The 72,089-nt window shown below is 38.3% G+C and overlaps 1 protein-coding gene across 1 annotated transcript; it reads left to right on the forward strand.

Annotated features, from left to right (window-relative positions):
• Positions 1-16,363: 16,363 nt before the first annotated feature.
• Positions 16,364-60,079, forward strand: LOC311276535 (uncharacterized protein). The gene is made up of 4 exons (XM_084386235.1): positions 16,364-16,489; positions 49,747-51,274; positions 57,272-57,368; positions 59,697-60,079. Exons 1-3 carry the CDS (start codon positions 16,432-16,434, stop codon positions 57,339-57,341), a joined length of 1,656 nt encoding a protein of 551 aa, XP_084242361.1. The 5' UTR covers positions 16,364-16,431; the 3' UTR covers positions 57,342-57,368; positions 59,697-60,079.
• The last annotated feature ends 12,010 nt before the right edge of the window (positions 60,080-72,089 follow it).

Genomic DNA, 72,089 nt, shown 5'->3' on the forward strand with positions numbered 1-72,089 from the left:
TATATGTACATTGTAAACAAAAATGAAAAACATTGAGATTAGAAGATTTGTTTAGATTAAAAATGTGAAGTATTGTGATTAAATACATATGTACAATTTTGACTACATGCAGTGTGAGCATTAATTTTCTGCTTCACGGATCAGGTCACCATGCAAATTCACTAAAGCTGCACATATACGCAGAATTTTATCAATCTTTGGCATAAGGGTGATAGGCAAGGTTTGTGACAAAACCTTGTATACTTTCAGTCTCCTAATTGCACGTTCAACATGTATCCTTACATTTGCAATCCTGCGACTGCACGTGACTTGTTCTTCTGTCAGCTGTGTTTGGTTGGCGAAGTGAGGAATTATCAAGTTGACTTGTCTTTCGTACAATAAGTCTCTTATCAAAAAAACCCTATCCGCCATCACTTCATCACCCGGTTTGAGATTTTCAAGAATGCCAGAGTCACATGTGATAAATTTGTCGCTACAGCGGCCCCCATATGCTGCTGATATGAACATTACTAGACCACAAGGTGCAATAGCCACTAAGTATTTGATAGTGTTGCATGCATAGTAGTGGCTGTACGATTCAGACCTCGAGTCAAGGTTCTTTGGTTTTTGGATTTCACTTTCACTGCAGTCTAAGATACAGGTAACATTATGATAATGTTGCTTAAACGCCTCTGGTGTTGTGGCCCTTATCGTTTCTTTGGGGAGCCATGGTATCAGGTCCTTCAAGACTACAGCCATGGTGTCAATCCAAAAAGAAATGATCCTGCTCACTTGACTCACTGATATACAAAATCGAATGGCTAGGTCTTCTTTCAAAAGGTTTAATTTCAGCTTCATTAATGTGAGCAAGATCTGCTGTTCAACTTCAGTCTGGTATGCCTCATTCGCATGGGGACGCAGAACAGCTACAAGGGTATGAAATGTGTGGAGTGGGAGCCCGGTGTACAGATTTGAGTCAGAGTCGTTCATCAGAGTAAGAGGCTTGACTGTATCACACTGTGTTGACTGGTTTACATAAGTTACACTGTGTCTCTTGATATAACAATGCTCCTCGAAGATGTGGTCTTCCCATTGTGTACCAACAGAGGCAGAGTTTATAGATGTACAGGCGTGGTCATCAACATTTAATTGCATGGGCGTGGGGACCGATGCAAGACTCTCTTCTCCAGGCCTCCCTTCATCATTTTCAGTGTGCTCTTGGTAAACACCAGCTCCTTTAAACAGACAAACCATTTTAATCTATGATTAGCTGGGTCATCATGTTATATTTCAAGTGATTTTTAAAAAAAAATGTATGGGCTACAATAAAAAAAGTTAGTCAATCAATTAAATAATATATTTTAGAATATAATCATGCAGAATTTTATTTTAGCACTAATACACTTTTAAATGGCATGTATGAAGTACCAAATGCTGAGTTTTTCCCACATTCTGTAATGATCTTATAAACAATCACTGATAGGTATTATTTTGTGAAACATTGCTATTTAAGCTGTGATAAGATTTAAGATCTCTTATTGCTGCAGCTGCTCTTTGACTAAAAACATCATATACCTAAACTGTGCTGTATTGACACTTAAAGTGGAGCGTAAAGTTGACTCATTTGAACGATTCGTTATAATGAATCAAAACACTATAACACACGAGTGTGGGAGTCAGAATGGTTCATTTAAAGAGCCGATGCTAAAGAGTCATTTGTTAATGAACACACTTATGCTGAAGAAAACGCTGGTTTCTAAAAGACGTTTAAGCACACCGTCAAGCCATGGGAACTTTGTGCTGAAAATACTGTATCCGTATCATAAACCACATTTCGATAATTGTGCAGATCCACACGTTAGCCTTGTAAATTACATTAATGAATAGTCTCACCTTCGTCCGGACAAGTTCGTCGCCTTCTCTTCTTCCTTAATGGACGATCATATCCAAGCCAAAGTTCAGGAAATGGATTTTCCGTTGTTGGTTGTCTGTCCACAAAGTGAAATGAGCATACATGGATGTTACGGGGCGGAAATTTCAAATTAAGTGCTGCGAGCCATTTTCTTTTGCCCTCGTCGTCGGATGGCATCCTGTGGAATTTAAACGGTTTTGGACATGTACATTCCGCTCTTGTTGCTGGCTTGTGGTCGTAACACTCATTATCCAGAAGTTTTTTTAGCTTTCTGTAGCTGTTGTGACAGCCTTTAACGGAACAAATTCTCCCAGAGCCTCCACTATTTGCCATCACGAGTAACGTCGTCTAGCTGATGACAATTACTAAACGGAAGTTGAGAGCATCTTACCGGAAGTCGCTCACTGCTATGGCGCCCCCCACGGAGAAGTGAGGAAAAAGGTGAATATATATGCCAAGGGAAACTGTGGTATCAGTGGAGTAAGAAGAACAAAGAACTACATCGACCTCAAGGAGAAAATATAGAAATGGTATCAAGTGCAAAAAAAAAAACAGAGATGAAGATAATCCATAAAAAACAGCATAAATGTGACATCAGCAAATTTATGTTGCAATTTATTGAAGAAATGAACTCAAATGCTAAAGATGATAAGATGTTTTTTCTCAAATGGCTCAGAATCCTCCTGGATGAACACACATCAGCTGACCTTTCTGCTCTACTCCAGAAGTATGATGAAACATGGTCAACAGTCTTGAAACTGAAAGACAACAGTAATAAATCTGAACAACATAAAGCTAAACAAACACACCTTGAGAAATGATCTGAGGAACTTCAAGCTGCCTTTGGTTTGGAGCACATCATGAGGGAGATCGGTCAGATCTATGAATCATGTTCATCTGTGAAGAAGAACAAGAAAGGCCTGCAGTTTGACTTCTCTTCTCTCCCGAGTCTGGCAGCAGAGATGATGATCTCTGGATTTCCACTGGAGCTGATGGATGGAGATGCTGCTCATGTTCCTCATGTCTGGATCTCTGCTGTTCTGGAATAACTCATCCAGAAACTGGGACACCAGACCAGAGTCTTTGTGCTGTCAGTTTTAGGGCTTCAGAGTTCTGGGAAATCCACCATGCTGAACGCCATGTTTGGGCTCCAGTTTGCCGTCAGTGCTGGCAGATGCACCAGAGGAGCTTTCATGCAGCTGGTCAGAGTCTCAGACGAGATGAAAACACAGATGAACTTTGACTATATTCTGGTCATTGATACTGATGGTCTTCGTGCTCTAGAACTGGCTGGAAGATCAACACAGCATCATGACAATGAATTGGCCACATTTGTTGTTGGTCTTGGAAATCTGACATTGATCAACATCTTTGGAGAAAACCCATCTGAGAAGCAGGACGTTCTTCAGATTGTTGTTCAGGCCTTCCTGAGGATGAAGAAGGTAAAAATGTCTCCCAGCTGTGTGTTTGTGCATCAGAACGTTTCAGACATCACAGCTGGAGAGAAAAACATGGAGGGAAGGAGACGACTGCAGGAGACACTGGATGAGATGACAAAACTCGCTGCTAAAAATGAAGTCAGTGATGCAGAACGTTTCAGTGATGTCATTAGATTTGATGTTCAGAATGATGTGAAGTATTTTGCTCAGCTCTGGGAGGGAAGCCCACCAATGGCACCACTAAACCCAATCTACTGTGAGAATATACAAGAACTAAAGAAGACTATTATGTCTCATGCCTCAAACTCACATGGAATGATGCTGATAGACCTAAAAGATCGTGTTAAAGATCTCTGGGAGGCTTTACTGAATGAATGATTCGTCTTCAGCTTCAGAAATTCAGGAATACTGGAAACTGGAGACCGAATACAGCAAGTGGTCCTGGAGTCTTCGCAGTGCCATGATGGAAACTAAGAACAAACTACACAACAAAATAGAAAATGAAAAAATTTGCGAGGTTAAGGAAACTGATCTTCAAAGAGAACTGAAGAAGACAAGTGAAGTAGTGAAAAAAAACATTGGCCGAGTTCTTTGAGAAAGACAAAGATAAAGATATACTGATTCACTGGAAAACATCATTTGAAAACAAAATCAAAGAGCTTCAAGAAAACATTGTGAGAGAATCAAAGAGGAAATTAAACAATATTCTTCAGCAGCGAGACCTCAAGAAAAAGATTGATGCTCAGAAGATAAATCATGAAAACACTCTCTATGAAAAGAGCAAAGATCTTGCCTTGAAACTAAAAGACAAAGACAAAGATGAAGAAACACTGAAGAAAGAGTTTAATTTGTTTTGGGGACTGAGTATGAAGAAGATCATCACAGACACTCCAATACAAGACATTGATGTAATGAGAGATGTGAGTTGACTAAAAGTTGCTAAATGCTAAAGTTGACTAAAAAGAGGAATAAAATATTTTTATGGGGGAAAAAAATTACGGGCCCAAGCCGGTGGCACCGCAACCCCGGTGCCTTTAGTTACCTAAAGGCACCGGGGTGGCGGTACCACCGGCTTTGGCCCTCCATCGCTGCTCGCAGCTATATTTATATATATATATATATATATATATATATATATATTACCGTTCAAAAGTTTGGGGTCAGTAAGATTTTTTATGTTTTTAGGAGAAGTCTCTTCTGCTCACCAAGGCTGCATTTATTTGATTAAAAATACAAACAAAAACAGTAATATTGTGAAATATTATTCCAATTTAAAACAGCTGTTTTCAATTTTAAAATATTTTACATAGTAATTAATTTCTGTGATCAAAGTTGAGTTTTCAGCATCATTACTCCAGTCTTCAGTGTCACATGATCCTTCAGAAATCATTATAATATGATGATTGATGCTCAATAAATATTCATTATTATTTTCAATGTTGAAAACAGTTATGTACAGATTTTTTTTTCAAAATGCTTTGATGAATGTAAAGTTCAAAAGAACAGCATTTATTTTAAATAGAATATTTCCTAAAATTATAAATGTCTTTACTGTAACTGTTGATCAGTTTAACTCATCCTTCATAAATAAAAGTATTGATTAATTTTATTTCTTTCCCCCAAAAATAAAATTTAAATTATTACTAACCCCAAACTTTTGAGCGGTAGTGTTTAATGTTACAAAAGCTTTAGATTTCAGATAAATGCTGTTCTTTTGAACTTTCTATTCATCAAAGACTGTACACAACTGTTTTCGACATTTAAAATAATAATGAATGTTTCTTGAGCATCAATCATCATATTAGAATAATTTCTGAAGGATCATGTGACAGTGACGACTGGAGTAATGATGCTGAAAACTCAGCTTTGATCACAGGAATAACAGTTTAAAATATATTAAAATAGAAAGCAGCTGTTTTAATTTGGAATAATATTTTACAATATTACTGTTTTTGTTTGTATTTTTCATCAAATAAATGCAGCCTTGGTGAGCAGAAGAAACTTCTCTGTTATGTGCGCGCCACAGACTGCACGCACGTCTGCTTAGAGTTCCGCCTTTTGCGTTCCGTCAATATTACGTTATTAGAAAAATATTTTTTTAGAGAATCGATTTTTGGACATTTGTGAATCGATTCAGAATCGTCCACGTCCGCATCGCGATGCATCTAAGAATCAATTTTTTCTCCCACCCCTAGATTTCATACAACAGGTTAATAAACAGTTACAATTAAGTCACTTACATTTTAGATGCAATGTTGACTGTTTTTGTTCTGTTTCAGCAGCGAAAATAGTTAAACAAAGATCACAGCAGAACCATCACGCATCAGGTGTTTTCTCATAACTGAACGATTCAGCATTTTTAACGAATCGGTTGACTCAAAGATTGAATGATCAATGCGTAAACATCTGTTTTAATCACGATCGACTCATTCGAACGAATCGTTTGAACGAATGAATCAATGACTCGCTTATTAAGATGGATGCCTGGTGACACCTAATGGCGGTTTAGTGTTGTTTAAAAGCATCATTCTTTCCAACGTGTGTCTGATTTGTGTGTTCAACATTATCAATGTCCGTGTGGACGTCCGTATTTTTCTTTCACTTTTATATTAGCGATTTAAAAGCACCCGCTCGTGTCACACGTCGATTAACCAGTGGGAAAATATCCTCAGACACATACCTAATAAATGTATATTTAAATACAATATTGGCCTACCTGGTAAAAAGTTGTATATACTATTTTGATGTCCTTTTGGACACAAGAGGGCAGTATCGCCCTATGTATGACTTGATTTTTTTTTGTACTTTACTGTTTTTAATTTTAGAATAAAATTAGAATACAATTCTTTTTAAAAACAGAATTTTTATGTAATTTAAGAAAACAGAAAAAATATTGTATGAAAAATACAATACATTTTCTGTATAAAAAAATGTGAATTACTGTAATTTGTCATTAATGTCACAATACCTAAAATAACAGCTGAATTTTTATTTTACAGATATTATTTGTAATTTTACAGTGTTTTGAGTAATGAAAGAAAATGATCGTCAAAAAATCACAGTTATTTTCTGTAAAATTAGGATTTTTTTTTACAGTGTAGCTCTGAGCTCAGCAACTCTTGGACTCTCTTCGACCTTGCCAATATCAATCTGGAAAACAGCTGTCTGTACGAATGTGTACATGTTGTGCAGCACTTTGCTGTAAGATGCGCCAAAAACAAAGTCAAAGGCACCCAGAGCACCCACTGATTTGCATGGTATGGCTTTCTTGTCGAGAATTATGTAGTACGCATGAATGTTGGTCTTCTTTGTCCCCATGGCAAGCAGGTATGGCTGTGTGCTCTCTTCAATGGTATCAAGGTGATCGTGGATGTTAGTCCCTGCCTAGATAAAACAAAGACAAACACTCAAAGTCAGCTCTCTAATTGCCTCTTGTCCTTAAATCCGTTTTCCGAAATACAATGAACCCAACTGGCAATATTTCGAGGCAGACAACAGGTACTGACAGAAAAGTCAAATTTGATCTTTTTGAAGACGACGAGGTGTTTATCAGCTTGACGTGCGGACATCTTCCCAGGTCTCTTGCGGCCTTGAGATGATGGTGGAATTAAATAAAGTAAAAGAAGAATTGAAGCAAGATCTCGGTCCCATCCTGAAAAACAGATATGGCAACTTCAGAAAAAAAATCAGAAACATCTAGATATTCTTATTCTAAAAGAAAACAATCTAACCTGTATCATCTGTTTCATCCTGTAGCTCAAACAGTAGAGCGTGGGTGCTAGCAACGCCAAGGTCATGGGTTTGATTCCCAGGGAAAGCAAGAACTGACAAAAATGTAAAATGTATACCTTGAATGCAATGTAAGTTGCTTTGGATAAAAGCGTCTGCCAAATGCATAAATGTAAATCCTCGTCCACAGCTGATTCTGCGGAGTCAATAAGGTCCCGAAGGTCTTGGGAGAAGTGAACTTGATTTTTGACCCTTTGCTTTGTAGAATGACCTTCTGCATAAATGTAGTTGGCCATTTCCAGAAACTTTGCTGACGTCTTCTCACCAAAAAAAATAAATAAAATCCTGCTCAATCTGTAAAAACCAACAGGACCATCCATTTACTTCACAAGGAATATTTTAATAAAAGTTGAGAACAAATGTTGTCAATTAAGTTTAACTTAAATTAAGCCCATAACATTTATTTAACTTACCGGGCCTTTATCTTTTATCTTACCGGGCCTTTAATGTCCAAAAAACGGGGAAATGCAGTCAGCACATCAGTGGATCTGCTTGGGTCTTGAATCTGTAACAGTGTGTCTGGTTTGTGTTCCCTGGGTGTCCACTAGAGGTTCTCTTCCCCATGGTGTCATCCACATTATGAACTGCATTCCCCACAATCCTTGTCTGTACCCATCACTATATCATTGCACTCAGCTGTTCCCCATCATCGTTAGTTCTGTGTTATATATACCCTGCCTGTTTAGTGTTTGTTACGGAGTTCTTGTGGTTTAAATGTCACACCACTTCCTAAGGTCTGGTCTTGCTTGTTTCTCGGCTGTGTCTTGTTTTTGGATTGCCTTATGGATTTTTGACCCTTGCCTGGACTGGTTTTGTGAGTACGGATTACCCTAATAAAGTACTGCACTTGGATCTTACCACTTTGTGTGCAAGTCGTGATGGAATAATCTTGCAACGATACTGAAACGTCTCCCTCATTTTGACCTTTACGGTTTCCAACTCTGATGAATGTTTCATAAGAGAAACAGCTTCTCTACACTGCTCCTCTGTCAGGATAACTTAAGTGCTGGATGAAGCCTCTCTTTCTGTAGTTGGGCCACCACTGAAAGATTGGGGGAGAGATCTGCGGTTCTCTGATGGTGCAATGTTCCTCTGAATGTTTTTTATTTTCCAAATCAAGTACCCTTGTCCACTTTGAGGATCATAAAAATGTTCCTTTGTAAAACAAAAATGTTTTCATTAATACAAAAGTGACCAACTATCCCATAACTAAATTTTACCAAGAAATATTTTCACTTACATATCCATTCTTTGTGTAGGGATCACAAAGATATGGAAACAGGGCAACAATTCCTTGGGCATACATTTCTCTGATACGTTTAGGAGGAGATGTGCTGTCAAAATTAAACAGACAAACATTTAAATTTCTGAATATTAATTTATATGAATATACAGTACTGTGCAAAAGTCTTAGGCATATTCATATCCACCCTCCCCCCCAAAAAAATAGTTTTAAGTCAGTTATTTATATCTTTTGCTGTAGTGTGTCAGGAGGAAATATCAGTTTACGTTTCCCAAAAAAAAAATTGCCATTAATTGTAATACTCCAGTGAGATTTGTGTATGCACAAGGAGTCTGACAACAGCCAGGATGATCTGATCTCACCATCAAGTCAAAGCTACCTGAAAAACTATGCGCAAGTGTACCTGGACAAAAGCCGTTTTAAACGCAAAGGGTTGATACACCAAATATTGATTTTAATTAGTTAATAGACGTTAAATCATAAATTCAATTTGTGATTTTATTTTTGAAAGCATTCTCACTTTACAGCATTTTAACACAAGTGCCAGTACTTGTCACAGTACTGTAGCTTTGCTGATCTGTTTCTTCAAGCATCTTGGAGACGTTCCTGCAGTTCTTCTGGATATAGTTTGTCTCAGTTTTTTCTGTTTCTTCATGTAATCACAGACGGACTCGATGATGGTGAGATCAGATCATACCGGCTGTTGTCAGACTCCTTGTGCATAAACAAATCTCACTGGATTATAACAATTAATGGCAAAAAGAATGTTTGGAAATGTAAACTGTATTCTGAGCTCCACTGCCGTCCTGAGGAAACAGAGAAAGCTAGTCACTCACGCTGCTCTGAGTTAGCGACTTGAAGACCCTTATATTCAGAGTATTCTGTGTCTTACCACTGTTCTGAGGAAACAGAGCAAGCCAGCTCTTCCTGCTGTTCTGGGTTACTCACCTGAAGAGTCCTTGTATCCTGAGTATTCCGAGTTCCACTGCTGCCCTGAGGAAACAGAGCAAGCCAGCTATTCCCGCTGTTCTGGGTTACTCACCTGAAGATCCTCTTAGTCCAAGTATTCTGAGCTCCACTGTCGTCCTGAGGAAACAGAGAAAGCCAGTCACTCACGCTGCTCTGAGTTATCGACTTGAAGTCCCTTATATTCAGAGTATTATGTGTCTTACCGCTGTTCTGAAGAAACAGAGCAAGCCAGCTCCTCCCGCTGTTCTGGGTTACTCACCTGAAGATCCTCTTAGTCCGAGTATCCTGAGCTCTACTGCTGTCCTGAGGAAATAGAGAAAGCCAGTCATCCACGCTGTTCTGGGTTACTCACCTGAAGATCCTTGTAGTCCGAGTATTCAGAGCTCCACCGCTGTCTTGAAGAAACAGAGCAAGCCAGCTCCTGCCGCTGCCCTGGGTTATTCGTCTGAAGATCCTTGGGCGCCGAGCATCCTGAGCCCCCTGGTCGCTCTGAAGAAGAGAAAGAGTTTCAGTACTCCATTCAGTCCTCCAGGCTGATGCTATTTTAAGTATGTTTTAACATCCAATAAAGTAAACTGATTTATCTCATCTGTTGTCCTGTCTCGTGGTGTTCCCTTGGTGTAGCTCCTCAGAGTGGTAGTGGTACGGGTGGTGGACTACTGGGTTCTATCCCCACCCCGGCCGGTGACATCACTTGGTGTAGTCGGCAGGATTCCACTCTGAGTTGAGCAGCCAGGGACACACGATGGGGGATGAAGAACTGCCTGTAGGCCGGCCTCCAGTTACCCTTGTGTTATGGGAGCCCCGTGGGCCCAGAAGTATGGTGGGCCCGGATCAGAGTTGAATCTGACAGAATGGAGAGCCCAAGTGGAGTATCTGGCAGGATTGCAAGGGCTGAGCGACCCCCAGAAGGTTCAGTTCGTCTTGAACTCCCTGGAAGGGGAAGCGAAAAGAGAGGTCCAAGTCACGTCTGCGGCCACTCGCGCCAATGCACAAGCCATCTTCGAGTTCTTGGCAGGACAGTACGGTGATGCCACCCCTGTGGCCGTGCTCCGAGCTCAATTCTTTAATTACAGACAAGGGCCCAGGCAAACCCTGCGGGCCTTCGCCCTACGCTTACGGGAGCAGTATATCCGACTGAAAGGGCGAAGAGATCATGGGCTGGGGGCAGAAGAGACTTTACTGTGAGACCAATTCTTCCTGGGCCTACGAGAGGGGCCTTTGCGGCAGAGCCTGCGTTTACAGCTTCGCAGGGATGCGACCTTAACCTTCGAAAACCTCCGCCGGGAAGCTCTGGCTTTGGAAAAAGATCACGCAGAGACAGTGGATCCGCCCATATGTATGGCCGCCAGGGAGGCTAGTGTTTCGGTGCCCCCTGGGCCGTCCGACTGGAAACAAGATCTACGGGCTGAGCTCATGAAAGATGTCCGTGAACAAATGGCCGAACTGTCCAAGACTCTCCTAGAGGAGCTTCGTCGTGGACGGCCTGATCCCTCAACTCTGGCTCGAGAACGTTCGTGGTCGGACGGAGGACGGGACCCAGGAAGGCGCCCAGGTCGGGCCGGTGGCCCTAAGTTCCAGTGGGACGAACAGGGGCGCCCGATCTGCAACGGTTGTGGAGAACCTGGCCATTACAGCCGCCAGTGCAGTTCACGTCGAAATTCGCAAGGGTTTTTTTAGAACGACCGGCCACTGTGGGTCAAGTGGTCGGGACCCCCTTTATTGACCCTCCCCTAGCTACGGCCTCGAGAGACAGTTTGGTCGGGCAGTGTCCGCTTGTGGAGATCCGAGTGAACAGCACCACGGTTCGGTGCCTAGTGGATACTGGGTCCCAGGTTACCCTGTTCTCAGAGAGTTTGGCCAAGGAACTGTTTGACGTTCATTACTTACCTGAGGCAGAGTCCCCGTGGCTTACCCTGCGAGGGGCCAATGGGCTGGATATCCCATACAGTGAGGAAAATAAGTATTTGAACACCCTGCTATTTTGCAAGTTCTCCCACTTAGAAATCATGGAGGGGTCTGAAACTGTCATCGTAGGTGCATGTCCACTGTGTGAGACATAATCTAAAAAAAAAAAATCCAGAAATCACAATGTATGAATTTTTAACTATTTATTTGTATGATACAGCTGCAAATAAGTATTTGAACACCCTGCTATTTTGCAAGTTCTCCCACTTAGAAATCATGGAGGGGTCTGAAATTGTCATCGTAGGTGCATGTCCACTGTGATAGACATAATCTAAAAAAAAAAAAAAAAATCCAGAAATCACAATGTATGATATTTTAACTATTTATTTGTATGATACAGCTGTATTTGAACACCTGAGAAAATCAATGTTAATATTTGGTACAGTAGCCTTTGTTTGCAATTACAGAGGTCAAACGTTTCCTGTAGTTTTTCACCAGGTTTGCACACACTGCAGGAGGGATTTTGGCCCACTCCTCCACACAGATCTTCTCTAGATCAGTCAGGTTTCTGGGCTGTCGCTGAGAAACACGGAGTTTGAGCTCCCTCCAAAGATTCTCTATTGGGTTTAGGTCTGGAGACTGGCTAGGCCACGCCAGAACCTTGATATGCTTCTTACAGAGCCACTCCTTGGTTATCCTGGCTGTGTGCTTTGGGTCATTGTCATGTTGGAAGACCCAGCCTCGACCCATCTTCAATGCTCTAACTGAGGGAAGGAGGTTGTTCCCCAAAATCTCACAATACATGGCCCCGGTCATCCTCTCCTTAAAGGGATAGTTCACTTTGAAATTAATTTTTGATATGTTTTAGCTTACCTCAAGGGCATCCAAGATGTAGGTGTCTTTGTTTCCGCAGTAGTTTCAATTTTGATATTTTTAGGTCAAACCGTTCTTGTCTGTCAGTCATATAATGCAGGTCTGTGGTCACTGTCTCAAAACACAAGCACAGAGTCCAAATTAAAACAATTCCCCATCGTCCAAATGAAACAATTCCCCATCATAAGTACACATTGATGGCCTAAGACATGAAACGAGCGGTTTGTGTGAGAAAACGAACAGTATTTATATAGTTTTTAGCTCTTGAAAACAGCACACGTCCAAATGGTCTGACGGCGCGGGCGAGTATAGATGTATACATAGATGTCGCCTTGGCTACTGCAGTTCATTGGAACGAAACCGTAGCAAAGCGACATCTAGTGTATATATCTATGCGGGTATAGGTGTATACACTAGATGTCGCCTTCGCTACTGCAGTTCATTGGAACGAAACCGTAGCCAAGGCGACATCTATGTATACATCTATACTCGCCCGCGCCGTCAGACCATTTGGACGTGTGCTGTTTTCAAGAGCTAAAAACTATATAAATACTGTTCGTTTTCTCACACAAACCGCTCGTTTCGTGTCTTAGGCCATCAATGTGTACTTATGATGGGGAATTGTTTCATTTGGACGATGGGGAATTGTTTTAATTTGGACTCTGTGCTTGTGTTTTGAGACAGTGACCACAGACCTGCATTATATGACTGACAGACAAGAACGGTTTGACCTAAAAATATCAAAATTGAAACTACTGCGGAAACAAAGACACCTACATCTTGGATGCCCTTGAGGTAAGCTAAAACATATCAAAAATTAATTTCAAAGTGAACTATCCCTTTAATACAGTGCAGTCGCCCTGTCCCATGTGCAGAAAAACACCCCCAAAGCATGATGCTACCACCCCCATGCTTCACAGTAGGGATGGTGTTCTTGGGATGGTACTCATCATTCTTCTTCCTCCAAACACGTTTAGTGGAATTATGACCAAAAAGTTCTATTTTGGTCTCATCTGACCACATGACTTTCTCCCATGACTCGTCTGGATCATCCAAATGGTCATTGGCAAACTTAAGACGGGGCTTGACATGTGCTGGTTTAAGCAGGGGAACCTTCCGTGCCATGCATGATTTCAAACCATGACGTCTTAGTGTATTACCAACAGTAACCTTGGAAACGGTGGTCCCAGCTCTTTTCAGGTCATTGACCAGCTCCTCCCGTGTAGTTCTGGGCTAATTTCTCACCTTTCTTAGGATCATTGAGATGAGTTAACCCCACGAGGTGAGATCTTGCATGGAGCCCCAGTCCGAGGGAGATTGACAGTCATGTTTAGCTTCTTCCATTTTCTAATGAGTGCTCCAACAGTGGACCTTTTTTCACCAAGCTGCTTGGCAATTTCCCCGTAGCCCTTTCCAGCCTTGTGGAGGTGTACAATTTTGTCTCTAGTGTCTTTGGACAGCTCTTTGGTCTTGGCCATGTTAGTAGTAGGATTCTTACTGATTGTATGGGTTGGACAGGTGTCTTTATGCAGCTAACAACCTCAAACAGGTGCATCTAATTTAGGATAATAAATGGAGTGGAGGTGGACATTTTAAAGGCAGACTAACAGGTCTTTGAGGGTCAGAATTCTAGCTGATAGACAGGTGTTCAAATACTTATTTGCAGCTGTATCATACAAATAAATAGTTAAAAAATCATATATTGTGATTTCTGGATTTTTTTTTTTAGATTATGTCTCTCACAGTGGACATGCACCTACGATGACAATTTCAGATCCCTCCATGATTTCCAAGTGGGAGAACTTGCAAAATAGCAGGGTGTTCAAATACTTATTCTCCTCACTGTATATATACTAATTGGCTTCATCACTCTGTCTCCTCTCCACCAGTATGTGTGTGGTGGTCGTTCTGGCACGATATGGGTGTCGTCACATCATCCAGGTGGATGCTGCACATTGGTGGTGGTTGAGGAGATTCCCCCCTTCTATGTAAAGAGCTTTGAGTGCAGAGAAAGCACTATATAAATGTAATCAATTATCATTATTATTATTATTATTATAGCATTGTTTGAAATTCAGCAGATCAACAGCCTTGAGCAAACCATCAGTTTAGTTCTAACACGCCCTTCTTTGAATTGGGTATAATGTATCAAATAATCAGACTAAAGGCCCGTTCACACCAAGCACGATAACTATAAAGATAACGATAAAGATATAATTCTAAAAATCGTTCTCCATATTAAAGAATAACAGAGTTCACACCACAACTATAACGATAAAGATATGAGGAACGATATCGTTGGGATCACTTTCAGAATGATTTTTTTCCAGCTGTCAAACGATAAAACACTGACAGTCAATCAGAATCCATTCTAATTTAAAGGTCTCGCGCATTTAAAATGGGGCGGGCGCGCGTGCTTAGAATAAAAAGACCGTATCGTTCGTTGGTGTGGACGCATATAGTTATCTTTATCGTTATCTTTATAGTTATCGTGCTTGGTGTGAACGGGCCTTTAGTTTGATACTTGCATGTCTGTCATTGGCTGATTGCTGTAATGAGTTCTTTCTTAAGAATAATTCTTAATATAAATAGCACACAACGTTGGCTATTTTTTAAGCAGTGTTTATTTGTGTTCGGGATCTCTAGTAGGCCTTATTGCAAGTTTAACTCCTTTACCTGTTTTCATCAATAGTAATGTTATGATGATGTGCAATTGCAGTGCTGTCACAACGATCAGACAATGTTTTAATACTAATAAATATGAATAGCGTTTTACCCTTGGAACAATAGTGCAACTACATGGAACATAAAGTTTTATGATCATTTTCAATTTCTGCGCATATAAAATGTTAGTATTTTAATGATCTAACTACTTTATAGTGATTAATGTAGTTATCATAAGATCAAACTAGCTATGTTTAGATTAATTTGGACATATTATGCTGCTTTAATAATTTTTCTGTAGTGGTTGATGAAGATGAGAGTGATTGTTTTTTTGTTATTGATGTTTTATCCATGTCAGAGTGTGAGAAATAACAGTATTGTCTTTCAATAGAGCAGTTTTACAGGCTTTTATCATGTATCCTGACTCAAATACTGTGTTTCTAACAGCAAACACTCAGAATAAAGTGAGATGATCTGCTGATGATCCTGAATGGCTTGTTGAATGAGTGTTGATAGTCTGAGGCTCATCAATATTAACAGATCTGCTGAAAACACTCTTTATTTCATGACAATAGTTCCTGTTTTCACCTCATTTATTATGCTGATGCTGATTTATTATTCAGATCTCCTGTGAATTGACACTTAAAGCTCATTTCATTGGTGTCAGCAGACTGAGGGGATTTGTTGGTTACTATATATACATTTATTTATGTGTTTATGATTTTAACTGTTTTTCTTACCATTATTTATATTTGGAAGAATTTGAATTATTTATATTCTTTTCTATATTTCTAGATACCTGTATTTTAATGAAGAAGCAGAATAATGTTAGGATTAGCAATACAAATAATGGATGGATTGGAATCAGTTGTGTACTGTATGATGAATAGATAGACAGACATAAATGCATAAATACAAACATAAAGCTCAACATATAACAAATAATAATAATAATAAAATAAACAATCAATTCCACTTGAATGCTAAACGTTTGTGTTATTTCTCACAGGGTTGTTCACTTGAGCTTGTGTTTCTGGTGTCCCACTTTCACATGCGCATGAATGGAAGTCAGTGCAGGGAAAAGTCTAGTGTGAATGGCCATTAATAATTCAAACATTTTTAGTAAAATAAATATCAATCTCAAAGTTGGTGTCAAAATATGGCAGTATTGTATATTTAAATTTTAATTTCATGTTCGATAATTGAGTCATTTATCAAATCAAATATATTTAATTGTTTTTGCTAAAGACACATGCCTATCATGTTTTAAAAATAATAATTGGAAGATAAATTTACCTCATTCATGGAAAGTTTCAAGGACATATAGTAAATTTATAAAAAGGCATTCTGCAAATGATCATTATATTTTTGAAGTGTTATTTATATGTTGCATAGAAGTGTCATTTAGTATAAAAACAAACTCAGTAAGATCAGATCAGCTCCTCACACACAAATTGCATCATCAGTGAAGCTCCTCCCACATCCGTCACATGGTCAGTGAACTGACCATGTGAGGAGTTCAGCAATAAATGCTGTAAATTCCCATCAGTATTTTAGGACATCCTCAGACCTCAGACATATGAAGACAAGCATCAAAGCACCAGGAAGAGCTGAAATCTGCAAAGACTGAGTTTATTAAAGAGGACAGTGAGAACATGAGTGATCCAGAACCCTGCAGAATGAAACACACTGAAGATCCTGAAGAACAAAGAGGTTGGTGTTTATTCTTCATTCATTCATGATGCTGAAGAACATTCATGTTAGAAACATTCAAGCACTTCATCACTTTTAGATAAACAGTTGAACTATGAAATGGTACGGAATGTTCTGGGTTTTTCTTCAACAAATGGTCAGTAAAGGGAGGTTAGAGACATTTTTATATTGATTGTCAACATCAGATCAAGCTAATACTATTTTAACTGTTTTATTTTACATTTATTTTATATCTGGTTCCCAATTTGCAATTTTGCAACAACATTACCACAATTTTAGTCATTTTCAACATAGTTTACAATAGTAAATAGTTTTTTTTAAACACCAAGTTACTGATAAAGTTGTATTTGTCAAATATCATATAAGTTATTCATAGTTATAAAGATTCTTCTTACAGTGACGCTGATAACAGGGTTGATGAATCAGCTATGTACAGTTTGTGTAAAAAAAAAGAAAAAGAAATGCTCTGTTTTTAAAAGAAGGAAAATCATTTAAGGAGTAACAGGGTTGAGTGAAACATGGTGGTGGGACACAGATAAATCTGATAAAAAAATATGAATTTAAAACTAGTTAAAGCCACGGCCACTCTTTTATCATGTGAAATTTCTACACGCACTGTGACGGTCGTGAAATGAAAAGCTTTTTTACAAACATAAATTCAACATATAACAAATAAAAATAATTAATTAAAAAATAAACAATCCACTCTACTTGAATGCTAAACGCTTGTGTTATTTCTCACAGGGTTGTTCACTTGAGCTTGTGTTTCTGGTGTCCCACTTTCACATGCGTATGAATGGAAGTCAGTGCAAGGAAAAGTCGAGTGTGTGAACGGCCATTAATAATTCAAAACGTTTTTAGTAAAATAAATATCGATCTCAAAGCTGGTGTCAAAATATGGCAGTATTGTATATTTTAATGTTAATATCATGTTAGATAATTGTTTCATTTATCAAATATATATAATAGTTCTTGCTAAAGAAACATGGGATTCGGGATGTTTTAAAAATAATAATTGGAAGATAAATTTACCCAGTGGTCGAACTGAATCAAGTTTTATGGGGGTCCCCAACATAAAAGAAATTTCACCATAAAAAAACATTTTCTGGGTTGGGGGTTGTTTAGTTAGTTAGTCTCGCAATATACAATTTATACAATATATTTGATCATAATATGCATAAATATGTCACACAGCCACAGGCTGTCACTTCCGGTGGGAGTACGCTGTGCGCGCCTTGCTGCCGCTTCTCGCTGGAACTTTTTGTATGTTTGTTTTGTTTTGAACACTGTGCTGTGTTTCGCGTCTACCGTGTCATCTCCCTGCTGAACTGGACGTTTGCTTGGACTTTATTGCTGTCACGACTCACTTTCTCTGGATCTTATTTCGGATACAACGCAGACACGGACTTATTCGGATACAATATATCTTTTGTGTAACTTTGTGTTACACAAAAAAAAGTTTTAATGTAACTTTTGTCTGTCTGTTTTGAACACTGCTGTTTCGTGTCTACCGTGTTATCATCTTCCCTGCTGAACTGGACGTTTCCCTGGACTTTATTGATTGTCACTTGCCTCTGGATATTATTTTGGATACAACGCAGACACTGACAACTCTTCAACTCATCACTGGCATTCATCCAACTCACACTACTCATCTGCTGTTTGCCGATCCTCGCACTACTCTCGCACTGTACCTTCTACATAGGTGGCCGGTGAGTCTCCACTCCCTCGCTTATCTATTGTGGACAGTCTTTTGGATGGTTGGTTGCCCCCAGTCATTCAGTTTATCTGAAAGGTCGTCATGCTGTGTTGATCGTGCACAATTAGCAACGAGAGTAACGTACTGCTGCTTTCTTGCATTTTTTGCAATGAAAGTACGTTTTCCAACTGCCAGTGATTGTCCCGCGGTCTGAATATGCATATTATTTGCAACATCTCTGCACTGCTTGGAGTTTTAACTCTGGGTTTATTGCTCAACTGTGTACCTATGGCTCTCAACTATTCATTACTCCAACTGGGTGATTCTCGCGAAACTAGACTTATGAGGTGTCATGAGGCATTTTGATGATAAAAGTAAATGCTATCAAAATAAGAAGAATACATAAACATCTCTTTATGTAGGCCTACTATTTTGCCCATGATTTCAAATAACATCATAAATACCAATTTTATTGTTTTTTCCACATTTAACCCTTGTGCATTGTTCAAATTTACAACCTTTCGTTATGTTCGTGGCTGAAAATAGCCACTACTTTAAACTGCTGTAAAAATGTATCAGATAAATATTTTTTTCAATTTTTTTTGCATAAATCTATTAATCAACCTCAGTCCTGCTCAAAAATACTAAATGTTTTAAAAAAAATCAGGATTTTAACTCTTTAATTGCCAAATTCGTAAATGATGTCACTGATTTGGGAAAAAAACACACACAAAATGACTCATTTTCAATATAAAATGTGATTGTGGACTGGATTTTTTTTTACCTTTTATCACAGTCTTGGACATGTCAAAGATTAGAAACAACATTGGTTTTGATGCATTGTTAGTTTTTGTGCAGCATCAGATTTTAACTTTTTCTCCCTCATTTACTGTTCGTGGCTGTTTTTGCCCCATTGACTTCCATTATAACCACATTTTTTGATTGCAAAGCCATGACACCATATAATCATGCATTTTTTATTGTTGGTGGTTTTCCCTGTTGGGAAGAGGTAAAATTTGTAATTTTTACTGTTGATAACCAGGTGGAACCATTAACCCTTTAGATAGGCCTGTGCAAAAAAAAAGCTTAGTTTCTGGCTTTTACATGGAGTTATATGGAGTTTATAAGGAGTATAATAGCATGAAAAAGTAAGTGTGTGTGTGTGTGTGTGTGTGTGTGTGTGTGTGTGTGTGTGTGTGTGTGCGTGTGTGTGTGAACTCACCTTGATGCATCTGAGAAAATCAAAATATACACCTCAGCTCTCAGATCTACATGGAGTAAACAAAAATAAAGTAAGTGTATTTATGCATCTGCTCCCTTTTGATGGTGAGAAATGCAGACTAAACAAAAACAAAGCAAGTGGATTTAAACGCGTGCATGCAAGCCTGCTAGTCATTTGATGGTGAGAAGAGCAGCCAGCAACATGAGAAAGGGCTTGACTTGTAGTGAAGTTTTAGAGATGATTATGCAGCCTGACCCTTCCAGCGAGCTGCAGGATGTATCGTCATCTCCCTCTGACACCACAGACTCAGGAGAGTCAGATCCTGATTTGGATGTGGCACCCTCATCATCCTCTCTAGCTTCCACTGAAGGCGAGGAGGATTCGGAGGATCCTGAATCTGGGTGGATTGGGAGAAACGGCGAAGTGTGGTTTTCCACCAACGCGGAGACAACTCCCTTTCTTCAGCCTGCCAGAGGCGTGACTCCAGGGCCTGTCTGTGTTGTATGTGCACCTCGAGCACCCGTATGCGGGTTATTTCAGTTTGATGCTCATTCTTATCCTACTTTTGTTTATCAAGTAAAGATGTGGATGGTAGAACGGGTGGCAGACAGTTACACAAGTTCGACTGGGGAATAAAGTGCAAGTTGTGAGATGCCAATCGCCTCCGTGAGTCTGTCTGGCCTCTGTAATAACTTCATCTGTGAGCTATCCCTATTTCTCCTCCTGACAGAACGCGTTACAAAGCGTCGGACATCGAACAGGCACAGATAACCTCTGAAGATGTCTACTAGTCCATCAACAAGAACGATATTTACTCGAGTCTGACTCCTTGCTCTGTCAGTCTGCCGTTTCCTCTTTCTTTCGTCCTCCGACAAAGTTTTCCTAGCTTTGTGTGCAGTGCCGTAAAGCAATTCGTTACATCGCGAGACCTGATATCACGCGATACTTCCTGACGGCGAGGCCGCCGACCCGCCGGCCCAAAGTTGCAAGTGAGTTTTTTCCGCTCTCGGGCACCGGGGGGTGCGAAACCACCACCATTCAACCCGAAATAAGTAACCATTCCACTGACTCCGAAGCTGTTCAGTTAAGGTTAAAAAGTTACCTAGTGTCCCTTTAAGAGCAGGTGTGCTTGTTCCATGGTGGATTGCTATTATAACGGCGGATTTGCCGCACACCAGGAGCGGTTCACAGCCGAGGAGACCAACGTTCTCGTCAAACACAGAGAAGTGACATTGGGGATGGGAGAAACACACCCAAATTAACTTTGGTTAAACAGGCGTATGATAATTTGGGTTAATGTGTAAGCTAGATTTATGCCTATTTTTTCACATCTTCATGGACACAACAATGATTTCCCTCGTGTGTTAATATTTTTCCTTGTAATAATGTATGGTTTTCTAAAAATGAAAACTGCTGCGTCTGTGTGTAGATGAAATAAGCAAAGTGTATGCACGTTGTGCTTACGCTACATTATGGCCAAGCAACCGCCCTTAAAATAGTATATGAATAACATGCGCAACGCACCACTGACTTTAGACTAGGTTTCTCCTGGTCAGTGGTGGAATTGTTTTCTGAAACTGCAAAATAGCACCAGGAAACGTTTGCGCCAGAACACGCCTCCTCTTTGCGCTGAACCGCCCCCGGGAGCGCAAATGCATTTTCTAGTTTACCAATGTGCGTCTGTGGAGGGAAAAGTCTGCTGTGCGCGGGTTCAAAATAGGAATGATACATGCGTCGGTGTGCAAAGTCAATTGCGCTGGGTGCAAGATAGGGCCCCATTTGTCCATTTATTTCTAAAGAAACACGAAAATTTATAAAATGCTCCATTACCTTGTATCTTACTTTATGGCCCTGTAGAAGCAGTTTTTGTAAAAATAGGCTAACGATTGCATCATAACCACGTGACTGTCGGACAGTAGAAAAATTACTGTATAGACAGGAGGAGAAGCTTACGCGCAATCTGGGGGACGCGGAGGCAAAATGACAAAATAATTAATCAGAATACTTAGCAAAAGTTTCTCCTTCTCCTAGCTCATGGACAGCTCCTACTCACACTCTCCGTCTCTGCAAGTTTTGGAAGGGAATGATTCAGATTTCTCTTGGCACAGCTACTAGAAGACAGACGGGTTGCTCATGTCACATCTACGTCGTCAAGCTCAGTTTGAGTCTGCGCAGTACGCTCAGCCATCAGGAAGTGAGAGTTTCTAATTGACTTCACTTTTCTCCGTTGAATCCAAATGTCATGCTGTGTCCATTTATTTTACTGTCTATGCTCTGAAGCAGGCTGTCAAGAGAAATCTGAATCATTCCCTTCCGAAACTTGCAGAGACGGAGAGCGTGACGCGGGCACGATCGAAAAGTCGCAAAGTGTTTACTTATATTTGTGTGTGTGTGTGAGTGAGGCGCAGGCACGATCGAACAGTGGAAACATAAAAACATACTCCGTCATTTTGTTTATACAGTCATTCAAAAAGTGTTTAAGTTACTGTTAATTAAAATTAAGGAAAACAAATATATTACTCTGAAATGTAACAAATTAATTTTTTATTCATTCAGGCACAATTACCAAACATGTCTCAAGATATTTTTGTCTTTTTATTAATTTAATTCATAAACTAATTATATAAAACTATTGTCAGTGCACTACAAATAAACTGGTTCTATGCCTTACTTTATTAATAAAACTTATTTAAAAAATACAAGGCTTAAGTAATTTATTTTCCTTTGGTGGTACAGCCTGAAACATGCACAAGCCTTCTGCATTTTTGTTTTGCTTTTCCCTCCATTGTACCGAACTCGTACCGAACCGTGATGTCTGAACCGAGGTATGAACCGAACCGTGACTTCTGTGTACAGTTCCACACCTAGTATTTTATATACAGTGAGGAAAATTAAGTATTTGGACACCCTGCTATTTTGCAAGTTCTCCCACTTGGAAATCATGGAGGGGTCTGAAATTGTCATCGTAGGTGCATGTCCACTGTGAGAGACATAATCTAAAAAAAAAAATCCAGAAATCACAATATGTTTTTTTAACTATTTATTTGTATGATACAGCTGCAAATAAGTATTTGAACACCCGTCTATCAGCTAGAATTCTTACCCTCAAAGACCTGTTAGTCTGCCTTTAAAATGTCCACCTCCACTCCATTTATTATCCTAAATTAGATGCACCTGTTTGAGGTCGTTAGCTGCATAAAGACACCTGTCCACCCCATACAATCAGTAAGAATCCAACTACTAACATGGCCAAGACCAAAGAGCTGTCCAAAGACACTAGAGACAAAATTGTACACCTCCACAAGGCTGGAAAGGGCTACGGGGAAATTGCCAAGCAGCTTGGTGAAAAAAGGTCCACTGTTGGAGCAATCATTAGAAAATGGAAGAAGCTAAACATGACTGTCAATCTCCCTCGGACTGGGGCTCCATGCAAGATCTCACCTCGTGGAGTCTTAATGATCCTAAGAAAGGTGAGAAATCAGCCCAGAACTACACGGGAGGAGCTGGTCAATGACCTGAAAAGAGCTGGGACCACCGTTTCCAAGGTTACTGTTGGTAATACACTAAGACGTCATGGTTTGAAATCATGCATGGCACAGAAGGTTCCCCTGCTTAAATGAGCACATGTCAAGGCCCGTCTTAAAGTTGGCAATGACCATTTGGATGATCCAGAGGAGTCATGGGAGAAAGTCATGTGGTCAGATGAGAGCAAAATAGAACTTTTTGGTCATAATTCCACTAAACAAGTTTGGAGGAAGAAGAATGATAAGTACCATCCCAAGAACACCATCCCTACTGTGAAGCATGGGGGTGGTAGCATCATGCTTTGGGGGTGTTTTTCTGCACATGGGACAGGGCGACTGGACTGTATTAAGGAGAGGATGACCGGGGCCATGTATTGCGAGATTTTGGGGAACAACCTCCTTCCCTCAGTTAGAGCATTGAAGATGGGTCGAGGCTGGGTCTTCCAACATGACAATGACCCGAAGCACACAGCCAGGATAACCAAGGAGTGGCTCTGTAAGAAGCATATCAAGGTTCTGGCGTGGCCTAGCCAGTCTCCAGACCTAAACCCAATAGAGAATCTTTGGAGGGAGCTCAAACTCCATGTTTCTCAGCGACAGCCCAGAAACTTGACTGATCTAGAGAAGATCTGTGTGGAGGAGTGGGCCAAAATCCCTCCTGCAGTGTGTGCAAACCTGGTGAAAAACTACAGGAAACGTTTGACCTCTGTAATTGCAAACAAAGGCTACTGTACCAAATATTAACATTGATTTTCTCAGGTGTTCAAATACTTATTTGCAGCTGTATCATACAAATAAATAGTTAAAAAATCATACATTGTGATTTCTGGATTTTTTTTTTTTTAGATTATGTCTCTCACAGTGGACATGCACCTACGATGACAATTTCAGACCCCTCCATGATTTCTAAGTGGGAGAACTTGCAAAATAGCAGGGTGTTCAAATACTTATTTTTTCAAATTAAGACTACTCAGGACCTCACACGATTGTAACTTGTAAACACGTGTTAACACAAGGCATGGTACTGTGGTGATTACAATAAATGAGAAAATGAAACACTGTTTATGAAATAAATATACTTTTAACAATTGTATGTGTTTTAAATATGTAAAATAGAGTTAGGCATCAAACCCCTTTGTCAACAGTGAATGTGTGTGCTAAATCTCATTTCCGAAACATTGATCCTCATTACCGAAATGGCATTTTCATTACCACAACATGTAACTTTTTTACAAATTAAGTAATAATTAGATACTCATATTTTGTTTTAAAATGTATACATATTATACAACACTACTTATTTAAGGTCTTCTACATAACAAATGTGTATGTTATCTTTTAGTGAAACAATTAAATAAAAGAAACTGTAAATCATCACGTATGTTTCGGTAATGAGAGAAAATAAGGAAATTACAAAAAATAATAAATATAAAAAAGTAATTTCTCCAGAGTTTTACATAGGTTTGAGCACGAGTAATAAGAGTCTACTTTAACATTAGCCAAAAATACACATTTTTAACCATATATTTAATGTAATGTCATGTTACGGTAATGATAATTTTTTTATGGACTTCATCTAAAAAATGTAAATAATTATATAGGATTTTTTTTTTTTAAATCTTCTAAAAATAATGGTTATAGTAAGTTCAGACCTTAATCTTATAGGCCTATGTGCAATAAGAAAATTGGCTTCAAGGGCATTTTAAAAATTCTGATGCTATGTGGTCGCATCAAGACGAGGATGAGATTTCAGGCTACGCAGTTGGGTGATTCTCACGAAATCCAGGTTTAGAAGGTGTCCAGAGACTCTGCACGGAGCTCGGGGTTGCTAGGCGACCGCGCTATGTACATCGTCTGTCGTCGCCATTTCTCATCGCGCTGCCCATTGTCGGTAGCCATTCCTTCCATCTGGTCGAACAGATCGGATATCTGTAATTCTATGCTGCCGTCTACTCACTGTGGTATACATCTTACCTCACTAATAACGGTTTCCTGTGATCTGTCTCTGACTAATCCATATACACGCAATAATTGCGCGCTCGATCCTGCAGTTGCGCTGTTTAACTGTCAGTCTCTCACTGATAAGGCTACTGTTCTTTGCTCACTACTAACTGAGAAAAAACTTTGACTTTTTGCTCCTCACTGAAACATGGCAAACTCCTAATGACTATTTCCACCTTAATCTACTCACTCCCTCTGGATACAGCTACCTGGCCAAACCTCGTCTGCCATCAAGGGGTGGTGGCCTGGCTGCTGTTTATCGCAACAGCATTTCTGTCAAAACTATTGACTTTCATGTGACTTCAACCTTTGAATATTTAGTTCTCAAAGTTTCTGGCACATCTCCAATGCTCTTGATTCTCCTGTATCGTCCACCTAAATCTATGTCAAACTTTTTCAGTGAACTACATGAACTGTTAACCCTTTCATCTGATTTTATCTCAATGTGTTATATTACTTGGTGACTTCAATATACACGTTGATACCGATTGTGCTGAATCACGAGAACTCTTGTCAGTATTTGAATGTTTCAATCTTGTACAACATGTCGATTTTGCTACACACTCAAAAGGTCACACACTTGATCTCGTCTGCACTACTGGTTTACATAATGTTTCCGTGCTTGGTTCTCAGATTGGACTGGCTGATCACCACCTCGTTGAACTAAAATGTGAAATGCCTCTTCCCCGCCTCAGGGTGAAATCCACTATAACATACCGTAACCTAAATTCTGTTGATCCTATACTGTTTTCTGAATCTGTACAAACTCATCTCTCTGACATCACTGAACACACAAGCTCACTTGATATCCTTACCAATTATAATGCCTGTATTTCCACTGCCCTCAATATCCACGCCCCTCTTAAAAGTAGATTTGTGCCTTCTACGCACACATCTCCCTGGTTTACCCCAGCACTTCGCAATCTAAAAACAGCTGGTCATCGTCTTGAACGCCTGTACAGGAAAACTGGTTTAACTGTTCACCTTACTGCTTACAATGACCATATTCAGTTCTACAAATCTGCTAGAAATACTGCACGCTCTAGTTACTACTCTACCATCATTAACAATGCATCCTCTCGACCAAAAACACTGTTTTCTATAGTCAACAAACTCACCAACCCTCCTGCACCCGCTATGAGTAAAGGCCAATTTATACTTCTGCGTCGGGTGCGCGTAGTAGGTACGGCGTAGCATACGCATAGACGCATATCATACGTCGTACCCTTCGCCGTACCCTGACGCGCACCTCCTCAAAAATTTAACTACGCGTCGCGGCGACGCGGACCGCAAGATCTGTGATTGGTCGGCTTGGTAGCATCGCATTTCCTCCTACACATTTCCGGCGTGTTCTTCTGCAACGCCCGTCATTTTTAAATTCGGTTCAACCGTCAACAGGTTCACAGGTTGCACGTACCATCTCCTCCGACGCCTTCTCTCGTTTCTGCCTTTTAGTTTTAGTGATTTCACTAAAACTGTTTTTCCACCTCGATAAGCTCCAACTCCAACATGATCCACTTTCTTTCAGACGCTAGTAGCCTAAACTCAAAACAGCCGCGAGGAATCTAAACACAGTGGAAAATTAAAACCCGCCCCCGCCAACTAGCGTCTCGGTGGTGTAACTGTAGAGCAACACAAACATAACGCAGAAGTATAAATGCTCACGACGGAGTCACCTACGTGCGTAGCCTACGACGTACACTACGGCGTACACTCGACGCAGAAGTATAAATTGGCCTTAACTCCGCAGACCTCTGTGAGTCATTTCTGCACTTCTTTCAAAGTAAGACTCTTCCAATCCACTACCTCTACTATTGTTACACATGTCTTCCCCACCTCTTCTACACTTGGTACTCTCACTGCTTTTGCCCCTCCAACCCCTGCTTATATCTCTGAGCTAATTAACAAAGCAAACTCATCTTCCTGTCATCTTGATCCTGCTCCTACTACTCTACTCAAAAAATGTGCACCTGTTATTAGGGCCCGAGCACCGATGGTGTGAGGACCCTCTTGGAATTGCTCTGTTTATTATTATTATTAGGGCCCAAGCCCTGAAAGGGCGCAGAGCCCTATTGTTCTTCTAAGGATTATTAGGGCCCAAGCCCTGAAAGGGCGAAGGCCCTATTGTTTTCGGTAGGATTATTATTATTATTATTATTTTTCTTACGACTATTCAGGCATTTTTGGGGCTCTTAACATGCTCAAAAACTCTTGAAACTTTGCACACGAGTCAGAACCCGCGGCCATCAGGGCCGGGCTGAAGCTGGTACCCGGGCGTGGCAGGGAGGCTCAACAGCGCCCCCTGGAACGGGGTCCGAAAACTTGGTCCATAAATCAAACACGCTTGCATGTAATAATATGAAACTCGGAACACATATAGATCTCATCGGGCCGCACAACTTTCATGCTCTAAGTTTTACGCCAGCCCAACAGGAAGTCGACTATTTAGGGTTGTTTGGAAACGCATGCTTAGGAATTTGAAACACTTCTCTTAGGGAATTCACCCGGTCAGCACCAAACTCGGTGTGCATGAAGTCAAGACATTGAGGATGAAAAATTGCCAGGGGATTTTTGATATCTCGAACGGTTTGGCTGTGGCGAGGAAACGAATTTATGGCGAATAATGGGACACAGGAAGTGTATTATAACTTCTGCATACATTGACTGATCTTGATAAAACTTCAGCAGAGTGTTCTTGCTCAGAGGCTGATCACATTGATGTGACTATTGTGAGTCAAAGTTATAGCGCCACCAACTGGCAGCAGGAAGTGTGTCACTTTCAAAATGCTTTGAAATCACCCTCTTATTTTAACCCGATTTGCTTCAAACTTTATGTGAATAATGTGGACACACGGCAGATGTAGACCTGTGAAAGGTTTATTGATATCTTAGATACTGTTGCCGTGGCAACGCATCAAACTTTAATATTCTTTTTTGATGCTTTTGAGACTCTTAACATGCTTGAAATTGCATGAAACTCGACAGACACATCACATTTATTAGCCAGTAGACATGTGCAAAGTTTCAGAAACGGGCGTGGTGAGGGGCTCAGTAGCGCCACCTTTAGTCAAAAATGGGGGCTTAGTTTTACATAGAGTCACTAAACTCGCTATGTATATTGTTCTCATTAAACCGGACAACTTTCTAATTCACACTTATTAGCTGAGAGCAACAGGAAGTCAGATATTTTGGTTTGAATGTGATTTTTTGGAGAATTTTCTCTCTCTCTCTCTCTCTGTCTCTGTGTGTGTGAGGGGTGGGAGGGAATTTCCAATTGATTTCAGTGTGTTTCAAGGTTTCAGGGGCTTTTGGGGCCCTTAACGTGCTCGAAAACTCTTGAAACTTTGCACACAGGTCAGAACCTGCGGCCATCAGGGCCGGGCTGAAGCTGGTACCCGGGCGTGGCAGGGGGGCTCAACAGCGCCCCCTGGAACGGGATCCAAACACTTGTCCATAAATCAAACACACTTGCATGTAATGATATGAAACTCGGTACACATATAGATCACATCGGGCTGAACAACTTTCGTGCTCTAAGTTTTACACCAGCCCAACAGGAAGTCGGCAATTATGGGTTGTTTGGAGAACGCTTGCTGTGGAATTTGAAACACTTCTCCTAGAGAATTAATTAAATCGCCACCAAACTCGGTGTGCATGAAGTCAAGACATTGAGGATGCTAAATTGCGGACGGATTTTTGATATCTCGAACGCTTTGGTCGTGGTGAGGAAATGCATTTATTGCGAGAAAAGAGAAACACGAAGTGGTATAACTTTAGCATACATTAACTGATCTTGATGAAACTTCAGCAGTGTGTTCGTGGTAAGAGGCCGATCAGATGGATGTAACTATTGTGAGTCAAAGTTATAGCGCCACCAACTGGCAGCAGGAAGTGTGTCACTTTCAAAATGTTTTTGACAAAAGTGGGGGGGTTAGGTTTACCCACAATTACAAAAATCAGTAAGTATATTGGTCTCATCGAGCTGGACAACTTTCTAATTTGCAGTCATTAGCTTGGACCAACAGGAAGTCAGATATTTTGGTTTGAATGTGGATTTATTTGCAAATTCAGCCTCTGCTTTTTACCCACTCCTGCTAAGTGTTTTTTTTTTTATTCACACCAAACTTTTTCAACATGATGAAAATACATTAAATATGCTAAATTGAGAACGGATATTGAATATCTCAAACGGTTTTGACATGGCGAGGGATTAAAGTAATGTCAAAAAAGGAATCAGAAAACATCTCATATATTCTTAAAATTTAATTATACACCATTTATTTTTATATAAAATTATACAAATATTAGAACTAAACCTATTTTATTCTGTTTTTGCAATTCAAGAAGTATGAAAAAGTTAAAAACAGGCTATTTAGTGCTATTTGTTTCAACAAAAAAGCAAACATAGGGCTATACTCCCCTCTTGTGTCCAAAAGGATATCAAAATAGTATATAAAACGTTTTACTAGGTAGGCCTATTGTATTTAAATATAAATTTATTAGGTATATGACTGTGAGGATATTTTCCCATCGGTTAAGCGACGTGTGACACGAGCGGGTGCTTTTAAATCGCTAATATAAAAGTGAAAGTAAAAAAACGGACGTCCGCACGGACATTGATAATGGTGCACGTTGGAAAGAATGATACTTTTAAACATAACACTAAACCGCCATTAGGTGTCGCCAGGCGACCATCTTAATGAGCGAGTCATTGATTCATTCGTTGAAACGATTCATTCCAATGACTGAGTCATTCATGATTGAGACAGATGTTTATGGATTGACCATTGAATCTTTGAGTCAAGCGATTCGTTTCAAAATGCTGAATCATTCAGTAATGAGAAAACAAGTTGCTGTGATCTTTGTTTAACTATTTTTGCTGCTGAAACAGAACAAAAACAGTCAATATTGCATCTAAAATGTAAGTGACTTAATTGTAACTGTTTATTAACCTGTTGTATGAAATCAATGTCACAGTTTCAATTGTGATTGTATTCAGGAAATAGTTGCCTACTCGTCAAGTGAGGTTGCTTAACTCTATCATATGTTATAAAATATATAAAAACTCCATATTTGTAATTTTTATAGTCAGTATGTTGTTAACTGGGTTGCTTTTTTGTGTGCTGCGCTCATTTATTTACAATTCTCCTGGAGAAGCAGCATGAGCCTCAGCAGTGCAACCTTGTTACCATTGATCAGTAATACATTTATTATTAACTGCTGATTGCAACTTAAAATGAATGTAATGAAATTAGAATAATCTCTCGTTTTAGTGATTAAGTTATTAATAACTTATTAATAAATTGATAAGTTATTTTTTTGTTATTGACGTTCTAATCAGGCTATACTTTGGTCGGGCAAGTAAAATTCTCTTTCAGGTAGGCCTATTGTATTTATATATAAATATATTAGGGATGTGACTGTGATAAAAATTTTCCCACCGGTTAATCGACATGTGACACCGCTGAGGGCTTTTAAATCGCTAACTATAGTATACTATATACTAGTAAAATACAGACGTCCGCACAGACATTGATAATGGTGCGGAGTAGAGCGAGCATTTTCAATGTATTCCTATGGATGTAGGAATTAACTAAAACATTTTATTTATGAATTAACTAAAACATTTTATTTATGTTTTTGTGTCCACTGTTCAACCGCAACCGCGTCACACACACATTCCAGAATTGCAATCTTGACATTCATTATAGCCCTAATACAATATAATAATAAAAATAGTCAACCTAACATAAACGAATTACACTGCTCTGTTTAAATAGTCAGTAGTACAATCTGTACCATTCACAGTAAGCAGAGCTCCACTGTGATGTTTCCAAGCACATTTTTGCGCGCGTGAAGAGGATGATTTTTTCCATCGATATTGGAACACGAGTGAAGTACAAAGCCTATAATAAAGAATAGTTTAGCATCCAAATACATCGCAAAAAAAATATATAAATATACATCGCAAAATAAAATATATATATGTGTGTGTGTGTGTGTATATATATATATATATATATATATATATATATATATATATATATATATATATATAAATATAGCTGCGAGCAGCGATGGAGGGCCAAAGCCGGTGGCACCGCCATCCCCGGTGCCTTTAGGTAACTAAAGGCACCGGGGTGGCGGTGCCACCGGCTTGGGCCCGCAATCGCTGCTCGCAGCTATATTTTATTATTATTTTTTTTTCAACCTTTCGGGCACTTTTGGGGCCCTTAACGTGCTCGAAAACTCTTGAAACTTTGCACACAGGTCAGAACCCGCGGCCATTAGGGCCGGGCTGAAGCTGGGACACTGGCGTGGCAGGGAGGCTCGACAGCGCCCCCTGGAACGGGGTCCGAAAACTTGGTCCATAAATCAAACACGCTTGCATGTAATAATATGAAACTTGGTACACATATAGATCTCATCGGGCCAAATAACTTTCGTACTTTTACTTTTTACGCCAGCCCAACAGGAAGTCGGCTATTATGGGTTGTTTGGAAACGCATGCTGTGGAATTTAATGTACTCCTCCTAGGGAATTCATCCATTCGCCTCCAAACTCAGTCAGCATGAAGTCAAGACATTGAGGATGCTAAATTGCGGACGGATTTTTGATATCTCGAACGGTTTGGCTGTGGCGAGGACACGAATTTATGGCGAATAATGGAAACAGGAAGTGTGTTATAACTTCTGCATACATTAACTGATCTTGATTAAACTTCAGCAGTGTGTTCGTTGTAAGAGGTCGATCACATGGATGTGACTATTGTGAGTCAAAGTTATAGCGCCACCAACTGGCAACAGGAAGTGTGTCCCTTTCAAAATGCTTTGAAATCACCCTCTTATTTTTACCCGATTTGCTTCAAACTTTATGTGTATAATGTAAACACACGGCAGATGTAGACCTGTGAAAGGATTTTTGATATCTTTAATACTGTTGCCATGGCAACGCTTCAAACTTTAATATTCTTTTTTGATGCTTTTGAGACTCTTAACATACTTGAAATTGGATGAAACTCGACAGACACATCACATTTATTAGCCAGTAGACATGTGCAAAGTTTCAGAAACGGGCGTGGTGAGGGGCTCAGTAGCGCCACCTTTAGTCATAAGTGGGGGGGTTAGTTTTATCAACAGCAACAAAACTTGGTATGTGTATTGTTCTCATCAAGACGGACAACTTTCTAATTTACATGAACTATCTCTGACGAACAGGAAGAGAGATATTTTGGTTTGAATGTGGATATTCTGAAGAATTTTCTCTCCCTCTCTCTGTGTCTCTGTGTGTGTGAGGGGAGGGGGGGATTTGACTATTGCTTTTACATTGTTAATCAAGGTTTCAGGGGCTTTTGGGGTCCTTAACGTGCTCAAAAACTCTTGTAACTTTGCACACAAGTCAGAACCCCCTGCCATCAGGAACGGGCTGAAGCTGGTACCCGGGCGTGGCAGGGGGGCTCAACAGCGCCCCCTTGAACGGGGGTCCCAAAACTTGGTCCATAGATCAAACACGCTTGCATTAATTAATATGAAACTCGGTACACATATAGATCTCATCGGGCCGAACAACTTTCCCCTGGTCAAGTTTTACGCCAGCCCAACAGGAAGTCGGCTATTATGGGTTGTTTGGAAAACGCTTGCTGTGGAATGCGAAGTACTCCTCCTAGAGAATTCATCCAATCCCCACCAAACTCGGTGTGCATGAAGTCAAGACATTGAGGATTCTAAATTGCGGACGGATTTTTGATATCTCGAACGGTTTGGCCGTGGCGAGGAAACGAATTTATGGCGAGAAAAGAGAAACACGAAGTGGTATAACTTCTGCATACATTAACTGATCTTGATGAAACTTCACCAGTGTGTTCGTGGTAAGAGGCCGATCAGATGGATGTAACTATTGTGAGTCAAAGTTATAGCGCCACCAACTGGCAGCAGGAAGTGTGTCACTTTCAAAATGCTTTTGACAAAAGTGGGGGGGTTAGTTTTACCCACAGTTTTAAAAATCAGTACGTACATTGGTCTCATCGAGCCGGACAACTTTCTAATATACAGTTATTAGCTTCGACCAATAGGAAGTCAGATATTTTGGTTTGAATGTGAATTTATTTGCAAATTCAGCCTCTGCTTTTTACCCACTCCTGCTAAGTGTTTTTTTTTTTATTCACACCAAACTTTTTTAACACGATGAAAATACATTAAAGATGCTAAATTGTGAACGGATATTAAATATTTCAAACGGTTTTGACATGGCGAGGGATTAAAATAATGTCAAAAAAGGATTCAGAAAACATCTCATATCTTCTTAAAATTTAATTATACACCATTTATTTTTATATAAAATTATACAAATATCAGAACTAAACCGAAACAGAACTAGTTTTGGGTTTATTCAGTTTTTTTCAATTCAAGAATTATGTACAAGTTTAAAATCAGCCAGAATGCGCTATTTAGTAAAAAAAAAAAAGTCATACATAGGGCTATACTGCCCTCTTGTGTTCAAAATCAGGTAGGCCCATTGTATATTGTATTTATATATAAATATAATAGCGATGTGACTGAGAATTTTTTCCCACTGGTTAATTGATGTGTGACACCGCGGCGGGGGCTTTTAAATCGCTAACTTAAAGGGATACTCCACTTTAAATGGAAAATTCTGTCATCATATACTCACCCTCATGTTGTTTCAATCCTTTATTAATTTCTTTCTTCTGCTGAACAGAAAGGAAGATATTTAGAAGAATGTCAGTAACCAGACAGTTTCTGGTCTCATTGACTTCCATAGTATACATTTTTTTCCTACTATGGAAGTCAATGGGATCAGAAACTGTCTGGTTACTGACATTCTCCTAAATATCTTCCTTTCTGTTCAGCAGAAGAAAGAAATTCATTAAGGATTAAAACAACATGAGGGTGAGTATATGATGAGCGAAAGTGAAATACGGACATCCTAAAAAACATTCACTCTGTTCTGCTCGTTCCTCGCTGTAGACGTGTTATTGCCCATGCAGCCGTGAGCATTTTAGTTTCATTTAAAAAATAGCGCCATTTCGGGGGTGGGATTGCTTGAATGTTTTTTTACAAAAGCACAATGTTGTGTTTTATTGCGAGTGTACATAAATATAAGGGTGTATTCACACCAGGAAAGTCCGATAGTTCACTTGCTTTGGTCCGGACCAAATAGAATGTTGATTTTTTTTGTTTGGTACGGTTCGTTTTCACACTGCTCTTTTTACAAGTGAACCAAAATGTGTAAACAAAACCACACGTGCGCTAAGGTCGTCCATTCATTGGACAGGAATTCTCAAGCAGGGAAAAGCAGGAAGTGCAAAAAAAAGCAAAAAAAAAAAAAAAAGCAGGAGATATTTCGTAATGTAATCGCCTATTTGTTATTTTACTGATTTGGTGTTATTCTTTACAAACGCAATATGAAGAAACTATGGTAGTATAGATAAAAGCCCGCCCGCACTGACAATTGATTGCTTGGGTCCTTACATGCGCTTCGTGAGGCACACTAGCTGGCACACACACGCAAGGTCTCTCGCTCCCTCTCTCTGCCGTGCGCGCACTCTTGCTCGCTCGCTCTAGATTTCCGGAGATTTTAAATGATTTGCGGGCATTCATGCGCTTCTATCGACATGCGGGAGACTGCCGGAACTTCCGGGAGACTTTGGATGTCTGTATAATAAGACACCATTATGCCAAAATGTCAGTTTTGTTAAGTATCCTCATAAGAGCAGTCAAATAAAAAGACGCAGTTTTCTGCAGTTGGGTCGGTTCATGTTCACACCGTAAATGAACCGTACCAGAGTTCGTTTGGAACCGTACCGAGACCACCTCTTCAGCTGGGTCTCGGTTCGATTGTTTGGTCCGCACCCGAGTTCGATTGCTGTATTCACACCTGCCCAAAAGGTCCGCACCAAGGGGGGAAACGAACTAGAGTTCGATTCAATCGAACCAAACAAGGCAGGTGTGAATACACCCTAAGTAAACACAGTGCAGTTTAAATGATGTCCTGTATGAACAAACTGACGGAGTAGCCTATGTTTTTATGTTTCCACTGTTCGATCGCGCCCACGCCTCACACACACACACACACACACACACACACACACACACACACACACACACACACACACTGTGCATTCCAGCATTGCAATCTTGACATCGCAGCCGGTTCATTACAGCCGTAATAAAATATAATAATAAATATAAATAGTCAACCTATTTGCAGCAAATGATGGTAGATTTTAGATCAATATATTTGTTTTCCTTACAATTTTAATTAACACTAACTTTATTCTCATCTGAATTATAAATAATTTATTTCTGTATAAAATAATACTACCATTAAAAAATACATTTGATTGTCTTTTTTAATCAATGGAGAATGTGTGACTTAAAAATAAACAGATTAGTGCTTGGTTTGAGGACAAGAAATGAAAACCAATGCAATATGATGAATGTCCAAAAACGTTCGCTCTTCTCTGCCCGTTCCTCGCCTCGCCATATATATATATATATATATATATATATATATATATATATATATATATATATATATTATATTTATTTTTTTATTTTTTGTTACATATATAATGTATATATTATATTTTTTTTGTTATATATATATATATATATATATATATATATATATATATATATATATATATATATATATATATATATATATATATATATATATAAATATAGCTGCGAGCAGCGATGGAGGGCCCAAGCCGGTGACACCGCCACCCCGGTGGCTTTAGTGTAACTAAAGGCACCAGGGTGGCGGTGCCACCGGCTTGGGCCCGCCATCGCTGCTCGCAGCTATATTTATTATTATTTTTCTTACGACTATTTAGGCATTTTTGGGGCCCTTAACATGCTCAAAAACTCTTGAAACTTTGCACACGAGTCAGAACCCGCGGCCATCAGGGCCGGGCTGAAGCTGGTACCCGGGCGTGGCAGGGGGGCTCGACAGCGCCCCCTGGAACAGGGTCCGAAAACTTGGTCCATAAATCAAACACGCTTGCATGTAATAATATGAAACTCGGTACACATATAGATCTCATCGGGCCGCACAACTTTCATGCTCTAAGTTTTACGCCAGCCCAACAGGAAGTCGACTATTTAGGGGTGTTTGGAAATGCATGCTTAGGAATTTGAAACACTTCTCTTAGGGAATTCACCCGGTCAGCACCAAACTCTGTGTGCATGAAGTCAAGACATTGAGGATGAAAAATTGCCAGGGGATTTTTGATATCTCGAACGGTTTGGCTGTGGCGAGGAAACAAATTTATGGCGAATAATGGGACACAGGAAGTGTATTATAACTTCTGCATACATTGACGGATCTTGATAAAACTTCAGCAGTGTGTTCGTGGTCAGAGGCTGATCACATTGATGTGACTATTGTGAGTCAAAATTATAGCGCCACCTACTGGCAGCAAGAAGTGTGTCACTTTCAAAATGCTTTGAAATCACCCTCTTATTTTTACCCGATTTGCTTCAAACTTTATCTGTATAATGTAAACACACGGCAGATGTAGACCTGTGAAAGGATTATTGATATCTTAGATACTGTTGCCGTGGCAACGCATCAAACTTTAATTTTCTTTTTGGATGCTTTTGAGACTCTTAAGATGCTTGAAATTGGATGAAACTCGACAGACACATCACATTTATTAGCCCGTAGACATGTGCAAAGTTTCAGAAACGGGCGTGGTGAGGGGCTCAGTAGCGCCACCTTTAGTCATAAATGGGGCGGTTAGTTTTATCAACAGCAACAAAACTTGGTATGTGTATTGTTCTCATCAAGACGGACAACTTTCTAATTGACATTAACCATCTCCGACCAACAGGAAGAGAGATATTTTGGTTTGAATGTGGATTTTCTGAAGAATTTTCTCTCCCTCTCTCTGTGTCTGTGTGTGTGTGAGGGGAGGGGGGGATTTGACTATTGCTTTTATATTGTTAATCAAGGTTTCAGGGGCTTTTGGGGTCCTTAACATGCTCAAAAACTCTTGAAACTTTGCACACAGGTCAGAACCCACGGCCATCAGGGCCGGGCTGAAGCTGGTACCCGGGCGTGGCTGGGGGGCTCAACAGCGCCCCCTTGAACGGGGTTCTAAAACTTGATCCATATATCAAACACGCTCGCATGAATTAATATGAAACTCGGTACACATATAGATCTCATCGGGCCGAACAACTTTACCCCGGTCAAGTTTTACGCCAGCCCAACAGGAAGTCGGCTATTATGGGTTGTTTGGAAAACGCTTGCTGTGGAATGTGAAATACTCCTCCTAGAAAATTCACCGTGTCCCCTTCAAACTCGGTGTGCATGTAGTCAAGACTTTGAGGATGCTAAATTGCGGACGGATTTTTGATATCTCGAACGGTTTGGCTGTGGCGAGGAATCGAATTTATGGCGAGAAAAGAGAAACACGGAAGTGGAATAACTTCTGCATACATTAACTGATCTTGATGAAACTTCAGCAGTGTGTTCGTGGTAAGAGGCCGATCAGATGGATGTAGCTATTGTGAGTCAAAGTTATAGCGCCACCAACTGGCAGCAGGAAGTGTGTCACTTTCAACATGCTTTTGACAAAAGTGGGGGGGTTACTTTTAACTACAGTAAAGAAAAAATAGTTTGTATATTGTTCTCATCAAGCCGGACAACTTTCTAATTTACATTCAATAGCTCTGGCCATCAGGAAGTCAGATATTTTGGTCTGAATGTGAATTTTTTTGCAAAATCAGCCTCTGAATTTTTAGCCACTCCTCTTAAACTATTTATTTTATTCGTACCAAACTTTTTCAACATGATGAAACTACATTAAATATGCTAAATTGTGAATGGATAATAAATATCTCAAACGGTTTTGCTATGGCGAGGGATTAAAGTAAAAATCTTCTAAAAATGTAATTATATACCATTTATTTCTATATAAAAGTATACAAATATCACAACTAAACCCATTTTATTCTGTTTTTGCAATTCAAGAAGAATGAAAAAGTTAAAAACAGGCTATTTAGTGCTATTTGGTTCAACAAAAAAGCAAACATAGGGCTATACTGCCCTCTTGTGTCCAAAAGGACATCAAAATAGTATATAAAACTTTTTACCAGGTAGGCCAATATTGTATTTAAATATACATTTATTAGGTATGTGTCTGAGGATATTTTCCCACCGGTTAATCGATGTGTGACACGAGTGGGTGCTTTTAAATCGCTAATATAATAGTGAAAGAAAAATAATGATAATGTTGCACACACAAATCACACACATGTGGGAAAGAATGATGCTTTTAAACAACACTAAACCGCCATTAGGTGTCGCCAGGCATCCATCTTAATAAGCGAGTCATTGATTCATTCGTTCAAACGATTCGTTCGAATGAGTCGATCATGATTAAGACAGATGTTTATGGATTGATCATTCAATCTTTGAGTCAACCGATTCGTTAAAAATGCTGAATCGTTCAGTTATGAGAAAACACGTGATGCGTGATGGTTCTGCCGTGATCTTTGTTTAACTATTTTCGCTGCTGAAACAGAACAAAAACAGTCAACATTGCATCTAAAATGTAAGTGACTTAATTGTAACTGTTTATTAACCTGTTGTATGAAATCTAGGGGTGGGAGAAAAAATTGATTCTTAGATGCATCGCGATGCGGACGTGGACGATTCTGAATCGATTCACAAATGTCAAAAAATCGATTCTCTAAAAAAATATTTTTCTAATAACGTAATATTGACGGAATGCAAAAGGCGGAACTCTAAGCGGACGTGCGTGCAGTCTGTGGCGCGCACATAACAGAGAAGTTTCTTCTGCTCACCAAGGCTGCATTTATTTGATTAAAAATACAAACAAAAACAGTAATATTGTAAAATAGTATTCCAATTTAAAACAGCTGCTTTCTATTTTAATATATTTTAAACTGTTATTTATTCCTGTGATCAAAGCTGAGTTTTCAGCATCATTACTCCAGTCGTCACTGTCACATGATCCTTCAGAAATTATTCTAATATGATGATTGATGCTCAAGAAACATTCATTATTATTTTAAATGTCGAAAACAGTTGTGTACAGTCTTTGATGAATAGAAAGTTCAAAAGAACAGCATTTATCTGAAATCTAAAGCTTTTGTAACATTAAACACTACCGTTGAGAAGTTTGGGGTCAGTAATAATTTAAATTTAAATTTTGGGGGAAAGAAATAAAATAAATCAATACTTTTATTCATCGAGAATGAGTTAAACTGATCAAAAGTTACAGTACAGACATTTATAATGTTAAAAAAAATTTGTATTTGAAATAAATGCTGTTCTTTTGAACTTTACATTCATCAACGCATTTTGAAAAAAAATCTGTACACAACTGTTTTCAACATTGAAAATAATAATTAATATTTATTGACCATCAATCATCATATTAGAATGATTTCTGAAGGATCATGTGACACTGAAGACAGGAGTAATGATGCTGAAAACTCAGCTTTGATCACATAAATTACTTACAGTGTAAAATATTTTAAAATGGAAAACAGCTGTTTTAAATGGGAATAATATTTCACAATATTACTGTTTTTGTTTGTATTTTTAATCAAATAAATGCAGCCTTAGTGAGCAGAAGAGACTTCTCCTAAAAACATAAAAAATCTTCCTGACCCCAAACTTTTGAACGGTGTGTATATATATATATATATATATATATAAATATAGCTGCGAGCAGCGATGGAGGGCCAAAGCCGGCGGTACCGCCACCCCGGTGCCTTTAGGTAACTAAAGGCACCGGGGTTGCGGTGCCACCGGCTTGGGCCCGTAATCGCTGCTCGCAGCTATATTTATTATTATTATTATTCTTCTCCGCATTTAATTGCATTTTTGAGGGCCTAAACATGCTCGAAAACTCACAAAACTTTGCACACGCGTCAGAACTGGCGAAAATTTACATCTGATATAGGTTTCAGAATTGGACGGGGCAAAATGGCTCGATAGCGCCACCTATAAAAGTTCAACGGAGTGCGCCTCCCGCAACGTTCCACGTACGTGCACGAAATTCGGTACATACATGTAATGACCTAATACCTACAAAAAAGTCTCTTGGAGCATAGCCCTAAACACAACAGGAAGTCAGCCATTTTCAACTTCCTCTCAGATTTTTGTGCAGTTTTTGCCATTTTCAGGCCTCGTACTTTAACGAACTCCTCCTACAGTTTTAATCTGATCATCTTCAAATTTGGTGAGTGTAATCTTAAGGCCTTTGCGACGTTAAATTGCGAAGATCTTGAGTTTTCGTCGAAGGGCGGGTCCTCGGCGGCCTGACAAATTTCGATGTTTCGCCATGAAACAGGAAGTTGCTGTAACTCAGGCATGGAATGTTCAATCTGCCCCAAACTTCACACGTTTGATAAGAGTTCTGTCCTGAACACATGACCATGCTCATATTCAGTTATAGTCATAGCGCCACCTGCTGGCAACAGGAAGTGACATGTTTAACACTGTTATGGACTCCTAATAACATATAAAAAAGTGCCAGCAAGTGCTAAACATGCTAACAACATACTAGAAGCATGCTAAAACATGCTAGCAAACTCTTAGCTAAGTGCTAAAGCATGCTATTATTGCAATTAAATAGGAATTTGCTGTAACTCAGGCATGGAATGTCCAATCTGCCCCAAACTTCACACTTTTGATAAGCGTTCTGTCCTGAACACATCTACATGAGAATATTCAGTTATAGAAATAGCGCCACCTACTGGTAACAGGAAGTGTCGTGTTTAACACGTTGATGCCATTCTAGCAACATGTTAAAAATGCCATTGACTTCTAAACATGCTAGAAACATGTTAAAACATGCTAGCAATACTTAGCTAAGTGCTAAAGCATGCTAATTCAATGAAACAGGATGTTGTTGTTACGCAAGAAGGCAATGTCCATTCTGCACCAAACTTCACACTTTTAATAAACGTTCTGTCCTGAACACATGACCATGCTCATATTCAGTTACAGTCATAGCGCCACCTGCTGGCAACAGGAAGTGACATGTTAAACACTGTTGTGGACATATAAAAACATATAAAAAAGTGCCATCAAGTGCTAAACATGCTAACAACATACTAGAAACATGCTAAAACATGCTAGCAAACACTTAGCTAAGTGCTAAAGCATGCTATTGCTGCAATTAAATAGGAATTTGCTGTAACACAGGCATGGAATGTCCAATCTTCCCCAAACTTCACACGTTTGATAAGAGTCATGGCCTGAACACATCTACATGAGAATATTCAGTTATAGTAATAGCGCCACCTGCTGTCAACAGGAAGTGAAATGTTTAACACTGTTGTGGTCTCCTAATAATATATAAAAAAGAGCCAGCAAGTGCTAAACAGGTTAGCAACATACTAGAAACATGCTAGCAAACACTCAGCTAAGTGCTAAAGCATGCTATTACTGCAATTAAATAGGAATTTGCTGTAACTCAGGCATGGAATGTCCAATCTGCCCCAAACTTCACACGTTTGATAAGAATCATGGCCTGAACACACGTCTATGCTCAAATTCAGTTATAGTAATAGCGCCACCTACTGGCAACAGGAAGTGACATGTTTAACACGTTGATGCCGTTCTAGCAACATGTTAAAAATGCCATTGAGTTCTAAACATGCTAGAAACATATTAAAACATGCTAGCAATACTTAGCTAAGTGTTAAAGCATGCTAATTCAATGAAACAGGACTTTGTTGTTACTCAAGAAGGCAATGTACAATCTACCCCAAACTTCACACGTTTGATAAGAGTTATCTCTTGAACACATGTCCATGCTCATATTTAGTTATAGTCATAGCGCCACCTGCTGGGAACAGTAAGTGACGTTTAACACTGCTCTTGACTCCTAATAACATATAAAAAAATGCCAGTAGGTGCTAAACATCCTACCAACATACTAGAGACATGTTAAAACATACTAGCAAACACTTAGCTAAGTGCTAAAGAATGATATTACTGCAATTAAATATGAATTTGCTGTAACTCAGGCATGGAATGTCCAATCTGCGTCAAACTTCACACTTTTGATAAGCGTTCTGTCCTGAACACATGACCATGCTTATATTCAGTTACAGTCATAGCGCCACCTTCTGGCAACAGGAAGTGACATGTTAACACTGTTATGGACTCCTAATAACATATAAAAAAGTGCCAGCAAGTGTTAAACATGTTAACAACATACTAGAAACATGCTAAAACATGCTAGCAAACTCTTAGCTAAGTGCTAAAGCATGCTATTATTGCAATTAAATAGGAATTTGCTGTAACTCAGGCATGGAATGTCCAATCTGCCCCAAACTTCACACTTTTGATAAGAGTCATGGCCTGAACACATCTGCATGAGAATGTTCAGTTATAGTAATAGCGCCACATACTGGCAACAGGAAGTGACATGTTTAACACGTTGATGCCGTTCTAGCAACATGTTAAAAATGCCATTGAGTTCTAAACATGCTAGAAACATGTTAAAACATGCTAACAATGCTTAGCTAAGTGCTAAAGAATGCTAATTCAATGAAACATGACTTTGTTGTTACTCAAGAAGGCAATGTCCAATTTGCACCAAACTTCACACGTTTGATAAGAGTTCTGTCCTGAACACACATCCATGCTCATATTCAGTTATAGTCATAACGCCACCTACTGGCAACAGAAACTGACATGGTTAACACAGTAATGCAGTACTAACCACATAATTATTGTGTACTGAGCATGCTAGAAACAGACTAAACATGCTAGCAACACTTAGCTGAGTCATGAAGCATGCTATTATCACCATTATACAAAACATTTTGTAACTGACTTTGACATACTCTTACTATATATACCTCCTTAAATGTACATTTCCCAAACATGCTCTGTCTTCCTAAAACCACCGAGTGTTGATGGCACGGGTGCGAGGGCCCTTTCATCGCTGCTTGCAGCTTTAATTTCACCATCGATTTCACTTCTCATCACTCAACTTCTAAGCACTGGTGTTGTTCCTCTGGAACTTAAAACAGCTGCCGTCACTCCTGTCCTAAAGAAACCTGGCCTCGACCCCTCTGACATGGCCAACTACCGACCTACTTCTAATTTACCATTTCTTTCAAAACTGCTTGAGAAAGTGGTCGCTGCTCAACTTCAAACTCACTTGTCATCCAATAACCTTTATGAATGTTTTCAATCTGGTTTTCGCACCCTTCACAGCACTGAGACTGCACTTCTTAGGGTTGTTAATGATTCCCTTGTGGCCACTGACTCCGGCTCCACAAGTATTCTAATTCTCCTAGACATTCCCTCTGCATTTGATACAATCTCTCATAGTATTCTCATTTCACGACTCTCTGCTCTTGGTATTTCTGGAACTGCCCTATCCTGGTTCACCTCCTACCTGTCTGATCGCCAGCATTACATCTCCATCCGCCAATCAAAGTCCACCTTTGTCTCTGTCCCGCACGGTGTTCCTCAGGGTTCTGTTCTTGGACCTCTTCTCTTCATTATCTACATGCTTCCACTAGGTGATATCATCCGTCATCATGGCTTCAAATTCCACTGTTATGCAGACGTTACCCAACTATATAAAAAATATATGAAATAAAAAAAACAGCCGAAAACGTAAACCGAAAATGAATGTCACCCGCCCCTCCCATCCGTGCGCAAGCGCTTAGGTTTCACTCACGGTCGAGCTGTTATCACGCGTCTCGTCTGCCTATCAAAGATTAAGCATGTCAGAGGGCTGTCACTTATTGCACAATCGATCGGACCAAGCAACACAAGTTTCGAAAACGAAAATAGGGAATCGATTTTAACGGCCTTCTCTCGGAGCGCGTCCAGCTCGTCACTATACGCTCGCAGCGAATGCGCGTCACACAGCAACTGCAGGTTCTGACACACACACACACACACACACACACACACACACACACACACACACACACACACACACATGTCTGGTTCACTATCTTTGTGGGGACTCTCCATAGACGTAATGGTTTTTATACTGTACAAACTGTATATTCTGTCCCCTTACACTAACCCTACCCCTAAACCTACCCATCACAGGAAACATTCTGCATTTTTACTTTCTCAAAACAACTCATCCTGTGTGATTTATAAGCCTTTTGAAAAGTGGGGACCGCTGGCTGGTCCCCACAATGTAGGTGATCTCAGGTTTTACTATTCTTATGGGGACATTTGGTCCCCACAATGTAATATAAACAAGGGCACACACACACACACACACACACACACACACACACACACACACAGCCTATTTCTGCATAATATAGTGCATAATATGTAGCCTTCAGTAATGTTTTTCATTGATGTTATGGCAGTCCACATTCCTAACTTGTGCGCGTCTCAAGCGCCCTCTTTACGTTCGCCCTAATGCCTGTTTAGTTGTCCGTGGATTTGCCTATATTTGGCATTGAAAACGGATCAACGCCAAATATAGGCAATTTACTAACGATTCAATGAACACTTTGCCTATGTCTCAAAAATCGAACAGGATTTTTTTTTTTTCACAAAAGTGACAGCCCTATACGAGAGGACACCAAAGTTACAATATGTAACATTTGTTCTGCAAAAATCTCCAAAATTGTGGATTTTTTTTGCACAACTTTTAAAAAACTATTTTATTTGATGGAACATAAAACTTGAAGAATAATATTATTTGGTATTATTATTTATATTTATTGTTAAAAATATTTTATGTTTTGTTATGTAACTGTTAATAAAAGTTTGATTATTATATTGTGATTTTTCATTTCAGATCCATTAAATTCAAGCAATAATATCTAAGTTTTTAAAAGAAGCCATTTTCGGCTTCAGTTTCGGTTTTCGGCCAAGTGCATCCTAAATTTTCGGTTTCGGCCCAGAATTTTCATTTCAGTGCATCACTACCCCAAACTATATCTCTGACCTCCTCCATACATACACACCTGTCCGCACACTTAGATCATCTGATACCGGTCTGTTGAAAATCCCACGACACAAACTATCATCATTTGGTGGAAGGGCTTTTTGCACCGCTGCGCCAACTCTTTGGAATTCAATTCCACAACAAATCCTTGTTTCCCTGACCCCTGAATGTTCTGATTTTATATGTACAATACCTCTACTATGTTATCTTTCACAGTTTATATGTATCCTCTCTATGTCATGTTTCTATGTTATGTGCATTTGTAATTATTGTAAAGCGACCTTGAGTCCTCAGAAAGGCGCTATATAAAATAAACATATTATTATTATTATTATTATTATTATAAATATTTTTTATTTTTTATTTTTTATAAAGAATGATTATATATATATACACAAACATATACCAGGGCACTACATATAAGGCACTTGAAGACCCGTAAAAGCATGTGGAGGTCCTCTTTACCTGCACACTACTAGACAATGCCATGTTTTGGTTTCAATATTTTTTTTAAATAAATATGCATAATAAAATGAAATATACACTACCTTTCAGAATTTCAGATTGATAAGATTTTTAAAAGAAGTCTCTTCTGCTCAAAGCTGCATTGATTTGATAAAAAAAAGAATATTCTGAAATATTGTCTATTTTCTATGTGAATTTATAGTAAAATGTAATTTATTTCTGTGATCAAAGCTGAATTTTCAGCATCATTACTCCAGTCTTCAGTGTAACATGATCCTTCAGAAATCATTCTAATATGATGATTTGATGATCAACAAATATTTATGATTATTATCAATGTTGGAAACAGTTTATATTTGTGTGGAAACCGTCATACATTTTATTTTTCAGGATTTTTTGATGAATAGAATGTTCAAAAGAACAGCATTTATTTGAAATGGAATCTTTTGTTACATTATAAATGTCTTTTCCATCCTTCAGATGAGAGGTTAAAGGTCCCGTATTATGCCCCTTTTCACAAGATGTTAAATAAGTCTCTGATGTCCCCAGAGTGTGTATGTGAAGTTTCAGCTCAAAATACCCAACAGATCATTTTTTACAGCATGTTTAAATTGTCGTTTTTTGGGGCTCAGAAAAACGCGCTGTTTTAGTGTGTGCCCTTTAAATGCAAATGAGCTGCTGCTGGACGACCCAAGGGGCGGAGCTTCATGAGCTTGCGCTCAGTCTGTCAGGACAATTTCATCTCACGGAATGATGATAATATCAGAAACTCTCAGTAACAGTGTTCATTTCGAGTCAGACAATAATGCCTACAGAGTCAGAGTGCTGTATAGAGATGGAACAGGTATAGTTTAGTAGTTTAATTACGGTTATTATAACGTATTTGTCATCTGCTTGTATGTATCCATTATTTATTAATAGCCTACAAGTCTGCTGTCTGAATGATGATCAAACATGTACTGATGAGTTTAATAAAGTTTATTGTACATCACACAAAAGATAAAGCGTCAGTTTTACTTCAGAAAATCACCGTAAGAGCTGAGAAAACATAGTAAGTTATAAGAAGTGCACAAGTACATACACGAATTTTGGGGAAGTTGAGGAAGCATTCCTGTGGGCGGAGGTTAGTCAAAAAACGTTTCTAGTGACGTCATTAAAGAAGGAAGTAGAGGGATGTAGTCCAAACGGGCCGTTCACTGTAGTCAACTTCTGTTAAATAAAATTTCTTGCTTGGTCTTGAACTTTGAGCTTTATAATTTTACAGATATTATTTATGCTCTAACAGCAACATTACACACTAACTTAAGTTTGAAACATGGGATCACGAAGAACGGGACCTTTAAACTGAGGTCCTGACTCTCTGTGGTCATTAAAAATCCCATGGCCAAATTTGCCCCTTGGCCTCTGTCCATCATGGCCTCCTAATCATCCCCATATACTTATTGGCTTCATCACTGTCTCCTCTCCACCAGTAAGCTGGTGTGTGGTGGGCGTTCTGGCGCAATATGGCTGCCGTCGCATTATCCAGGTGGATGCTGCACATTGGTGGTGGTTGAGGAGTTTCCCCCTTTCCATATGTGAAGCACTTTGAGGAGAGGACCCAGAAAAGCACTATATAAATGTAACAAATTATTATTATTTTAATATCAATTTAATGCAATAAAAGTATTAATTTCTAGTGCCGAGTTCAGTTACCTATGATCACGCGCGTGAACTCGGCAATCGACTACTTTGGACTTCAACCGAAAACAGGAAGTAAACACAGGTATTTGCGCTGGCTTAAATAACATCATTTTTATACATATCTTTCACATCTACTGCAGTCAGATTCACTCGTGTTCACTCTGAAGGAATCACTCACATTTTCCGTGCACTTTTAATGACACATCAAGGATGTTAAGAGGCTAAAAAGCAGGTTTAAGACTTGCCCCATTGAAGTCAACAGGGTGCAAATTTTAAAAATAGAATAACTCTGTGTAGGCAACACCGATTTTTGTCGTTGTTCTCTGTATTGACAGCACTCCAAATGTACAAAAAAATGAGCTCAATGTTAAAATTGATCGGAGTTCTCCTTTAACAAAAAAGTTCTCTAATACTGAACATAAAGAATAATACTAAAATATAATCTTTTAGGAGTTTATTTTTATATCCTACAGAGAAAGTCATCATCAGTGGTTATTTTAGCCAAATTCTAGTCGTGTTCTCAACTGGTCAAACAAAGATGTTTTCTTTGAACGTTCCCTGCAGGTTATTTTGGAGTTTGTTATATAAACTAATTAAAACATTGCATATGATACCAATATGCTGCAGAGATTATTCTAATGCTGAAATGTGTAAATTATTTATAAATAAAGTATTTATACTGCTCGGACACATTCGGTCTCTCTCGCGCACTGTCGAGCGCGTTCTCGGACACACTCGACTCGGTCTCTCTCGCGCACTGTCAGCGCGCTCGCGGCGTTCGCCTCGCTTTTGACCGGTTGCCTCAAATACACACCAGAGAAAAAACTTTGCAGCTCCTATGGCTGAGAGAAAGCCTACTCGAATGAAAACCGCTTCAGTGAGCTTGTAGTAACGCTGCATTTTATTGACAATAACGGTAACGGCGTTGTAACGGAGGAAACAGTAATTCGTTTGATTACTCGTTACTGAAAAAAATAACGCTGTTAGTAACACCGTTTATTTATAACGCCGTTAATCCCATCACTGTTAGGGATGGGTAAAAAATATCGATTTCTCGATTTTATTAGATTCTCATTTTTACGAAACAATGTTGATTCTTAAATCCCAAGAATCGATTAGTCATCCTGTTTTCAGTTGATGAATGAATGTAACATTCTAGCTCGCATCCCATCAAATAAATCACAATAATCTTTGTGCTTTGTTATTATTGATATAAAAACAAAGTCTCAGATTTAAATTTTATTTTTGTTATTTGCTATATTTTATTACGCAATTCATAAACATAAATACTGTTTTGTGCTGTGGCGTGAGATCGCTCTGGCACAGCTCAAGAGAAGCAGCAGCGCGGAGCGCACATGATCTTCTCTTCCGCCTTAATAATACCAGTTACAGCACGAAATAAACATGAATGAGCATCTGAAAGTGTGTTAAAAGGTAGTGTACAACTTATCGATATCCGTATCATGTGACATGAAATCGCTCAATCAGTGTTTCAACCGTGGAAAGACTTAAGTAAATCAGCTTGCAAACAATGTCATGTAACGTCACATTTACCTCAGAAAAAACATATCCAGTGACCATAAACTCGTTAGTCAGCTAGAAAAATTAACTCTAGACTCTAGAGAGGAGCATGTTGTTAAATATATGCACCATTTTACATATTTATTATAATTTTTAATGTTCTATTTTTAATGTTAATGCATGTTTGAATAAATATGGCAAGTTTTTATGACAGCCACCATTTAAATGTTTATATTTCATATAACTTTATTATTATGAAAATAAATAAAAGTGTAATTTAAGTGTTTGTATACAAATCAGTTAATTTTTACCTTATTTTTAAGCTATATTATAGTAGGCTAATGAAGCCTACAGGCTACAACATGTAATTCCCAAAACTTTGCAGTGTGTTTGGCCATTGGTTCTAGCAGCATGAAAAACAAGTTTTAAACAAATTCTGAATCTCATCTTCATCGAGATTTCTAGCACTCCCGTAGAACCAGGACTATTAATAATGAAAAATTTGTAACTTAAGCCTAAATGTTTCCAATTTATGCAAGGAATACAAAAGCCCCGACGTGGATGGGATATAGATATAGTAGAAAGATATATAGAGAGAGAAAATTACCCCTCAAAAAAGTCCGCTTTATTTGGGACCTTATGGGGGGTCCCGGATCCCCTCAGACCCCCCTGAGTTTGAGCACTGAATTTACCTCATTCATGGAAAGTTTCAAGGACATATAATCAATTTATAAAAAGGCATCAAATTATCATAATATTTTATAACAGTTGTCTACTTTCTACATCAGGGCTCACTTTTATTGGTGATGGGAAGTTTGGATCATTTTACTGACTCTCTTGTTCGATCTCGTTCATCAAAATGAACTAATCTTTTTTTCGAGTCATTTCATTCATTTAAGTGGCTTTAAATGTTGTACTTTTAACAGGCGAATTTCCCGAACACATCCACCTACGCAAACTTGATCATATTCTGAATTAAGAAATCATTATAATGCAGTCTTCCCTTAATTTAGAGGGAACATAAATAATTACTTTAACTTACTAGTCTTTTGTTCATTTGTCACGTGACAGAAGCAATGAACTGATCGTTCATGAATGACTCATCACTAACTTCCATGTCCTTTCACTTTATATTTCTCTCTTTGAATTATTTTAATTTAATAATTTTTTCTTTCATGTCAGACCCGATGGAAGAGAGCGAGGAGAGTGAAGAACTGAGTGAAGTGGAGGAGGAGAGTGATGAACTGAGTGAAGTGAAGGAGGAGAGAGAAGAACTGAGTGAAGTGAAGGAGGAGAGTGGAGAACTGAGTGAAGTGGAGGAGGAGAGTGAAGTGGAGGAGGAACATCATGTCAAACCTGGAGAAAAACCTTTGAGTCGTTCAAAGACTAAAAAGACATTTTTAAAGAAAAGAAGAGCCAAGAAATCTTTCACCTGCACTCAGTGTGGAAAGAGTTACACAAGCAAGCGTACTCTTGAGCATCACATGATGATCCACACTGGAGAGAAGCCGTTCTCATGTGATCGGTGTGGAAAAGCATTTATCTGGGCATCAAACCTGAAGAAACACCTGACAGTTCATACGAAGGAGAAGCCGCATTCATGTTCTGTGTGTGGAAAGAGTTTTTCACTGCGGCAATATTTACAAATACATGAGAAAATACACACTGGTGTGAGAGAGTACATGTGCTTTGAGTGTGAGAAGACTTTTATTACAGCGAACAGTTTAAAACTGCACCAGAGTATTCACACTGGAGAAAAACCTTACAAGTGTTCACACTGTGACAAGAGATTCAATCGATCATCAAATCTGAGATCACATGAGAGGATCCACACTGGAGAGAAGTCACTTGCATGTGATCAGTGTGGAAAGAGTTTCTCTTTTAAAAGTAACCTGAAGATACACATGATGATCCACACTGGAGAGAAGCCGCATGTATGCCATCAGTGTGGAAACAATTTCATATACAAACATGATCTTGATGTTCACATGAGGATCCACACTGGAGAGAAGCCGTTTAAGTGTGATCAGTGTGGGAAAAGTTTCAGTCGATCTTCACACCTTAAGGTTCACATGAAGATCCACACTGGAGTGAAGCCGTTCTCATGTGATCAATGTGGCAAAGCATTTATCTGTGCATCAGAGCTGAAGAAACACCTGAGAGTTCATACGAAGGAGAAGCCGCATTCATGTTCTGTGTGTGGAAAGAGTTTTTCACGGCTGGATAGTTTACATGGACATCAGAAAGTTCACACTGGTATGAGAGAGTACATGTGCTTTGAGTGTGAGAAGACTTTTATTACAGCGAACTGTTTAAAAGTGCACGAGAGAATTCACACTGGAGAAACACCTTACAAGTGTTCACACTGTGACAAGAGATTCAGTCAATCATCACATCTGAAAACACATGAGAGGATTCACACTGGAGAAAAACCTTACAAGTGTTCACACTGTGGCAAGAGATTCATTTGGTCATCAAATCATAAAAAACATGAGAGGATTCACACTGGAGAAAAACCTTACAAGTGTTCACACTGTGACAAGAGATTCAGTCAGTTATCATCTCTGAAAAGACATGAGAGGATCCACATCAGAGAGAAGCCGCACACGTGTGATCAGTGTGGACAGAGTTTCTCTATTAAAACTCAACTGATGCGACACATGAAGATCCATGCAATGGAGAAACCACATCACCTCAGTCTGAGATCACAGTAAGTAGTTTATTTTCATGTGCTGAGCAACAATATATAGTAATATATACCTAGGATGACTTGAGGGTGAGTAAATCATGGGCACTGACTTGGAAGCCAGGAGAAACAAGGCACAACTTGAACTAACAAGTTCATGAAGTTTTAAAGGGGTCATATAATGGTACATGCACTTTTACACGTTGATTGTACTGAAATGTGTGTTGGCAGTGCCAAAAATCCAACCAGTGGTTTTTTTTTTTTTTAAAGCTTCTTATATGTTTCCTCCATCTCAAATCAAGCTGTTCATTTAGTGACGTCACAAAATCGACGCCCGTCCCACGATTGTTGATTGACAGCAGCGTTTCAACACAGACCCGCCCTCGTGAGCGAGCTATCAATCATAGCACGCGCCGACTGGCGCGTTCATTGTTGATAGCTGGAGTGCTGAGTAGAATGCCATCTAAGCGATTGTGGTGTTCTGTTCTTGGGTGTAATAACAAACACAGCATCATTTTGATGATGTTCCTAAATCCGAACCGCTGAAGACGCAGTGGCTGAGTTTGTTTTCGAAGGGAATATTCCCCGCGATCAACGTCAATGCTTTCATGTTTGTGCGAATCATTTCACTTCATTTCATTTTAGACTGCTTTACAAACGAGGTCAGTAAAAAACTGGTTATTTGCTAAGAAGCTGCTCCTGAAAAAAGGATCGGTACCAACTATTCGTGTTCCTGCTGCACCTCCAGAAGAAGTGAGTGAGTGTAACGTTTTATTGACCTTTATATTAATCTTTATATTAATCTTTGCAAATCGCTTGCTGCACGCTTCATGATGAATGTGGCTATTTTTACACTCAGGGTACATTACGGCATGTTTTCTATGTACGACGTTATCAATATAATTCATAATCCCAAGTTTATAATGAACGACGCGTTATGGTTATTGTGTTATTGTGTTACAAACAGTGTACGCACAGAACAGAGGGGCAGGGTGAGCAAAGCTCATTATCATTTAAAGACACATGCCACATTGACCAGGTAAAATTAGTGTTTTCTTACAATACTAATGAGAATTTTTAATTAAAGTATATTACAAACTTTTAATTTAGACCCTAAAGAATCATATTAGCTTGTACAAAAATGACATTATATGACCCCTTTAAGTTATAAGGCTTTTAAGTCCACAAATCACCAATATTCACTGTGGATTTAATGTATGCTAACTGTAACCATGGTATTGTGGCAGAAATAGACAAATGTAGCGCTTATACGTATTTATTTCCTGTTTTCGGTCGAAGTCCATAGTAGTCTATTGTCGAGTTCATGCGCGTGATCATAGGTAACTAAACCTATGCGCGTAAACTCGACAATCAACTACTGTGGTCTTCGACCGAAAACTATAAGTATATACAGGTATGTGCGCTGGCTGAATTAACATCACTTTTATTCATTTCTTTCACATCTACTGCAGTCAGATTCACCCGTGTTCAGTCTGAAGGAATCATCTAACATGGCTGTGCACTTGTAATGACACATCAAGGATGTTAAGAGGCTAAAAGCAGGTTTAAAACTTGCCCCATTGAAGTCAACAGGGTGCAAATTTTAAAAAGAGGATAACACGGTGTAGGCAACACCGATTTTTGTCGTTGTTCTCTGTATTAACAGCACTCCAAATTTACAAAAAAATGAGCTCAATGTTAAAATTGACTGGAGTTCTCCTTTAATGCTTCAACGATTGTCCCCATTTGTAAAACTAAACGTTTCAAAGTGTAGGCAAACTTATACTTGGCAAACCAACGTTTTTATTTCACATTTTTAAATCAGCACTATAACCAGTAGACTGAAGATTTAAAACTACATTTGTAAAAGATTTATGTGTTATATTTAAGAGTAAAGAGAAAGGAATATGCTGGAATATTCGCTGGAATATATGTATGTATTTTCAGAAAAGTAAACAAAACAACGAATACATCATTGCAATTACCAAGTCCATCTCATCTGGCATGTTATTAGAATTACTGATAATGTTTTAGAACTCATCTCTGTTTATATGACACATTAGTTACAGTTTCTGTTTTCATAGACGTTAAAGGTAGGGTAGGTTATCCTGTTCAGAAACACTTTTTTTTATACTGGGTGAAATGGTTCTTCCATCCTGATAGTAGTCAATACATTATGTGTTTAGGAAAAGGAATGAAAAAAAATCAGACCTCTGTAGCAGCTGCAGGACAGTAAAAACTCTGACCAATCACTGCCATTCGGTGCGAATGTAAAGAACCAATCAGATGCCTTCATGTCTCGTGCCCGAGCCCCACTGCGCGCGCTGCCCTGCGTGCACTCATCACATGTCACCGTTCCCGGAAATATTCAGCTCAAAGCACCTGCATATGCAGTCAGCGAAGGCAAACAAGGCAAAAACTACTTCCTCGGACCCTGCCCGCACTCTTGAACGACCTCCTCTGCTTCGCCCTCAACCCCGGACCTGTCCTCGAACCGACGATGCGGTACTTGTCTCCGGACTCGGAGTGTACGTTAGTCTTCATTAGAGTCAACAATGTTTTCATCATGGAAACTCTTACATGCAAAACACCGTATATGTTATGAATCTTACACGAAATCCACCTTCATCACAGTGTAACTGATGGTAATGGAAAAACGTGTATCAATCAGAGCATGTGAGCGGAGTGGAGCGGGAGCGAGCGGGGAGCGTGAGCGTGAGCGGGCGGATCTTGGACAGAGCGCAGAGCGGCAATTTCAAAAGGACGGAGCGTCGCATTTCTCGCTCCGCTCCGCTCACACCACGAGTCTGAAGCATGCTCAGTCAAGCCTGACCCTGAATCCATTTGTCTTGCACAGTCATCAACAGTAGACTATTTTCAGGCAAAACTCGGCTCAATAATGGAGTTCAAAAAGTAAAATGAGAATTCAGACAGGTGTAGCCTATCAATATAAGTCGCTCCGGAGTAGCCTATAAGGCGCATCAGTCAAAAAATGCGCCATGAAGAAGAAAAAACATAGGCCTAGCCTCGCACTGGACTATAAGTCACATTTATTTAGAAATGTATAAAAAAAAAAAAAAAAAAATGTTATGGACGGGACAGTTCTCCGTTACGGACGTGAGCGCTCTGAAAGCGGCACTAAGACTGCTTTAAAACTTTCACTCAGACCTCAAACAGAAAGCACAAAGCCTGTCTTTAAATTTAATTTCGTTTTGTATTAATTGTATCTTAATTTTAATCAAGGTTTCATCAACCAATTGTCTGGATTTAATAAGAAGTAAATATATTAGAAAATAGATAACCACGATACGAAGGCGCCGGCGTGAACCTGGAGTTTGTCTCATGAATGAACCGAAACTCAGCGTATAGCCTACTTGCCTCACACACCTGAGACATATATATATATATAAAGCTTGAAATGTCTACTTTTAAACAGAACAATTCAAAACGAAAGAAAACAGACTACTCTCCCGTATGAAATGTGCATTTCTCTCAGGCGCGTTCACTACTGCGAAGATCACGAGTCAGCATCTTTCCAGCCGACAGACATAAAAAAAAATTAAAATGTCTTCTGCTATATTTTACATATTCATAATCATTTTGCCGGTTCGTTGTGACAGCTTTTAGGTGCCCACTCCGCTCCACTCCGCTCACATGCTCTGGTATCAATGCAACCTGTTTTTAGTTTTGCCTTATAAATATAGCTCGTTACCGAATGAAACTTTACCAGTATCGATATGCTAGCTTGATAGTGAGTGAGTACTAAAAGAAATCTTATTTGTTTATATTCATAGTGATAAAGTTAGGTATTTTATTACATGTGATTCTGACATGATGTCACTGTATGTACTGCGCTCCTTCCTCTCCACTCGTCTCAGGTAATAAATGCGTCTTGTTCCAGCCTGAGCGTTTGGCGTCGCGCGTTCATGTGTTTTGGGGGCGTGGCTTTGTAGAGGGGGTGGGAGTGAATGGAAATAATGAGCTGTGTTTATTGCAGATTAAAAGGTCTACAGTCACTCGATTTTTATATTTTCTTTTTCAGAGTACTTACATTTTAATTATGTATTGGTATATAAAGACAGTTTAAACAAATTTGGAATGTTTTTTTTTTAGAAAAAGGATTACCTACCCTACCTTTAAATGTAGGTTTTAAATCCTTCATGTTAATCTTCTATGAACAATGTAGATTAATGTAGAATAAACAAATGTGTATTTTAGTCAGAATTATTGCTCATCATCAACTAGAGGTCCTGGAGCTCGTTCTGTAAAGTTGAACAGAGACTCACTCGCTCTCGGGACAAGCATTTAAAGGGACACTTCACCCATTTGTATTAAGCTTTGCATTGTTAGAAACCCTCTCATACTATTGAATGGTCGTGCAACACTCTCTCATTTTCCCCTGAGACGGGAGAAATCCGTTATTTACCTCTTACACTTCCTCCTACAATGACGCGAAAATCGTCATTTTGCGTCATTGTAGGAGGAAGTGTAAGAGGGGGGGATTTCTGTTGAGACTACAAGCACTCGTTCCTCATCTTTCCCAGGGGGCGGGACCCGCTCACGCTACAGACCTATTACAGATCAGTGGGTGGGACTTTACTCTCTGAAACTGAAAGCAATATCCTCCATCTTGTTTGAAGCTAAGCTAACAGGCGCTGTGGAGACAGATGTAAAGTTATGACAATAGCGGAGGAGAGTGCTCAATATGATATAGACTAGAAGAAGAGGATTTCGGAAGTCTGATGCTTGAATCAGGTGTTTGTGGCTACCTTTACAAGCCGCATTATAGCGAAGAGCCGCAGAGGCAGAAGACCTGCCTGCCGCGGACGAGGAGCCCGGACTGGCTCGGGTTAGGGCGGACTGGTGGCGCCGGTGATCTCACTATGCAACTACGAACCGCTACGAACACAGAGATAGAGTCCGTCTGCGGCAAAGAATTTCAACGATGACAATTTCTCCTGGACGAAATCTCTGAATCAGACGAGGACACGGACGTTTGTGTTGTGAACTAGTTTCCTAGTTTCGCACCGCATATGTTCTGACTGAACATCCAGGTACCATGCAATAATTAACCTTTTCGAAAGAAATACAAACGAGGAGTAATGCACTAATGAGTTCGCCAACTAACTAGACATTTTGTGTGAATGTGAAATGAATTTCAAGCTCTGGTGGTAGCTAGACTTGTAGACGGAAGAGTGATTTCTCTTATAGGCAGATATGCGCTTTCTGGATTAGTGGGAGTGGCTTGCGGAGCTGTGCAATGTGGTGCATTGTGGGAGTTGTTGTCTTTCATACAAATGCGTCCTAAAGTTATTTTTTGTCTTTTCTCGGTCACGAAGGCACCAAATTCAAAATTTCTTTTACATTTCGACTACATATATGACCCACTTTAAATAAAAAACAATGTTCAAATGGGTGAAATGCCCCTTTAAGGAAAATGGAAATACACACACGGCTTTCTAACATTTACCGATAAGGATATACTTAAATATAAGAATGTGCCTCAAAAGTGCCTCAATCTCTGCATTTAATAAAACTACTAGGGAGTGTTTTTATCACAGCTTGTAAATGTTTTAAATGAATGTGTGTATGTGTGTGTTTTGTAATGTATGATTTTATTTCTGTCAAGCTGTTGGTGAAAATAAGAGCTTGTTCTTCAGTGATTTTACCTGGTTAAATAAAGGTTAATAAGTTACACAAAGGGAACACCACATCAGAGCAAACAACACATGCATCTGAACGACGTGTTAAACTGTATGCTTAAGAGTTTATTTGAAGCGCTGAATATGAAGCATTTTCATGTTTAGGAAAACTTGGCTTGTTTCAGCACTAGGTGATTTATGTTAGTTTTGTTTGTTGTGTTTGTTGTGGCTTCGACAAAACCTGATAATCTTAAGTTACATGATCAAGGTCACTATATTTTTCAACATGTGATTAGCCTTAGTACTTAGTTCAGAGTCTAATATATTGATTATTCCTCTCTCATCATGATTGTAAGAAATGAAACTTGTTTGTTTTCAGCAGAACTGCCAGAAAGCATCTGGAAGGAGAGGACGGAGAGAACGCCAGTGATCCAGAACCTGCAGAATGAAACATCAAGATACTGAAGAACAAAGAGGTTGGTGTTTATTCTTGATTCCTCATTCATTCTTCATGATGAAGAACATGCTGATGCTCACCAGATTTACATTGTTTCATGACAAAACTAGTTATTTATAACACAAATAATCTTCATGACATTAAAATAGATCATAATCGTGCACAGCAGTTGTTGACCAGATTTGATGACCCTAAAGAAAAAGTTTATTCAAGTGTTCTATTAGTATACTTCTTTTAAACTAAAAATAAGAAAGTATACTTTCAGTCTACTTTTTATATACTTCTCAGAAATATACTTTATGTACTTCTCAGAAATATACTTCAAATTGCACTTAAGTATACTTGACTTATACTGACAGAAAAGTCTAAGTATATTTGGCCTATACTTGTTGATCGAGATATACTTAAAAGTATAATTAAGTATTCTAAGTATTCTTGGCTTGTACTTTTGTTTACTATTTTGATTGAGTAGCTTATTAAATACTTAAAAAAAAATAATATTACATAATGTCTTATAAACTAACATGTTCAGCTTTATATAGTAACAAACTTTCGGGTGGAATAGCTTATAGAGTAAATAAAATTAATAAAAGCATGGAAAATAAGTTTATTCAAGTGTCTTTTCAACTAAAAAGAAGAAAGCATACTTTCAGTCTACATTTTATATACTTCTCAAAAATATACTTAATTACACTTAAGTGTACTTGACTTATACTGAGAGAAAAGTCCAAGTATATTTGCCCTATATTTGTACTCAATCTTTTGATCGAGATATACTTAAAATTTTAATTATTCAAAGTATACTTGGCTTGCAGTTGTGTTAACTCTTTTGATCGAGTAGCCTATTAAATATACTTTTTTTTACATTGTTTTTCATATACAGTCTTATGAAACTTTGTTTGAAAATATTGATTAAAATGTTGATATAAAACAGATATGTTTCTAATTCTGCATATCTGAATTTTTTCTGTAGGCTAGTTCACTGGTAGTGTACATATTTACTTTAATTAAACTTTTCCCCACCATTGACTGAATTTTCCAGCTATCCATGTTTTCACTGGTATACGGTAGGGGGCGCTATGGCAGTTCTAGTACAGAATCTCTAGATCAAAACACAGGAGAAGAAGAAGCTGAACCATGTGATAGAAGATTGCTCACTCAAATGTAAAATAATGTGATCATCAAACATTAAACAGCTTGTAAATCAAAACTGCTTAATGTTTCCAAATGAAATGAAGCGTAGGCCTAACCCATGAAGAGAAAACGACTGTGAAGTTTTGGGGGTGTTGGACTCGATCTACGCCATCTGTGTTTTGATCATCGTTCTGGATCTGATCAAGGCGTAGTCTTTGACAAAAATGTGATTTTCTCAACATTTTTAACAAAATGTTACCTTTCTTTATGAAACTTACTGACATTCGAGTGTTGATAAAAAAGGATGCATGAAGCAAATAAAATGTTTTTAAAATTAAAGTAGAGTTAAAGGTATTTTTCAAGTATAAAAAATAACATTTGAACATAGTAGTATACTGTTAGTAGGCCTACTGCAACTGCAAAAATTGTATATAAATAGTAAACTATAAGTATAATGTTAAGTTCACTTAAAGAAAACGTGTAGAATAAAACTACTAAACTAGTAGTTTACTGAGAGTACACTAAAAGAGTAAAAATAATATAAATGGTAAACTATAAGTATGATGTTAAGTTCACTTAAAGAAAACTACTAGTTTAGTAGTTTTATACTACAAGTTTTCTTTAAGTGAACTTAACATCATGCTTATAGTTTACCATTTATATATTATTTTTACTCTTTTAGTGTACTCAGTAAACTATAAGCATGATGTTAAGTTCACTTAAAGAAAACTTGTAGTATAAAACTACTAAACTAGTAGTTTACTGAGAGTATACTTCAAAGTTGCTGCAAGTATTAAAATAGTAAACTACTAGTATACTCATAAGTTCACTTGCAGTACAAATGAGAAACGTAATTATGAACTAGTTGTGCACTTAAAGTTTACTACCGTTACACTTATAGTACACTTAAACATATACTTTTATATACTTCAAGTGGGCCAATTTAGTCCCAAGCGGTATTAAAATAGTACACTTACAAGTTTACTACTAGTACATATTGACATTGCCTATACTTACTACATAAAGTATACTTAAAAATATACTTGAACATTACTCAAGTATACTTCATAAAATGAACTTGAAGTATACTTTTTTTTTTCGTAAGGGGAGATTAAAATTACTATTGAACTCAGTGATCTTGACTTTGAGCTTCGCTTTTCATTTCATGTTTGTCTCTCATTTGAAATCTCACTTGATTTAATGTTTCTTTTAGACCTGATGGACGTGAACGAGAAAGGAAAAACAGAAGCCTAAAAAACTCTTCACATGTGAATGAAGTCTGAAGATTCACATGAGGATCCACAGCGGAGAGAAACTTTACACGTGTGATCAATGCGGGAAGAGTTTCACTCGGGCCTTCGTTCTGAAATCACTTCTGTCTTCTCATTCAGAAGAAGAGCACCAGAAAAATTACACCGGAAAAACACTTTCATGTTCAGGAGCTGAAGAAGAGGCCGTAACACTTTCAACAGAGACATGAATCTGATATTAATTATAACTCGTTCATTGTTTTTCAGAGATCTGTCTCATTAGTTTTATTTTTTACAAATTTTTGTACGTCAAGTTATGATTGATTAAACTCATTATAATTTTATCAACAGCTTGTTGTTATTGTCCAATTTTATTTTCTGCTGATTCTTCTTGCTTCAGGAATAATTACATCATTTTCAGTTCTGAAAGCCAAGTATTACGTTTTCTTCTGGGGCTTCCCAGCAAACACAGAACGTTCCCCTAACGTTAGTTTTTGGTTCCTGTCTTTTTATTGTTTTGGGAACTAAATAATAATGTTCTAGGAATGCTCTTTTTATTTCTTTGCAACAATAAAATAATGTTCCCAGAAGGTTGCAGGATAGTTATTTTTAACAACATAGACATTTTTAATATTAACATAGAAATAGTTACCAAATATAGAACGTTCCCCAATGGTTATTGTTTATATAAATATGTAAACTAACTTTCCAATTAAAACACTGCAGATGTTTTTGTATAATGACCTGTACAGAGCTCTGAAACTAGTTTTTTTTTTTTTTGTAGCATTTAATACAATGTAGCAATTAGATTGAATGTGAAAAGCACAGAAATCATAACTTATTGGGTTTGTTTATATCTTCATTTACTGCTCCTCTGCTCTGCACACGCTTCAACACGTGTTGTTGTACACAGTTCAGTGTTTCCGGGATCTACGTCAGAACGCTGCCTCGTTATTGGCCAGTTCTGCGTTAGGATCACACACATTGGCCAACGCTGGTCATGTGAGCAGCACAACACATGCTGAGTCTGCGTTCTGACGTAGAACAACTTTAACAGCGTAGGAGAATGACAGGGAAGAGAAGAAACTGATGAATAAAGTTGTTTATTTTGCTTTGTTGTGGCGCACAAAATGTAGCCTAGTTGCTTCATTAACCGCAGTCTGTACGTTTTGCCTCTTTGTCTCCGTCTCTGTTTGAAATCTGCAATTGCAGTCCGATGTTGGCACTCTGCTACTCACTTTATGCCAGTCGCTCGCTCCCAGACTCACAGATAACAGTGGCCTTCAATCATTGGGAGCTGAAACTCCTTTTCTTCCTCCTCTTCTCTCAGTTCTCACTGTCACTCCAGGTTTCAGTTGAGTTGACTTACCTGAGCGTTCAGTTGCAGCTGACCTTGTGGGAGTTCTCTCAGTCTTTCGGTTCCGGTGGTGAGGCTTTTATCTCATTGCTAAAACATTTTATCATCAGGCCCTACTGTCCTATATGCTAGTCCCCTTTGCATTCCCTTCTCTCTCCCCGCTCTGCCTCCCCCAACCAGCAATCCTTTTTTTCTTACAATCCACACACACGTCTCACACAACACTCCTTTTGTTCACTCCCCTCTTCCACCGACTCTTGCACCGCTGTCAGCCTAGTGACACTTAAGGTTCCCTCCTCAGGGAAATAATGATATTTTATTAGTTTATTTCATACCCTTCAAACATTTTTTCTTCATGTGTTTTTTTTAAGCAGACCATCAGATTTCCCCATGATGGTGTAAGGGGGGTACAGTGGTAAGACCCAGGACCAGATATAATGAAAGAAGACCAGGAGTTGTGAAGTTCAATCAAAGTAAAAGTAAAAGTTTACTGAAGTATAGTTTGCACTTTAATTGGTAGAGCCAGCGTCAAACTCATGTGGAGGTCGCAAGCTAACTCTATCTCACAAAATCTCACACCAATTATACCTTTTCCAAGGACAGACATTACACAATCGTTTACTTCTGATTGGCTAAGAGAACATAAAGTCTAAACAATAATTCATTTTTGATAGATAGGAAAAATTAAGTATATTAAGTCCGTGGTGACCTTCCAGGGTCCGAGAAAGACGTCTTCGAGTCTGTATGTTGTATATCACAGAGTTCAAAACCTGCAAAGAATATCAAACGCACACACACACAGTGTTGGGAAAGTTCACTTTCTACATGAACTAGTTCAAAGTTCAGTTCACAAATTTTAAAATGAACTAGTTCAGTTCATAGTTCATATACTCAAAATTTTGAACTAAATGAACGAAATGACTCGAAAAAAGATTTGTTCATTTTGATGAACGAGATCGAACAAGAGAGTCAGTGGACACTGGTGGCTGGTGTTGCCAGATTGGGTGTTTTTCCGCTACATATTAAGGGCGGTTTACGGTGGGTTTTAGGTGGGTTTTCGCCTGGAAGGCTTTATAGAAATCTGGCATCCTACTGAACGAATTAAGTTAAACTGAGAGAGCGTGGCGTTCACAGACACCAGAATGAACGAGTTCACAGTAACGTTCATCAGGCAGTAATGCGGTACGTTCAGTTCACGTTCGCCCAAAATATGAACGAGTTCATGAACTATCGTTCAATGAACGCGTTCAGGCACAACACTGCACACACAACACTGACGAACAACAGTTCTCTTCAAGGCTGAAGAAGGCCTGAGCTCATTATCAGAAGAGCAGTCCACCAGAACAGACTGATAACATATTTCACTCCTCAGAAAGCAGGAACGATAATATCCCCCTTTACTCCCTAGAGAAATACACATGAGGATGTTCACTTAATGAAAAGCAGATGAAATGGTGTAAAAATTGACCCTCGAACTTATACAAGTCAACTAAGACAGATATATAGAGCAACACATGGGTACAGAGTCTCTCTCGCCGCTCTCTGAATCCCAAGAGAATCATCATCAAAAGGCCCCTTGCATGTGAACACGACCCAAAGGCACATATTGGAATACACCTAAAAGAAAATGTATATATATATATATATATATAAAAAAAAAATATATATATATATATATATATATATTTGATCCACTCAATGAATACAGAAATGATTATGATAGCATGCATAGACTTGGTTATTGTATTTTTAATAATAATAAAGTAATCATTCAAAAAGGATATATATATATATATATTTGAAGAGACAAGTTATTCTGACCCCAACCCTTCAATGGACACTCTTCTCTGTGGTTTTTCCCTTGGCGGGCCTATATAACTCTTGACGTCTCTAGAGAGATCAATTTTCACCTCCATTTCACCAACTGAAAAAGGTGAGCACACACAACTTGCTCACAAATTTGATCAGACAGACCCTCTGGGTTTCCCCCACTACACTACTAACTGAACCCACCAGACTAGTATCCCAGTACTACTCTGGGCTAGTAATCTGTACTAGTCACCACAGTGTTCCTTAAACATCCCCCTCTTTTACCTTTTAACAATTTAGATTTTGTCTCTTACCAGTCTCAGTTTATGCCACTTCAGTTCTTTTGATGATTCCAGTGGTGTCCCTCCTGGGCCCTTTTCCAGTGGAGACAACGCAACAAATTGATTTAATCATTAATTTAGTCACACATTACTTTTTGTCAAGTCACATATACAAGGTCATACATTCATAAGGGTATGTATTAACACATACATACGGGTTAATAACAGTTATTTGCTCTATCAATGTGTTAGAGAATTATGGGACATCATTGGACTTCACATGCAATCCTCATGCGTTTTATTACCTTAATCTAATTACCATCATGTTTCTAAGATTCTATGTTTCTACGACAGATCATAGCAGCTCTACGGCATCATAGGCCTTAACGTTAGCGTTACAAGAAGTTAAAACATTTTTAGACTACAGCATAAAACATAAAACTGCTCACTTCCTTAAATATACATTTGATCTTATAACTATCATTCTCACAACAATTATGACAATATGGAAGCTTGTTTCCGCCACAGAATAAAACATTTTAAAAGATAATTGCGACTTTTTATCTCACAATTGTAAGTTTACATCTCACAATTCTGACTTTATATCTCAGAATTGCGAGATATAAAGTCAGAATTGTGTGAAATAAAGTCGCAATTGCGTGTAATAAAGTCAGAATTGCGAGATATAAAGTAAGAATTGCGTGAAATTAAGTCGCAATTGCGTGAAATAAAGTCACAATTGTGTGTTATAAAGTCAGAATCGCGAGATATGAAGTCAAAATTGCGAGATATGAAGTCAAAATTAATAAAGTCAGAATTCTGACTTTTTTCTCGCAATTCTGACTTTATAACACATAACCGCGATTCTGACGTCTTTTCTCAGAATTGTGAGATATAAACTCACAACTATAGATTCTCAGTTTCAACTCAGATATCAAATAGACGTTTTGAAGATGTCAGTTTAACATACATTCTAAATCATTACATCTTAAAGACATCTTCTAAACATCTATTTGACATCTGACAGGAAACGTAGACGTATTGCAGATTAGCAAACACTCTTAAAAATACGTCTTCCAGATGTAAAATCAATGCACATCAAATAGTCGGTGCTATCTGGAAATAAATTTTAGATATCTTTAAAAACTCAAAACTCATTTGAAGATATCCAGAAATATTTTACAATGGAAGTCAATGGAAGAATATGACTAGTCGAAATAGTATTGTAGATATCTCAAATGTATATTAGGACGAGTCAAAATTGGAATTAAGATATCTGGAATATGAATTTTGACTAGTTAAAACTAAATTACGACCAGTAGAGCCAGGGGTATTTAATGCTAAAATGGCTTGCCATACTAGCGAGGACAGTCTCTAAAAAATAAGAATGGAGCTGCCGTTTTATGCCCTGGGTATTTGGCGCACTTTATTTTATTATGCTTGCAAACAGTAAAGAGATGACAATCATGGTATACAATTTTGTAACAAATTTATATAAAAAAAAATGTACAAAATGTAACAACATGTACAATGTCATCTGAACATACAGAATAAAGGAAGAAGTTATCAATGTGTAACTAACTAATACAAAGATAAAAATAAAATAAAGGAGAAATAGTTGATAGAAAAAAAAACATTAAAAAACATCTCACGAGGGTAAGGTTTAATTGTATACATCATTTAGTGTAAACCAATGTAAGTCATTACAATTAGAAATAGTTTTAATTGCTTGTTTACTGAGGATGAAATATTTGGCGCGTCTTTGATCATTGACGTCACCTCGCGCGCCGTCTCTTCCTCATTTTCCTCAGTTTCAGCGTTGAGTCTTCTGAGGTGAGCAGAGCAGTTCAAGGTATTTCTCATATTTACACGCCATCAAACACACTTTATACAGTTTGATTAAGCGTCAGACTCATTTCTGTATTGTTTTCATCGATCACAGCGATACTTGTGCGTCTTTCTGGCGTCTTCCTACTGAAATAAACATTTAGTGCAACAGCAGCGAGCACGAGGAGTTCATTCAGAGCTGAGCGATTTTGTGTTCGTTTGTGTGATTGTTTCGTCAAGTCAGAAGTTAAAGTCAGTTTGAGATCAGTGAGGGGAGTTGATATGGGAATCAATCTCAAATAAATCGTGAAAATCAAATGAATCAAAAATCAAGTGTCACACTGAAACAGACGTGAGCCTATAATGAGCCATGAGACATTAAATTACTAATAAATATAAATAGCGTTTTACCCTAGGAACAACAGTGCAACTCTTTGGAACATAACTATTTCCTTAGTTCCCATAACTATTTGGAAAGTTGTATGATCATTTTCAATTTCTGTGCATGTAAATGTATAAGTTCTTTTTAAAAGGGATACCCCACTTTCAAAGTGTTTCAAACCTCATGAATTTCTTTCTTATGCTGGACAGAAAGGAAGATATTTAGAAGAATGTCAGTAACCAGACAGTTTCTGGTCTCATTGACTTCCATAGTATATTTTTTTCCTGTCTGGTTACTGAAATTCTTCTAAATATCTTCCTTTCTATTCAGCAGAAGAAAGAAATTCATACAGGTTTGAGTATCCCTTTGATGATCTAACTATTTTATAGTGATTAATGTAGTTATCATAAGATCAAATTAGCTATATTTAGATTAATTTGGACATTATGCTGCTGTAATTATTTATCTGTAGTGGTTGATGGAGATGAGTGTGATTAGTGAATGTTTTGTGTTATTGATGTTTTATCCCTGTCATAGTGTGAGATATTTCAGTATTGTCTTTCAATGGAGCAGTTTTACAGGCTTTAATCATCTATCCTGACTCAAATAATGTGTTTCTAACAGCAAACACTCAGAATAAAGTGAGATGATCTGCTGATGATCCTGAATGGCTTGTTGAATGAGTGTTGATAGTCTGAGGCTCATCAATATTAACAGATCTGCTGAAAACACTCTTTATTTCATGACAATAGTTCCTGTTTTCACCTCATTTATTATGCTGATGTCTTCAGATCTCCTGTAAATTGACACTTAAAGCTCATTTCATTGGTGTCAGCAGACTGAGGGTAATTGTTGGTTACTATGTAGGCTACATTTATTCTTTAGTCTTTATGTGTTGAACTCTTTTTCTTATCATTATTTATATTCGGTTACCAATAAGTATATACAAAAAAAAAACTCAGTAACTGTTATATATTTTTTAGTTTGGGCAGATCAGCTCCTCCCACTAAAATTTACCATAGTTGAAGCCCCTCCCATGTCAATCACATCATCAGTGAAGCTCCTCCTACATCAGTCACATCATCAGTTAAGCTCCTCCCACTGCAATTCACCCATAAATACTGGAATATTCCCATCATCCTACAAAGTGAAGACGAGCATCAGAGCATCAGGAAGAGCTGAAATCTGCAAAGACTGAGTTTATTAAAGAGGACAGTGAGAACATGAGTGATCCAGAACCCTGCAGAATGAAACACACTGAAGATCCTGAAGAACAAAGAGGTTGGTGTTTATTCTTCATTCATTCATGATGCTGAAGAACATTCATGTTAGAAACATTCAAGCACTTCATCACTTTTAGATAAACAGTTCAACTATGAAATGGCTGCAAAAGTTTAATTTTTGTTTTTCAAAGAATGGTCAGTAAAGTGAGGTTTGAGAAATATGCATATTGTCAACATCGGGTCAAAGTAATAATAATTTTAGCTCTTTTATTTTAAAGTTATATCTGGTTCACATTTTTTGTTAAAATGTTTTTTATAGTTTGTAAAAAAAATGTGCAATAGACATGCTGTATCAAGTAAATGAATGGCAGACAGAGTTATAAGCGTAACCGTTTTAATAAAGTATTGATTTGGCACCGGTAGCATAAAAAACCCAAACAATACCCAACGCTAATTATTCATAGTTATAGAGATTAGTCTTCTTATAATATCTTTGGTAACAGGGTAGATGAATGTGGTCAAATTTTTTGATAGCCTGATTACAGAAGTCTCACCGTTAAAAGCCATGACCCAAACACACAATTATAATGTTCTATCATAATTGTATGTAGCCTTTATGATAGACTTGCACTGCAGATGTTGCACTGAACTGTATTTTCCTTTTGGAAGTGATCCAAACATATTTTAAGCAATTTAAATCTCTCATCACTCATCTGAAGGAAATAATCCTTTATGTATTGCCTATTTATGTCCCTGATAACTGATATACAGAACAAATATTTATTTATTGTTTTTTTTTCCTGTTTTTGACAATTACAGCAATAGCATTGAACTATAAATCTGGTTAACACTCGTTTTCAATGCTGTAATTTCAGTCATTTCACTTTCATACAAAACCAAATAATAAATAGGAGTAAAAAAGAGTGCAAAAATAAATAAGTGCACGGTCAATAAAGCATCTTTTTTAAATAACACGTAACATAAAGCATTGAAAAATAATTCAAACACATTAAAAAACATTCGAAACCACCTGAATAAAAAAGCATTGCTACTTCAATGTACCTTAGTGCTCTCAGTTGCATATTTTATTTATAACAACAGCATTTATATGAACATAGGCAAAATATGAACTATATTTCAAATGGAGAACATAAAAAATAAACGACAGGGAAGTCTATCAACTTTGCATAAATATAATCATTCGTTTTAAACCACAGTTTTAAAGGGTTTATGTGTTTAATAGGCTAAAGAGGGAAGAGAATGGACTATGCTGAAATATGAACTGCAATATGCATACATATTGAAAAATAAACAGAACAATGTTCTGTATCACATTATCACAATTACCAAGTCCATCTCATCTGGCGTGTCATCAGAATTATTAATGTTTTTGTCTGTCTAGATTGTAAAGAACCAGCTGACAGAGCGCTGTTTTTATCTGTGTGTTTACACAGAACTTAGTAATTAATAATTTAATGTTTAATAGCGAAATAAAGGTTATATGTTAATACAATAATAGGGAGTTTTAAATAAGAGGATCAGTCTAGACTTTCAGCTTGTGAAATTTCTACAGACACTGTTGTCATATGTCACACTCTGTGGTGTTTTTTGTTAAGATAAATTCAATGTATAACAAATAATAATAAATCCAACATTTAATAATATACAATCTGCTCCACTGGACTGCAAAAATCTTGTGTTCTTGTAATTTAATTAATTTGCCGAACTGGAACACAGGGGAACTCGCTTTATTTAACTTAAATTTTTTTATTTTTTTTTACAGCAAAATGGTAATATTTTATAGCAGTTGTCTACTTTAATGTCCTTTTAATTCATTTTTTTTCTCGTTGTATTATTTTGATGATTTTTTTCTTTCACTTCAGATCTGATGGAAGAGAACGAGGAGAGTGAAGAACACTTGAGTCGCTCAAAGAATAAAAAGACAATTTTAAAGAAAAATAGAGCCAAGAAATCTTTCACCTGCACTCAGTGTGGAAAGAGTTACACAAGCAAGCGTAATGTTGAGCGCCACTTGAGAGTTCATACTGGAGAGAAGCCGTTCACATAGGGCTGGGCGATTAATCGAAAAGTAATCGAAATCGACATTCAGAACCTATAATCGATAAAATTTTCCCAGGTCGATTATTTCGATTACTTTCCCTTTAAAACACTACCGCGTGTGGAGTCACGTGACCCCGCTCCCTTACAGTACGTTATTCCGCCGACATGTCGAGCATGGAGAGCTTAATCACTGAGACAACTGAGCAACAAGAGCAGCTTGTACCAAAAAAAAAAACCGCAGTCTCTGTCATTTGGAGACATTTTGGCTTCAGTAAGGAGGATGACATCGAACAAAATGAAGTCAGATGTAGACACTGTAGAAAAACAGTTTCGACGTCCAAAGGTAACACCACCAATTTGTTCCAGCACTTGGAGCACAATCACGTTACTGATTATGAACAGTGCATTAGGGCTGTCAATCTTCCTCTATAATACTATTCGAATTCCATTCCTTATTTTATTTAATATTCGAATAATATTCGAATATTAAATGCTCAAATTCATCCTATTATTAATATTTACGACATTACAGTCTTATGGATCGCCAATGCCAATGCGTGATGTTGATCGGTCTCATATCTTCATCGTGTCAGTTTGTCTGTTATTGCCTTTTGGCGAACAGCTGGTAAGCCCCGTGACGAGGAGAGAGGCAGAAAATAAGTAATTCTTGCCTGTTTTAGCGGCGGTTCCTCGGAGAGATCGTCTAGCTTGTCAGTCAGGGTGTAGCGTTGTCATAAAAAATAACGTATATTTTTCTCTCCGGTTTGGCGTTTTAATTAATGAAAACGCACTCCAAAGTGGATACATTTGAAAACGCCGTTTTCGCGTTGTAGTGTGGACTGTCCGACTGTGAATCAAATTGTCAGGAGTGGTGATCTCCGTGTCCGTGGTGGAGACATTGCTCTCCGCGATTTTTTACAGTAATGTTATGATGATACAGCGTGGATAACGTGCACAATTGTGTTACGATTCAAAAACTTTATTCATCAAAAGAAACAAAAGCATTTAATTTTCACATGCGTGTTAAACCAAGGCGGCGAGAAAGGCAAGATTGCAAAAAAATTTTTTTTTAAATATACATTAAAAAAGCAATATTCGAATAGGAACTTAAGCATTCGAATAGTATTGTTTTTTTTTTTAATATTCGAATTATATTCGAATTTCGGAATTCGTTCCAACAGCCCTACAGTGCATGGCTCAAAAAAATCAAAAAGAGACTGACAAGCGCCCAGCAACAAGTGCCTCCGCAAAGCAGATGTCTTTAACACAAGCGTTCACAAATGCCACACAGTATGAGAAGAGTTCAAGAAGATGGAAAGAAATAACTGACAATGTGTGCTTTAATTTAAGTCGTTTAACATTGATGTTCAATAAATAATCATAGTAGATAGTGTGTGTTTCCTTCAATTATTTTAAAATCAAGTAATGCACCCTTCATTCAAAAATCTCTCACTTGTAATATGTGAGCATATTTACTGTAAAAAACTTGTCAGTGAACCATGAGGGCAAAAAAATAAAAAATAAATAAAATAATCGTTCATTAATCGTAATAGAGTTAAAATGTTCAATTAATCGAGATTTTGATTTTAGGCCAAATCGCCCAGCCCTACGTTCACATGTGATCAGTGTGGGAAGAGATTCTCAAGCAAACAAAATCTTAAGCTTCACATGAGATTTCACACTGGAGAGAAGCTGTTCTCATGTGATCAGTGTGGGAAGAGCTTCTCAAGCAAACATCATATTGAGATACACATGAGGATCCACACCGGAGAGAAGCCATTCTCATGTGATCAGTGCGGGACGAGCTTCACACAAAAACATCATCTTAATCTTCACATGAGGATCCACACCGGAGAGAAGCCATTCTCATGTGATCAGTGTGGGACGAGCTTCACACAAAAACATCATCTTAATTTTCACATGAGGATCCACACCGGAGAAAAGCCGTATTCATGTGATCAATGCAGCAAAACATTTCTTAGTGCACGAGACCTGAAAAGACACCTGAGAGTTCATACGAAGGAGAAGCCACATTCATGTTCTGTGTGTGGAAAGAGTTTTTCACGGCAGAGTAATTTACATAAACATGAGAAAATTCACACTGGTGTAAAAGAGTACATGTGCTTTGAGTGTGAGAAGACTTTTATTACAGCACAATCTTTAAAACAGCACCAGAGAATTCACACTGGAGAAAAACCTTACAAGTGTTCACACTGTGACAAAAGATTCAGTCAGTCATCAAATCTGAGATCACATGAGAGGATTCACACTGGAGAAAAACCTTACAAGTGTTCACACTGTGACACGAGATTCAGTCAAATAATAAGTCTGAAAACCCATGAGAGGAACCACACTGGAGAAAAACCTTATAAGTGTTCACACTGTGACAAGAGATTCAGTCAGTCAGCAGATCATAAAAGACATGAGAGGATCCACAGCAGAGAGAAGCCGCACACGTGTGATCAGTGCGGAACAAGTTTCTCTTTTAAAACTCACCTGAAGCGACACATGAAGATCCATACAGTGGATAAACCGGATCACCACAGTCTGAGATCACAGTAAGTAGTTCATCTTTATGTGCTGAGCATTAAAGTCTCTCCTGTGTAAGTTAGTTTCCAAACAGCCATGATGAGCAACAGGATATCTTGGTGGTTGCTTGCATTCTGCTTCACATTTTTCACATTATTATGAGATATTGAGTTAGAATTATAAGAAAGTATTTCATTATTATGAGAACATTTCTCATTATGAGATGTTAAGTCATTATTATGAGAAAGTTTCTAAGTCTTAAGTATGACACCATTTCTCATTATTGTGACTTCCGTATTTATATTATTTGCGCAACTGTGATGGAAACAGGCTTCCATACTTTGTCCCCTGGACATCATGTGACTAAACAGATGAATATAAATCAGCTTTCTGTTTCTAACATCTGCTTGTTATTAATAATTTCATGAATTAGTTGCAGCCCTAGTTCATTTAAGTTGGTTTTGATCATTAAAAACAATTGCTTGGCTTCGACAAAACCTGATTATCATGTTATACTGCGTGATCTGGAGATATTAAGTTATAGATGTCACAGTTCTGTTCACTTAGTTTCATTTTTATTGACTTTTAGTTTGTTTCCTCGATCACATGATCACCTTCGTCTTAGTTTTCCTGCCACTGATATGTCGTCGTGGTCATTCATTTGTTCTGCACAGGTGTTTGTCATTTTACCCTCATTTGCCTTGTTCTCATTTGTCTGGTTTCATTTGCCTATCTTGTTTGTATTACCTTCTGAGTGGATTATTAAAGACGTTATACCTGATCTTCATCTTCATTGTGTGTTCCTTGCAACCATTGGTGCTTAATGTAACAATATAGTGTAAAAAACACATTTGAGATTTGTGCTGGCTACAGGGCACCATACAGAC

The sequence above is a fragment of the Rutilus rutilus genome (genome assembly GCF_951802725.1).
Source record: "Rutilus rutilus genome assembly, chromosome: 1".
In the NCBI taxonomy this organism is placed as follows: domain Eukaryota; kingdom Metazoa; phylum Chordata; class Actinopteri; order Cypriniformes; family Leuciscidae; genus Rutilus; species Rutilus rutilus.

Coding starts and splice junctions, on each gene's coding strand:
- LOC311276535 (XM_084386235.1), top strand. CDS start 16,432: ATGAGTGATCCAGAACCCTGCAGAATGAAACACACTGAAGATCCTGAA. Junction 16,490..49,746: donor AGATCCTGAAGAACAAAGAG/GTTGGTGTTTAT, acceptor CTTTCATGTCAG/ACCCGATGGAAGAGAGCGAG. Junction 51,275..57,271: donor CACCTCAGTCTGAGATCACA/GTAAGTAGTTTA, acceptor GTTTGTTTTCAG/CAGAACTGCCAGAAAGCATC.